The sequence below is a fragment of the Fukomys damarensis genome, unplaced genomic scaffold (genome assembly GCF_012274545.1).
Source record: "Fukomys damarensis isolate Sample0158 unplaced genomic scaffold, DMR_v1.0_HiC HiC_scaffold_33, whole genome shotgun sequence".
Classification (NCBI taxonomy): Eukaryota; Metazoa; Chordata; class Mammalia; order Rodentia; family Bathyergidae; genus Fukomys; species Fukomys damarensis.
In genome coordinates this window covers 23,631,261-23,703,349 of record NW_022900945.1, presented here as the reverse complement: position 1 = coordinate 23,703,349, position 72,089 = coordinate 23,631,261, and positions in this window count along the sequence as shown.

The window sequence follows — 72,089 nt, the reverse complement described above, 5'->3', positions numbered from 1 at the left end:
AAAATTGGCATTACGGGAAATTGTGCTGCAGAATTGAGAAACAAAAGATCAAAGATCCAGATTCAGTTTTCCCACTAACTAGTCTATATGCCCTCAACAAGTCACATTCTGAACTCAATTTCTTCATTATTAAGTGAGCTATTATTTCTTCTATCACCTAAATATCAAACATGATTTTTTTTCTGTTATTTTTTCCTATCGATTTTTTCTAAAAACATGCATCTGTTCAGAGGTCAGGGACCACATGTTTTTTGTCCTTGAATCCCAACTTCATATCATGGTGTATGATAGGTTCTCAAGAAATACTTTTACATTAATATTTATTTGGAAAAATCTTCCTGAATGGATGTTGCTTTTTATTATGTCTTCCCAGAGAAAAGAGGCAGAAATCTACAGTAGCATAATAAGAGCAGGAAAGCATTCTAATAGTTGATGACACAGAATACATTAAAGCAATGCTCAGTCATCATACATTAAGTCTTTTTAATATAGCTTTTAAACAGCTTTTCTTATTAGCCAAATGAAATACAGTAATCCTTTAACTCTCCTGTGTCAGATTATCAGCTATTTCAAGTAAGTGTTAACATTTCTGTCACCAGCAAAAGAGAATTATGTTTTCCTTCTCAAGCTTGCATCAACATGCCCAACAAGCGGGCACACACGCTTCTCTAATGGGACAGCGTGAGGTGCCGCTGCTTGGTGATTATGAAGCAGCCCGACATCTGAGGGAGGGACAGAGCCGCCCCACCCGGCAGCCTGAGCAGGGCCAAGCAGCCTCTGCAAGATGAGTGAATGAAGGAGTTGCAGTGTCACCCTGGGTGAACAATAGGACACCTTCAACCTCTCTGGCTTTGTTCTATAAGTAGCTTGCACAGAAAATTCTAGAGGTTGTTATCCCTTGTGATTTCTATGTCAGGGATGCTAACAATACAGAAGGTACCAATTACTTTCTGCCCAAATTCCCACTCATTAGAAATCTGAAAAAGTTTCTTCATCAGAAAAATTAGTTGGATGACAAAAGTTCTTATTTTGCAAACCAGTTGATTATGATGCATCAAAGAGGTATTAAGAAAAAGGTGCAATAAGAAATAAAAAATTTAGCATGTGAATGTGATCAGGTTTGGGCTCTATTTCTCATCCCTTCGGACCACCTCCTGGCTATCCAGTGAACCATGCTGCTATGCCAAACCAGCTGCTCTTCCTTCTGCTTGGAACAACTTCCCCATCTCATCTGTCTGGATAACTGCCCTGCAATAGCTGAAAAAACTTCAGCTAGTCTGAGGCTGCATTTTGTCCTGGAAAGAAGAACATAGTGGAGAGAGCAGGAATATTTAGGTCCATTTCTCAGAACCACCCTGGAGTATTTTTCTGATCTTGATCTTTCAGACCTCAGTTTCCTCATCTTTAGAATGGGAGCGACTATTGCTCTTTTCCCAGAATACTCATGAGTATTGAAGAAGACTACACTTGGGCCCGGTGCCTCACATGTCACCACTTGATACTCATGTTGGTTGTATCTTGAATACGAATTTTTCTGATGTCTCTGGGATATCTGTATAAAAGCAAGGGAAATCTGAAAGCAGAGCCTGATCTCTTTATCTTTTCTTCCTTTATCCCCATAAGTTAGTAGAATTTAACATTTATCGGTTTTTTAACTGATTTCTGTTTCTATTACACACATTTCACAAAGTATGTGTTTTAAAAAATTATCTTCCCATCTTATCTTTTGGGTCTTCTCCTTGCATTAACCTCTATTTAAAAATACTGGAAACCAAATGTGAATGGAAAATATGGAGTTCACCAAATTTGAACACAGGTCAGTGTTTAGAAATCAAAATCTTGCTTTATTGATAGCTATAGAAAATTCCTCAGATATCAACAGCTACACTCTAATGCTTGCTACATCACAAGATGGCTTGTGATCCCTGACCTTTTAATCAATGGCCCGTCTATCATCCAACACCCTCTGCTAAGCAAAGAGCAAGGTATCCCTAAGAGTAGTTATTAATTATTAATATACATTAATAATACAATACACTACCCTTTCGCTGGAGTGAAAGTGGCTCTTGGATACAGTCAAATTTTATAAATTGTTCTCAATTTGAATAAGGCAGTTTGCAGCAGGCATGCCATTTTTCAATAAATTAATGTAATCAGGCTCAATTTGCCCAATTGCCCTCTGATAAATTGTCTGGGGAAGAGATTTCTGCAGTACAGATTTAGGTGTTTTTGTTCATTCCAATTCTATCCCACCTTTTTTTCTCTGGCAATAGCACCCATATTTTTCTGCAATAGCTAAAGTTAGTCCATGGGGATCAAGTAAGCAAGGTGATTCTTCCTCTGTCCCTAGAGGTGAGCATGTGACTCAAACCTGGCCAGGGTGCTGCATCCCTCCACAGGGCTTGGCATGTGCACAATGGTAACTTATCCTTGACTTTTCCCCTAAGCTTTTTCCCTCCTCCAAATGGTGGTGCAGGGGGACACAGTTGAGGTAACACAGTTTATGTGGGCTCATGTTAGCAAGGTTGAGAGGGAGGCGAATAACTAGAATGAGCTTTACCTTAAAATTATGAAGAATTATTCCTGGAAAAATCACTTTAAGTTTGCAAAGATAATTAAAAATTACCTTGAGAAGTGATTTTTGAATTTAGAACTACAGAATTGAATGAAAGACTGATGGATAATTTCTCATGATATGAATGGACCTATGAAATATGTATTTCTCTTCTTTCCATTTTGTGTCAACTCATTTGGTATTTCAGTTTGTATAATAGTTAAAACTTCTGGCAGAGAAGAAGCAGTAATTGCAAACAGCTGTAAAGTATTACTCATCTTCCTGATCAAAATGACTTTCAGCTAAATAAACCATGAAAAAGCTTTTCCACCCACAGAGAAGTGAAGTGTAAATGATATATAGACTCCACCATGAAAAGATCAACAGATTGCATTTTTCTATAAATATGGCTTTATATAGCTACAATTACTTTCAAAGATGACTTAGAAACTCAGCTATGTTCAGGAAAGAGAACTGGAGCAAAAGCACTTATATGACAGTAAGGATCCTGGGAAATTTTTGAACATAGAAAACTTTTAGAATTGTCTTGCTTCTCTTACACTTTCTACCTTGAAAACAACTTACAATGTATCTTTATTCATGTTTACTTTGGACATCACTTTGTCTATATTACCCTTACAAGACACTGAATCTAAGATACAATAGGTAGATATCCTATCTTGGTCTATCTGTTTGAAAACTCAGGGAAACATGGTGATGGTGACATTGATACTGTAGGAAATTTGTAGGCTCTATTCACCAAATTATAAAAACTAAAATACTCTTCCCCACCCTCACACATTCTTCCCCACCTGTCACCTTTCTAAAAATCAAGGCTCATATATGTAAATTGCTCTTACCTCTGCCTTTTTGCTCTTATGTCTGAGCCTCCCTGGGCCACCTTCATTAATGTATGTTACACCCACTTCTGTCATTGATTCAATGCCACCCTCAGGGTTGCTTTTCACTCTTACCTGCTCTTGTCCCCTGCACCTATTTAACTGTTCTCTATAGCCTGAGGCCTTTTCATACTGTTACCTAATCAGTACACTCAATTTTTGTTCAATTTTGGTTCTTTCCTTTGAAAATTTTGGAAATTTCAGAATGTCACAGCAAAGTTAATAAATCCAAGGAAATATTGCTCCCTTCTGCCAAAGTCAGATCCTCCTTACAACTGCACCATCTGATCAATTCCACCACTCTTTGGCCTACTGTGTAGGGAGAACATGAATCACTTCCTTGGCATGAAATGAAAAGCTCTGTAAATATGTGTTGAATGAATGATTGATCTTAGAATACAACCTTGAAATAAGGCTGGCTACTACATAAATGCAAATTTTATTCTCTAAAAAGATTGAGCAAACATTTATACCAAGACTGTGAACTGCCCTCAAGGCAGACTTATAGGATTACTGAATTTGCAGAATGTGTATGTTTAATACTGAAAATATTGAATGCCACATGTGTAAGACTTCTGCCAAATGGAATCTGGACTACAACTAAGTAGGGTTTACTCTACTGTCTCAACAATATATCTAAATGCTAAGAAAGAGCAGGACAAAAGGTGCTTTTTTTTTTAACCAATAAAGTAATTGAAGCCGAAGAATTTGAAGTCATATTGTAAGGGGTAGCAGATCTGGAACTCAAACCTGTGTTGTAGAACTTGATGCTCAGTGTTCTTTCTGCTACAATCACCTCTGCTCCTAGGAGATTCCTGTTAACATCAGTGTCATAATGCTGTAGACAACAACCATGCTAGTGCTCCCACAACATAGAGAAAAAGAGGCTAAAGGATTGGGCTGCCTGAATCAGGAAAAGAATAGAATAGAATGGTCCTTCCCAGATGAACCTGAGTTTGAGTGGCTTTCACTCCTCCCTGATTTGAGGAGCATGGTACAGGGAAGCTGGCCACATACTCTGATGGTGACTTTCATGCAAGCCTCGTCTTTGTCTCAGGTGGCATACACTGATTATACACAGGTGAGTCTCATGAGCTAGGGTTGGTTATGTCTATAATGTCCACTTTCCCTCTCTTTATAGGAGTAGATCCCAATACTGTAGAGTAAGTTAGCAACTTGCTTCAAGAGAACCAGGTTCTTACTCCAGACCTACCTCCAGGGGATGAACCATAATTTGTTTAAGCCAGTCTAACAGTCTAATTATGGGTGCTACTGCCATTTAATTGAAAGCCTTTGTTGTGTGGACTGTCCCATATACCAAAGCTATTTAACAACCCTGGACCTCATCCACTTAATGTCAGTACCCTCTCCAGTCATCATGACAAAAAATAAGAGTCTCTCTATATTTGATAACATCTTGGTTGAGAAATATTTTATCTTGTTCCCCTTGCCATTGAGAAGTCTGGCATAGACACACGACATAGACATGGAATAGAGTTCTAAACAAGACTTAAGGGGGTGATGCTGAGGATTTCTGGAAATGTTTCTCTGCATGATTTTAAAAGTACAGGAAAAAAACCAGCTCCTCTTCTTTGACTTGACCTTGTCATGTAAGGACATGATGACTGAGAGTCTTGCAGCCATCTTATAGCATATGAGGTCAGAGAAACACATTGAAAATGGCAGGACAAAAAGTCAAAAGAACCTGGTAATTGATGATATTACCAGACCACTAAATAACCAACCATAGAACTTCCCCCACTTAGGAACTTCCAGTAATCAAAAAATGTTCCTAATAGCTTCATCCAAATGAATTGGATTCTTCTCTTTCTTGCAGTCAAGGCCTAAATGATACAAGCCCTTGTTCTGGTTGCTAGAGATGGGGCAAGACTGTAAGAAGGCTCTTTAATACTATGAAAAGGCAGAGAACAGAGAGAGATCAGAGACTTGAAAGTTCTTCTGGTGACTGGAAAGGTCAGAGAGAACCTGTAGCCAGAACATGGGTCCAACATTGGTGTTAAAAGGGCCTTCCACTGGCAGCCTCAAAGCCTTTCCAAACTGCCTGAGAAAATAAGGATAAAACAACAAGAAACAAAAAAGAGTGGGTGCCTATGAAGCTTGTGATAACATCCAGTTCTTCAGACTATTTCTTTCCTATCTCTTCTGAAATTTTAAGGATGAAATTTCCTGTTTTGAAACTGATTTCTTTTGCTTTTGGGCTGTCATTTAAATAAGCTATGTCTAAGAATAAAACACTTTCTGTTTCCCTAGCATAGGTACATTGACCCTGCAGATGGTAGACGGTGAGAGATAGGCATATTCCTTTAACCCTTTCTTCCCTGTGTATTTCACAATACCTTTAAAAGCTTTAATGGTATACCTGCTTCTTCCTATTTTGCCAAACTTAATTCTAAAATCCATATGAAACTTATAATAAATCCAGAAGTACCAGAGAGATAAAATCTATTACCATGAAATAAAAAATAAGACTATGTAATAAAAAGAAATTGTGTCTCTGAACTCCTTCATTCATTATTTTGCTAATTTCTCTTTACCCCAGAGAAATTCTTCTGTATACATATATAAAGGAATATGTATACATCCCAGAGAAATCTTTGCACTTATGTAAAAAAGAATGTGTAAAAGGATATTGATAGTAGTATTCTTTCAAGAAGGAAAAAATAGAAATAATCTAAATATTCATTCTTAGGAAAAAGGATGAAGAAAATATGATATATTCATATGATGGATTAGTACACAGTAATTGAAAAGAATGAACTAGATTTATATGTCTCAATATATGGAACTCAAAAATATGCAATAACATATCTAAATAGCATATCCTTTATGTAAACGTAAAATAACATTAAATAAATATAAAACACATTATTTTTATAATTGTGTGTATTTATGTGAAAAAATATAGAAAATGGACTCCAAATATACAACAAACTCATCTTAACAACCAACTCTGGAAGCAGAGCAGCATGGGACTGAGGTGGTATAGGTGGGTTGTTAGTTAAGTAATAATGCTTTATTTCTTTAAAAGTATTGAAAACCAATTCAACAAAACATTAACAGATGTTAATTGTGGTAGTTGAGAATATAGGTGGTTATTATATTCCTCTTCACATGTTTCCATGTTTTCTAAATTTCCTAAAAGAAAAAACAGAGAAATAAAGTAAATTATAAATACAAGAGAGAGCAGTTAAAAATAAGAAAACTAGCCAGACATGGTGACTTACATCTATAACCCAGCACTCTGGGAGGCTAAGGCAGGAGAATCACAAGTTGTAGCCCAAAACTTAGCAAGAACCCTGTCTCAAAAATAAAAAAAGTTTTAAAGGATTGGAGATATAGTTCAGTGCAAAAGCCCTTAGTACAAAAATTATAAAAGAATTGGGGATATAGTTCAGTGGGAAAGATTGGATTCGATCTCCAGGAGACAGATAAAGAGACAGAGACAGAGACAGAGAAAATCAAGTTCTGACTGCCCATACTTCCTACTTACCCAAATAATCTTTGAGGAAACACAATAAGCTAAACAGTTCCCATAGTTCCGAATTCTATTATAGCACCAGGAGAAAAATAAAAGTGACCACAGGTCTAAATTTCACCACAAGATAGTTAGTATAAAGGTCCTCAAATGAGATAATATACATCTTTTAAAGCAATGCTACAGAAAGTGCAAAATGTTTTTATTCATGCTGTAAGTGTCTCAGATCAGTTCTTAAAAAGTAATTAGGACATATTGTGAAATTTTAATTTTGTAGAGACAATTCAATTTAAGGGGTTAGGTGATGTAATACAGACAGCATTATTCTCATCTGGCTTACATATATATCTTAGAGAATGTTGGAAAACTAAATGCTTAATAACTACCCTTCTTCATGTGGCAGCCCATGTCACATGTGTGACACCTTCCTGAGTGTGTATTCAATATCGCATGTAGTTCTTATTCAAGAAAGGGCATCACAATGTTGTGAGTGTGGTGTATGTTGACATAAAGACAATCAAATCTATATTTATAGTGTTGTAAGTATGACTATGAAACTCAGTCATTCACAGACAGCACTAACTTGATTACAAGTAAGAATTATCTACTGGTGAATACTTTTCCTTTATTGGGACAAAATTTTGTTTTGGTGTCATGATTGAATCACCTGTTGAATTATCTGTTGTTCTTCCCAAGCTTTGAGAGGTGCTTTATGTAGAGGCTCTGCAGGAACACTGGTAAGGCAAATATCCCTATGGCCAAAATAAAAGAGAAACAAAAGCAGATGAGAGAAAGACAGTACAGTTTCCAGACCCACCTATGAGATAGATCTTGTTCCCACGGTTTGAGATAAAGGCACAGTAGAGAAAGCATGCAGCCAGCACTGAAGCAAGGTGGCCCAGACTGTGGCTGCGCCTCTAATTCCTGAGCAACATTGGGCTGGGCACCAATAACTGCTTTCTATTTCCTTCTTTGTGAACTGCAAGAATTAAACTAAGTTTCCTCCTAGCTCCCATACTCAAGCATGCCACTATTGCTGGCAGGACAAGCTATATAACTTGTTGAGACCAGTGCAAAGTGAAAATGCAGAGGGCTGTTTGTTCAAAACATGAGAATTTTAAGATGATTACAGCTGAGTAATAAAGTAAGAAGAGAAATCTTTTGAACTCAGGAAACTTTCCAACTGCACAGGTCACAGCCCTTGAAGCGATCCCAGGCTTCAGCTTCCCATTAGGAAGTTATCTGTCAGTAAGGGGCTTAGAGGTTAGGTCTTCCTGGCTAAAAGTAGAAGGGAAGCACATACTGGGCCAGCCATACCTGGTAACAACGCCAAGAGGATGTAACCAGGGCCCGGGCACAGCATAATGTGGGAGAGAGGTAGGTCAGCTATGGAATCAGTATAAAAACAGTCCTCTCCCAGATCTCTTCTCCAAATCTTAGTCATAGAAAAGATTGCTTCTGATTTTTGAGTCTTCAAAGATTTTTAATTCTGCTGTGAAACCTGGGTCAAGTCTGGAGGTGGCAGGCAGCACGCCACTTCACTCCTCTGTCTCTTTCTGTCAGAGTATACTGGCTGAACCTGCAAGTACAGCAGACAACTTTCTAGAGATGGTCAAGAAGCAGATAGGTGATGCTACCCCCATCCAGATACAGTCACAGCCACTTGAGGTCAGCATAATGATAGTAATGACCTACTCTTTGAGTGTGAGAGAAGAGACTACACTGTTTTTGGACCAGAGGCACCACATCTTTCCCTGCCTTGGTGCACTGTCTCAGATCTCACCATTCAGAATGGATGCTTTTAATTCTATACACAATCACTAAATGTCAGTGAAAGTCCTTGGCCAGTCATGGCTTAGTCCATGCAGGTTAGAAAGGATCTCTATTAAAGCCCCCTCTGCCATAACCCAAGAGCTTCCTATCAGAGAGGTCAGCATGGGTAATTTTTTGATGACTGGCAGGTTGTTATCAGCAGACTAGTTAAATTCACCTTCTTCAGTGTTTCCCATAATGAGGTCTTTGGTATCAGGTGACATTAAAAAATGACAGTAATGAAGAAATGTTCCTGGTGAAACACTTTCTGATAGCCCAAGAATGCAGCTTTCAAATCACTTCCATTACTAGGCTTAAAGAAACTGGGAGGCTTGATGAAAGACAGTGAAAGGGGATGGAGGTTGAAGGACCTGAGGTCCAGCTTTCAGTTCCCATTTACAGGCTGACTCATTTGTCTTGGTGGATTTCTGTTTTTTTCAATGCAAAATAGCATCAAATAACTTTGTCTTGGAGACATTGTAGCCATAAATTAAGATAACAAATAAGAAAACATGTAAAAATAAAATCACTGTGCAAATGTTGATTCTAACCCCATAAACTTCATGCATCCACTAAGTCATGATGATGATGATGATGATGATGATAATCTTTAGCACTGGCTCCCAAGGTAGAAAGTGCTGTTATTCTAAATACTCCCTTTTAAGTACCATGAGAGGCTCTAAAGTTATCTGTAGAATATAGAAAGGGACACACATTCAGATTAGCAAAGTTACATCAAAATTTGAAGCAAAAAAAAAAAAAAAAGAGAGAGAGAAAAGAGGTTTAAGAGATTTACCCCACCAATATCTCAGCAATTTTCATGCTCATTATCAGTAAGCTGTGTTTTTCTTGTAAAAGAGCTACTTGGGCATGCAGTGACTTGAAATAATTAAGAATGCATTTACATTTTATGGAGCCACTATTGCCCTCAGCATTCCAGGACCTTGCATTAGATTTGCCTGTGGTACTTTCCCCCAATCAGTGAATATTAAAATACTTAACCTGTAATCAAGGAGCAACCTCCTAAGACAGGAGGACTCAATTCAGTGGTGTCAGGAAGTCAAAAGGGGATTTGTCAATAGAAAAAAACGATATCTATCCTCAAAATCCTATTTCTGTGGAGGGAGATGTGTCTCAATTTTAAGTTGCTTGAAGGATCACATTAAAATTTCCCAGTGAAAATAGGAATTAAAAGAGCCACAGTATAATTTAGGAAATGAAGGCTTTTAATGTGGTTCCCAAATGACAGCACACACAAAAAAAGACTTTTTGCAAACTAATGGCCTAATGGAAAATGAGAATTTTAAGGTGAGGAATTTAACAAGATAATCTTCTGGAGCCCCCTCTAACTCTAACTTATATGTAGGGGTCTAAAGAGTAGGGTGTTATTTTCCTATGTCTCTATCCTCCGAATCACTTGGAGAAGAAAGGCCTAGACTCTAATCAGTGCCATGGACTTGTGCCTGGACCCTACCCAGAAAAGAACCCTGCTACAGGTAGCTCTCCAGAGATATGTTTTCCAGTGGTAAGAGATGGAAACTTTTTCCTCACCCCTTTGCAAATCTAGCCATCCGTCCTGCAAAATGACATCTGAAGTGGAGAATGAGATGGGCTCAATTGTAAGCACATACTACATTGCCACCCCTCTTATTTGGACAAAGGCACATAAATAATGAGCGATAAATTACAGCCTAACATAGTCCACACAGCATCAGGCAGTCAAAACCTTCTGGGACAAGGTATATGAAGAAGGGAGTATAAAAACACAGTATTTAGGAATCTGATCTGTGTGTAGTTCTAATTTTCAAAGTCAGAAGAAAGATGTCTCCTAGGACACTGGACCCTGCTTAGAAAGACATTTGGACTAGGCAATAAAATAATATGAAAATCCCCAAAACTAAAAATAAGGACGAGAAATAGATATGTAACTTCATCACGGGACTCCTGTGGTATCTTGCAACACCATGCTTCATGAACCCCAAAGAAAGCAAAAAAATCCAACTAGTGTTATAAATCCTGGTCAGCTGAATCATTTCACATGTTGCAGCCTGACTTAAGTTATTCATCGCAGAGGCTAGCAGCTCCCTGATGCATCCTTCGATGTCACTGGACAGGGTAAAAATAATAAATTGGCCATTGTGAGACACTCTGAGTTTCGTGGGGTTGAGCAGAGCATATTTTATATTCTTCTCTTGGAACTGCCTCTTGTTGGTAGTAAATGGTTTCCAGCGCTGCTGTTTCTCAATAGACAAGTCCTAGAAGTAAAGATAATTCAATTTTCATTCACTCTTAGGTCTCCTGCTACCCATGTTCTTCTTTGACACTGACAAGGCTGTACCTGTCTTGCTGGCCTGAGGCCCGAAGAAACACTCATATGGTTTGCTCCTTGCCAGAAAATACCATGAGCCACTCTAAGAAAACTCTCACCTAGCAAAGACCACTCCAGTGAGCACAAATTATCAAGTAGTATCTTTAGTTATTCTTTCTCCTTAGCTCATTTCTCTTCAAAAGCAAAGACACAAAGGTGTTGATTCAACAATTGATTGCCTAAAAGACAATCTGGTTTAGTTCAAATCCTTGAAAGTTTCCATTATAGTAGAGAATATAACAAGAGCATTACCCTCTGTTAGATGAAAATTAAATTACTACCTTCAGACTGTTGGGAAATGTTCATATTTTTGGAACAGTACCCTCACTTACAAAAATTAATTCTAAGATTATTAACTCAACAAATAAAATCAAGTGATGGGCATATGCATGTTTCTTCCTGTGAAAACAACAATATAGAACTTATTAAACAATTTTTGATACAGATGTAGAAATATGGAGCAACATTCCCTTATAATAGTAAAGAATAAAGGTTTACAGAATACAACAACAGTTAATGACTACAACTATGAAAGAAAACATAGACCTATGTAAGGACAAAGAAGATAAATACACAAAAGTGAATCTTAGTTGTAATGGGTTATGTGTATTTTTTCTGCATCAAATTTAGCCTCAATACATCCCCCACAAAAAACTTAAAGAATCTGAATAAGCGTCAATTAGTATTTCTGCTCAAACTGACTCATGATGACTCAATCTGTTCTTACTTTTGAACAAGATAGGTTATTCTTTTTATTTATTTATTTATTTATTTATTTTTGTATCAGGGATCAAACTCCAAACTTTACACTTGAGAGACAGGTGGCAGCACCACTGAGCTAAATTCCTGACCTCTGGCAGAGGTCTTTAATCAGCCAGTTGGCTTATTTGTTTTGAATGCTTTGTTTTCTATCATTTTCATGATTCCTGCATTATTTACATAGGCTGAGAGCTATGCTTTGTTATTTCTATGGTCCATCTCTACCATTATAGGATTCTTAAGTGTTTTGTTTTGTTTTGTTTTGTTTTTTTTAGTGTACTTATAAAGGTAGAATGGAAGAGAAGCCAACCAGCAGCAAAATGTTCAGATGCAACATATTACAAACCACTCAAATAAAAAACCTCCACCAAATGTTATCACTTGGATGAAATAAAATGTAAAGCACATACCCCAAAAATAGCAAATATTGTGGGTGACAGTGACACTGGTATTCAGAAAAATGAATAAATGCAATTAAGAAACCAAGCAAAGATGTAAACATGCCATGCTGCCTACAAAAGGCCAGCCACATTGTGTTTATTTTAATATTGTTTAACAGTAACACCTAATAAAGAGAGCATCGTGATTGTGCGAACTAAATTTTCAGTCATAATGAATGCTACAAACTTAACCTCCCAAGTTTAAATAGGCTACAACGTCCTGGGAAAAATGCAAGAAAAATTATTTGATAAAGGTGACGGTTTTTCACACCTGAAAATAATGTTTTTCTTCCAGCCTATCTTGATCAACAGCCGGCAGCAACACATTGCAGATATAATCTCAAGACCTTGTGGCATGTACTTGTCACTACATGCATAACTTACTATGGACAGAGGATCACGGAGATTTTGAACATAATTTCCCACACGACAGGAGATTAAATAGACCACATTGGAAGAAAGCAAGAAGAAGCTAGGTCTCTGGAGTACCAAAAAGTAAACTTCAGCCACCTCTGGAAGCAGAGACACAGCAGGAATGGGCTACTTTCTCAATAGTTCTTGCTTTCAAGAACTCTAAAGTATGAGTTATTTGATTCTAAGTAAGATTCTAATAAAAAAGGGCCCAGCTCAGGGAAGATTTGCAATGAAAGGAAATCATGCTCTCCTCATTATGTCTTTCCTTCTCATCTCCCTTTGTGATGCTACCTTTCTTAGGGAGTCCACTTCTTCACCCCAAGAACTCACTACCCCATCAGAACCTGCTCATGAAATTGCATTCCTACTACCTATAATAGAATATTATATCAACCTCCTCCCATTCTGATGTGTTTACATAAAGCATAAGACATCAGTGAATAAGAAAAAAAGACACTTTTACAAAAAGAACTTTCCCAACGTCCCAGAAACCATTCCTCGCAGGATCCTAGAGAAGAATCTTGGATCTGCAGCCCTTAGTAGCCTTCCTTGAAAGAATAAAGTAACAACTGTACCTACCTACAGGATGTTTCTTGAAAGAATAAAATAATAATTGTACCTACCTACAGGATGGTTCTGGAGGCTAAACGGATTCATTCATGCAAAGCTGCAGAGCAGTGCCTGACACAGAATGATGCTTAATATGTGCTACTTATTATCTTTGCCACTGCTTGTTGTAAAAGCCTTTCTGAAACAAAGAAGTCACAATAGAACATGATCATTTAAAAATATATGCATCTTAAAGCACGTTTATGCAAAGTAGCATAGTAGCTAAGAACAGGAGCCCTGAAAGTCGATTGTGTTTCTCAAAATCTGGTGCCACCACATAGCTAGTGTGGAACACTGAGTCAGATTTCTAATCTGAAAAATGAGGAAATAATGTCTGTCACATGGCATTTCTGTGAGGAATAAACCAGCTGAGAAATATAAAACACTGGACAGTCTTTGACACAAAAGAAATGCCCACTAAATAGTAGCAGAAAAAAATTCTTCAATCAGAAGTTTATCTTCAGAAAGTGGGGTAGGACACAAGAGGGAGCAGAAGGGTAGGGAAAATGAAAAGGATCAGTGATCTGTATATGTACCAATTCCTCACAGTGAAATGTATTTATTATGTCTTGCAAAAATATACTAATAAAAAGTTTTTAAAAAGAAATGCATTAAGAAAGAATGAAAGGAAAGAAGGGAAAGAAAAACATGAGAAAAGAAGGAAGAAAAGGAAACAAAACTTTGAAAAATAGGAGTGGTGGAGGGGTGGGAGGGAAAAGGAATGAGAAAAAAAGAGAACTAAGATATATCCTATACTGGTAAAAATCCCCAATGATAAATGTGATCATAATATATACCTAAAATTTACATGTGTTTGGGAATATTGTCACTACACATAATCTACAAGATGTGGCTCATTTGAGAAATATATATATCAAGGTCATCCAGTCTGTAGGAAAGATCATGCATGTGGGGCTTCCCAGAATCCTAGTCTTCTAGTCTTGAATTGGGCAGGCTTGTAGTTGGTAGACTCAAACTGCAGCTCTCCTCCAAAGGAAATAGTGAACTGTGCATCCTGAAGACATTATACTTTAAAAGAGAGATGTGATGTTGAGTTTCACCAGCTCAACTGTTTATTCCAAACACATTCCTCAGATGTCATTTCTATTCTCAAGGGTAGGATTGAATGAATTTACAGTTAGAGGCCGGAAGCTTTTCTGCCTTATCTTTCCCTTATGGAAAAGAGTGGAAATGCTATCCCATGAGGGAGCTTGAAGACTATAGAAATTTTCCATAACACTTGACCATGACTGATATATCTGTTTCTATTTCCATATGTTCTACTTGGCAAATGAAAAGATCCCCCAAATTAATCCTATAGACATGTCACAAATATGATTATTTACTGTCCTTGTGATTGTCTTCGGGAGGACCATCATTTCATCCTTCCCTGTGTGTACATACCTTCATTTAGAGGAGAAATTTTCTCCTGTACCCTGTTGAGGCTGGGCTTTCCTACAACTGCTTTCACTGGTAAGAGAGCAAAAGTGATAATCATGAACTCCAAGGCTGACTCCTCATATGTTTTTCATCTGCCAGCCTTCTTTGGAATGTTGCCCTGGAAGAAACCAACTCCTCTGTAAGAATCAGACCTCTTTCAAACCTCCATGTGGTGAGGAAACCCAAGATGACTATGATGAAAAAAAGATGACAGCCTCCTGCCATTCTCGCCATCCCAACCTAGCGATCACACGTGGGAGAGAAGAATTCATCTTAGATGGCCAACTCAGTTCAGACGACTTCAGCCACAGCTGAAAACCTATGAGAAATTCTAAGTTAAAACCACCTAGCCTAACCCAGTCAGCGCATAGAAACTTGACAGTTACTAATAAATAGTGACTTCAAGTGACAGACTTTGGGGGTGTTAGTTATGCAGCAATAGAAAACTAAATGTTCTTTTTAGTAGACCACCACTTTTTTTTTAACTGGGCCTTCTAGAGTTTTTCTGGTTGTTTGCTTTTTGATGCTTGAACATCTCAGGCTAATTTTTTATTCAGGGGACTTTAATGTTAAAAATAGGTGACATGTGGCATCTATTTTAATGCTATCTGAACAAAATAGCAAAAATTCTTCTAAAGTCTTCACAAAGGATTGGTGTTTAATCCTCAATTAAAATGCTTTATAAAAACAGATGAAATTGGCTTTCTTCTAGCTGACTACACGTTGCATCTCAAATGCAAATCACTGATTTGGTGACAGAGAGAATGAATATTTACCACGAAACTAATTTCCTATCATTTTTGCCAATTAAGATTGTAATTGCCTTTTCAGTATCACCAGATCATTTACAGTTTTAGGAAATGGGAGTATACATTTATTTAACTTGTGTAAACTCTTCAGTGATTAGTTATTTCCATAACAAAATGGAACTTGAAATTGGAATATTTTTTGTCTAATTTTCTGCAGAGGTAGACCTCAAGATCAGTCATGCAAACAAGTCCATACCCACAAGCTTGATGCTCAAAGGAACTCGGAAACATAACAAAAGATACACACAGATAGTAATTTATTTAGTCTCCTTGGCCTATGTAAGCCCATTTTGTAGGTTTGATGAAAAAATTTGTGAAATATGTTTTATTAACATCTGAATATGATACTGCCAAAACAAAATACCTATGTCTGAGACATGAGGTAGATATTGATTTATATAGAAAAGCATGTTTCCCTGCTAGGAACATTTTTCTAAAAGCTGGAGATACTCTGCGAGATTCAGTGCTTATTTCTCTGGCTCAGAAACCAGGGTATCTGGGACTTGCAATCTTTCAACTCCCTTGCATTCAGAGTTAGCCTTTTTAATTCTGAGTTCCTCTTTATTATCTTGTGAGTAAGGGTGGAAGAGGAGGATGTGTGGGATTTAGAAATTAGGCCCATAAGCTCACTAATATAAAAGTGACCTGCTTGATCTCTGACTTTCATAGCAAATGATATATACAGAAGAACACATGAAGAGGAAAGCTCTCAAATTCCCCAAAGCCCTGGCCACTCCATTGAACACTTTGAACATCTCCAAAAACAGATTATGTTAATTTATGGATGACCACTAAATTGCTATGCTAGTGTAACTTCTACTCAAAAGAACCCTGCTAGGATCAGATGAATGTTTGAAGACTAATGTCAGTGTTTCCATCTAGAAATATTTCTGTTACTTTAAGTGAACTATTCCACCAGCTAATCCTAATGTACCAAACTTTCTCAATCCAATATCCAACTGGAGCAGAGCTGTCTTCTCTTAGTTATGGTAGCTGATTAAGTGAATGGTGCAAATAAATGAAAGCCTCCCCACCTTAGGTCTTACAACCAGAAAATATGTACTTTTTGTGACCCACCCTGGGTATGCTATTGAGTTTTGGGATTAAATGTATTAAGCATGGAAGTAGCAAGTGAAATACTGTTTTGTCAGGGCTTATGTATCACTGTCACTGGTCCTGAACCACTTAGGATTTATTTCAGGCCTTTACTAGGACTTCAGAACCACATGAAGGAAAAGGTGACAGTAGGAGAGAAGAGAGAAAACTGATAGAGGGACTGTTGAAGAGGTATTCTCCGTGAAGCCAATCTTTAAGAACAAAAATAAAGGTTTGTGTTTTGACATATTTTTGAAGTATTGCTGTTCCTGAAAATAGAAGTCAATCAATCATAAATAGAGACAATTGGATTCAAATTTTAAACATCTGTGCTGCAAGCAATTCCAAATTCAACAAATATTGATACAAATACATATGTTCTTGTAGGAAAGAAAACCAGACGAAAGCCAGGTAGACATGCCATCAATAGTAGAAGCAGCCCAAAGTGATCATAGTTTGCTTTTCTCTGTATTGATAGAAAATTTGATATTTTTCAACCCAGTAACAAAATCAATAGAACTATGACTTATATTTCACAATTTAAATGGCTGATCTTTATCTTGAAAATCCAATAATATTTTTATACTTTTTTCCTCATTTTAGAAAGTTGTAAAGAGAAATACCTCCACTTTTCCCATGTGCTTTGCAAATGTTGACACTAATGGTTTTCTCCAATTTCCCTGAGGAGCTATGATAATATCTAAGCTTTACCTTACACTGACTCCTAGCAAATGGAACTTGAAAAGCAAAACACAATATAGATTAGTCAGAAATTTTATATTCTTTAAAGACTTGTGGCAAATAATTTAAATGAAAATTATCTTTATTGTCACAGGAAATAAAGATTAAGTACCATGCTGACACACATAAGATGATAAACTCTTAGCCACTCTGGGTTTAATGTTCATTGTTTTGAATGTTCTTAAATTATTCTGGATGCCCCTAACATGTAGTAATTTGTGATCTTCTGAGTCATGAATCTGAGTTGCCTGCACGAGGAGGCAGGAGAGTGTCATTTTACTAGATACTAGGAATTTATTCTGTACTTGTTTCCTTGTAGAAGGAAATAAATTAGGGGACTTGCAAAGTTCACAGAGACTCCTTCACAAACATCCTTATACCTCACACAGTGTTAGAAACACTAATACGAACATTAGTGAAGGGGACGCAGTACGAACACTTGAACAATGTTGAACTACTGTAACTTCAACACAGAACACTGATGTGGTGAGAAAGCTCAATGAACATTTATTTGTATTGATTTGTTATTAAATGGGATAATGCTTGTTAAGCTTTTAACATGATGCCTGACACATGGTGAAGTTTTCTTTATGTCCTAGTTCTTTTTTTCCAATTCATGTTTGCATTGAAACATTTATACAATAGCTTCTACCTACAGATAAATTCCTTTGATGACCCAAAGAGAGAAAATACTAAAGGATATAATTATTTTGTTTTTATTTCTCTTAATTTTTCAGAAGTCGAACAATGTTTAGTGTAAAACCTGCTTAAGATAAGTGTCTCTGTAAAAAGCCACATCTGATTTAGCTGTCCATATTTATGTGTAGCCACAGAGGCATTGATTATACATTCTATTAATCTACAGCCTCACAGTATGACAGGATTAGGAATCTAGGCCCACATGCAGATGTTAGGGTGTGTGGCAAAATTGAGACACTTCAATAAATTTGCTTTTGATGATTAGAAATGGGTGCTTGATACACCCATTTGGCTTTTCTCGGTATCTGAACACAGAATCTCAGTAATCCTTCTGACAGCAATCTCATTAATGTGTCTTTCACATCACATCACATTTATACATGCATCATGTCTGCTTAAAGAGTCAAATAAGGCTAGCTTTTCATTAAGATGGCCTTTTCAAAATGAGTGAATGTTTCAATAAATGACACCAAAACAACTTTTCACAAAGACTTGGCAATTTAGATATTTTGTAGATATTCAAAATACAACCATCATTGCTCTAAAGCTCAGAAAACAACAGTGCTCAATGCATCTCTGTAACAGATTTTTGTAATGAGAGGAGCCCAAGATATTCTCTTTGTGTTTGGACATTTTTTAAACACTCCTTCCCCCTACCTGGGTTTCTAAAGTGCTACCCTCTCAAAGGAGTGACAAACAATAGAAATCAGACAATTGTTTGGTCATCAAAACATGAATATGCTAATTTACACCAACAAGAATACTGAGCTACTTTCCCTTCAATCAAAATAATGAGAAAGCAGTTATACATTTGCATGAAAATAAAAATTTAGGGTGGCATTACAGTATTTCAATTGTCTGCTCTCCCACCACCAACCTTTTTACTGACTTAGGTTTGTGAACTGCTTCAGCAACCATCAATCAAGAAATGTACATGTCATCTGCAAATCACAGATCACAGATCTTGACTCGAGTGATTGCAGAGGGAGAAGTGCTGAAGGGTTCATCGTGGCCAGAATAAGACTTAAAAGTGATGTGAAATAGGGAGCAAAGAGGGCTACAATTGCCTGGGAGCCTAAAATAGACTGAGCTTCAATGCCATAGAAAAATCACCAGCTTCTCCATCATTTCTTTAAAGGTCAAAATTTTTGTAGGTGGACTGGGAGAGCAGTGGATTGCAGATGCGTTTAACAGCAGGGTATTTTCTGCTGCCATGACCAGTTAAGGAAGATTTTTTAAAAACACACCTGCTGGTAAACAGTTTGGCCCTACTCTGGGTCATCTGCCTTCTCCATTCTCCTCACTGCCTGGATTTTTACCTGGGTGCAGTCCCACATCTCACATCAGTCAAAGCTAGGCTTCCAGCGCAGTCCATTATGGTTTTTAGAGAGGTACCTCAGTGGCTTTGAGGGAGGTTTTATGGTGTGGGGGTGCTTCTACCCAAATGCAGAAAGTACACATGTGAGGCACACAGGCCCAGAGCACAGGCTCCCTCCAATTCTTCTTTACGCTCTTGGTTACTATACAGTTACTGCAGTCCAACTTGCATTGCCAAGCACTGAGTGCAAGCCATCTAAACTCAACCATGCCTTTGCTGGGGTTTCTTAAGGAATGTGAGGGTCACTATTTGGGTGCCTCTCAGGAAGGTCACTCAAAGCCCTACCATGCTGTACACCACCACTGGCCGCTACACGACAAGTAATCAATGTGGCAAGTGTATTATGCTGGGCCATGATCAAAGTCAAGCTGAATATGAGAACTCTCATTTCTTCCTGTATTTGTTCGGCAAACAACAAGAATGATAAAGACTCCAGATCTTTTTCTAAGGAAGCTTTTCCAGTTCTCACGGCTTCCCGCAAAGAGCACATCTCCAGGTACAAATGTGGGAAGACAAAGCCACAGTGTAGCCAAATTCCCAAAGTGTTTCCTCTGAGTCAAAGACATATTGGGAATCACATATGCCACAAACTTACTCTGTCCTCAAACACCTAGGGTTAGAATGAAAGCCTAGTGCTGGTTAGAAATTATGCCTTTTCTGACCTTCCTGCCTGCAGTGGCCAGTGACACACTGGCACCTCAATGAGCATAGCCATATGTGGGGTGCTGGAGAGATACTATTTATAGAATCCATATGAGCATGCACTAAGGTTGGGATGACAAAGTATTTACTGCTACTTATCCCAGACATGGGGCTCCCTTGGGATGGCTCGCTCACACTTCAATGAATGGAGCTAGAGAAGCTAACAGTCATAAGTCATTTTCCTTGTAAGGGGCTAGGATTTTCTCTCTCTGACCTTTCCCAATATCTCTCCATTTTCATTTAGCAAAGAAATAATAGGCATTGATATTAATTGTAATGGAGTTCTTATTTGATCTTTTATAGTTATGCAGAAGAGAGTGTTGACTAAGAGACACAGTTGTGTAACCATAGTCAAGTTACTTAGCATTCTGTGCCTCAGTCTCTCATTAAGTGTTAAAAAATAATAATATATGTGGGGTTATTGTCCAGATTAAGTGAATTATAGGTGAAAACTATTAATTTATAGGTGAAAACTTATAATAGTGCCTGGTACATAATTAATACTCAGTGATAGAATTTTGTTTCTTGAAATGCTGTTGTAATTGTTATTATCAATATATCTTTACCAGTCCTTCTCCATCATCTTTCTCTGTGTGGAAGGGGGAAGAGGAGAGATGCTGGTGCGGGAGCAGGGAGATACATCGGGGTACAGCACCAACAAGGGGCAGATCAACAAAAGGTCTCCTGGAGTTTCATCTGCAAAAGTTGTCGGAGCCTCTGCTGTAGTTTGTTTTAACTGTTTAAGCCCCACAACTCTTTTTCTCCCTTCAATTACATCTAGATCTTTCATAGGAACAAAATCAGATCCCTTCCAGAGTTTTCAAGGTTTAGTGCAGATATGAGAATGAACAAAGCAGAACGCCAGTGTAAGAATTAGTGAGAGTCCTCTACGGGGGGTGCCAGTGTAATGCTCTGCACCCCAGCATTCACACACCACTGGCTGTGATCTTTGTGAATGAGAATGAAACAAAGGGGAGGGAGGAATTCCATTTGGGAACATTTATTTAAATCTTCTCATACACCTTTCTTAGCCTTAATCATTAAGCAAAACTGCTTTCATCCACCCTGTGAGATGTACAGCATTAACTGAATGTGCCAGGATGCCTTGGAAGGCTGCTTCACAAATGCCCAGAGCCCAAATATGGTGGGGCAGCAAGTGGTAGTTTATGTAAAATGCTAAAGCCATTTGAAAGCAAATGCATGTAATAAAAGAATTTGAGCAGCTGGTGGATGTCATTACATTCATTTCTCAAGGAGGCCTGTCTTTTGGTAACACTAATCAAAGAGCTGGGTCATCTCTCAACAGTAATTTTCTTGGAGGCCATAAAACTCTTACATTGATTTCATCTCCCTTTGGCTGAACATGCACTGAGCACAGCCAAGCTGGTGAAGGCTCAGGCAGCCCAAGGGGCTGTCATCAACTCCATCTGAAGAGTTTATACCCTTAATGGGATCAGAGGTCTTATCAGTGATTCCTTGTAAGTGCAACAGAGAAACTATCTTTCTCTCACTGCTGATTCCACACCTGACATTTCTCCTATTTATCAGGTAGCAATTATTGTCTGAAAGCAAGTCAATTACAAAGAGAAATTTATGAAGTCCTTAGCGACTAAGAAGAAACGTGGTGGAATCTATCCATTCTGTACTGAAAATTGAAATGTCAATTGTCTGAAGACAGGACCGACTTCACATACATTAGAACCACATCATAATACGAATCATTAGAACATTAAATCCCACGTTTCTGTACATATCTAATAAATTATAACTATGTAGAGAGGAAACTAAATGTTATTGTGACTGCAAAAAGGAGGCATCGTTCTGGCCCCCAAATCCTCTCCTCTGGGAGTCTTCCCAGGAGGAGTTTATGGTGTTCTCACCATTCTTCAAATCAGTAGCATTTATTGTGGTGCCATTTTCTGTTTGCTTCTCCCTGCTATTGACCTACCCCTTTATAAGCAAAGGAATCTCATCTTAGTCAACCTACTACTATTCCAATAATCTAGAATGAGCATGGCACATGGAAAGGACTGAAGAACACTGGCTTAATTTTTTAAATTATATGGATAAAGAAAATGTGTTTTTTATATACAGTGAAGTACTACTCTTCCATAAAGAACAATAAACTTCAGACACTTTTAGGTAAATGGATGCACACTTTGAAGTGAAATAAATTGGACACACATGTTTAAATATCATATTGTTTCTCCTGTGTGAGAAATTGAAATTGTAAATAAGGACCAAAATGTATGATAGATATTGCAAAGTAGGAAGAAAATATTCAAATGGAAAAGAGAACAAGGGAGAGGGAGGGGGAAAAGGAAAAAATGAGAATAGAAGGAAGAAATGGAAACAAAGCTGTTGTAAATAAGAAGGGTTTAAAAGGAGTGAAGCAAAATGGGGAGAAAAGAAGAATCAAGATATATTATGTGCATGTATAAATTCCTTATGATGAATGTTATCATTATGTATATCAAAAGTATACCAATAAAATTAATTTAAAATTTTTAAAAATTATATAATCTTGGTAGTAGCTCAGTTCACAGATTTCAACGTAGTTAAAGGAAAACTTATTCAATGATGCTTTACTCAAGAGGGGGCACAATTGTAATATGTACACGGACCATTGCAATGGGATCATGTAATGTGGAAAAGAGATAAGCTCCCCTCCAACTCTAGTAAGGATAAATAGTGTTTATAACCAGGGAACAAGGTAAGAATTGGGTGGAAAATTACTAAGATGAAACAGCAGGGATAAATGCGATTCTTGCTAGACCAAATATGATGGTTTTTGGTGACTGTCAACATGATAGGACTAAGAGACTCCTTAGTAAAGCATCTTTCTATGTATGTCTGTGGGAAAGTTCTGAGATCATTGCCATGTGGGTCAGAAAACTAAAGGGAAGACTTTCCCTGACTGTGGGTGGCACCTTCCAATAGGCTTGCAGCCCAGACAGAACGAAAGGGAAGAAGGAAGTCAGTGTATGTGCATGCATGTTATTGAGGATTGAACCCAGGACTTTTGTACTGAGCTACATCCCTAACCCTTTTTTATTTGGAGGCAGGGTCTCACTAAGTCACTAAGTTGCCCAGGCTGGGCTCAAACTTGTAATCCTCCTGCCTTAACCTCCTACAGTGCAAAGATTACAGGCATGCACCACTACACCCAACTTTGCCTGTAATTTTTAAAGTTCCATTCTGCTTAAGTAGCTGCATCTTCTGCTACTGCCATTGCTTGTGAACATCAGGCTTTAGCTTCTTTTCATTGTGAATACACATCATTGACTCTAAAGGAGCTTCCAGGCCTTCAGTCTCGAATGGGTGTTATGTCTTTGAACATCCTTTTTCTATGACTTCCAACTTCTTCAAATTAGAAGCCATTGAATTCTCTGACTCTCTAGTGTATAGTTTGCAATAGTCAACCATCCTGCTGATGCTGTAAGCCCCTTGGGGAAGAAAGAGAGAGGGGGGAGAGGGAGGGCGGGGGAGGAAGAGGGAGAGAGATTCAGTTTCTCTAGAGCACCCCTGCCAATACACCAACTGCCTCTTGAAGGAAACATATGCATGGTTTTGGATTTTGATCCATCCTGCCAGTCTTTGTCTTTTGTTTAGAATATTAAGACCATTTAATTTTAATCATATTATTGGAAAATATTTGCTGAATCTTGTCATTGCATTATTTTTTCAGTATTGATTCCTTTGTTTTTCCCTTTTGTTTAACTACTCTACTGGTTATGCATATTTGTTTCTTTGGTCTCTAAGGTAATGTTGGCCTTACTATCTCTGACTAGTGTTCCTTGTGTGCTTTCTTGGTGGTCATGAATTACTTCAGATTCCCTTTGTCATGGAATACTCCATCAATTTTTCAGGATAATATTTTAGGATATAGTAATCTGGTTTGGCAATTATTTTCTTGTAGGGCTTGAAAAGCTTTACTCCAAACTGTCCTGGACTTTAAATATGTGTTTAGAAATCTGCTGTCATTTTGGTAGGCTCACCTTTGTAAGTCACATGATGTTTTCTTCTAACAGATTTTAGTAATCTCTATGATGTATTTCTGAGATTTTTACTGTGATGTGTTGTGGAGAGGTTTTTTTTTTTTTTCTGGTCAATTGCGATTTTATATGTCTTAGTTATCTGAATACTGAATTCTATCCCTAAATTTATAAAATTTTCTGCTATATAATCTTTCCCTAACTTACTTCCTTTTTTTTTTGGTACCGGGGATCAAACTCAGGACCTTGTGCTTGTGAGGCAGGCAGCGGAACCACTGAGCTAAATCCCTAGCCACTCCTGTAATTCTTATGTTGTTGTTGCAGGGCTGTTTTGTTTTATTTTTGTCCTCTAAAAGCCATTGAACCCAGTTTCTATGGTGTCTTTAAAGAGTATCACTGAGTACAATATCTACAACATCAACTTTTCTTCAAGTCCTAACAGTCTCCCCTCAGATTGGTCATTTCTGTTATCCATAATTTTAATTAAATTTTTAATATCTATCTACGATTTCTGCTTGATGCCTTTTCATAATCTATAATTCTTTACAAATGTGGTCATTCGTATCTTGCATTGTCTCTTTAATTCAATCAACTTTTTCTTTGTATCTTCAAGTGTGTTACTTTATTAATTAAATTATCTGCTTATTTTCATCCTCTTTAAGCTCCCTGAACATCTTATACATTTGTTCATTTTTTACTTCTTTGATTTCTTCAGACATTTTAGCTGTTTGGTTTTTGAGCTATTTGAAACTTCCTCCACTTCAATGCCTATGAGATCAGATTTTGGGGAATTAAGAGTTTGGGGAGGCATCTTGTTGCCTTGTTTTCTTATGTTCCTATTATTTTTTTGTCCTGAGAATTGGAGATCAGTTAAGTTTGAAAAACCCTTTCACTAGTTTGAAGACTTCTTTAATTAGTGTGCATCTCCCTGTAATGGGAACTTGTCTCTCGTTATGTTTTGGTATTCACGCACCTATTCAACCTACTCAGTGTAACTGGGTCACTCCTACTCTCCGCATTGCAAGGAGAAAACAACTACTGGTTATATCAGCATCTACAGAACCAATTATAATCAATAATATAATTCAAAGTTATTTTCACATTTTGCACTTTTTATCAATAACTCAGGAAGATAATGAAATAGTATTGATGACAAGTGAGCAAGGGTAGAGGATGAAGGAAAGAGAAGTGCAGAAGAAAATATTTCAGAAAAAAAAGAAGAAAAAAGATAACAGCAAATGGAAGAAAGAAAAGGAGATAGGACTTTCTTAATATTATTTTTATATGTGGAATGGACGTGTACGGATTTTCACAGGTTATGTGCAGGGGTAGATAAAAGAAAGAAGAGGGAGGCAAGTATACTTGATGATCTGGGGAAGTTGTAAGAAGGTCAGCACCAATAATGTACTGAGAAAAAATCTTGTGTTTGAATAGGCACATTTATTTATTAACCTGACACAACCATGAAAGATACTATCTAAACTAAAACAAATTAATTCTTATCCTCCATTGCACAAATGTAAATACCTCACATAGATATAACAGTTAAAAGGAGAAACAAATACAAAAGGAGGAAATTTTAAAATTAATATTTCAGTAAAAGATACGTTATCATTAATACCCTCAAAATACTCCCCTTTGCTTCAAATATATTTATCCCAAAATTCTTGCCACTTCCTGAAGCAGCTCTGGAAGTCTTCTTTCATCAGTGTCTTTTTAGTTGTGTTGTTGTGGCTGCCTCAATATTCTGAATTAATTCCATACGTTTACTTTTCACTGTCAGTTGGACTTTTGGGGAAAGCCAGAAGTTATTAAGTGCCAGATCTAGTGAATAAGGTGGTTGAGGGCACATTTTAATGTTTTTTTGAGACTGACTTTCTATTGAATGATATTCAACAGTATCACTTACCATATTTTTTATCACATCTAACAAAGACACAAATATATGGCTCTCTGACAACTCTAAGCAACCTTCACAAGGCTTCCCAGGCTGTTCCTAAGAGAGTTTCAGTTTTTCACAGTGATTGCAAGCCTTTGTCACATGCTCTGCTGTGTGGGGAAATACAGGCAGATTCTAAGTCACAGGGTGACTAACTCACCCATCTGCTTATTTAAATGAGTATTTTGACTAGGTTCAGGCTTGAGTATGATGACAAATAAAATGCAATGCCTTAGTCTACATCCTCATAAAATACAGGGAGTGTATAAAAGATTTTATAATTAAGTATAAAAAAATTAACCACTCCAAAAACTTTTAAAGTGTCCTTTAGAAATTTACATTCTTCTTTTGGTTTTACACAAAAATTCAGGCCAATGAATTACCTTTTTCTAAGTACTTGTCTATGTAAGTGAATGAATAACTACTTCTCAAAAAGCAATGAATTTTAAAATGTTAGTTTATCTTGTAAGACAGAAATAGATTTTTCAGCCCACAGTAAAATCCACATTGATTTTTGCTGAGGTTTTCCTCCACATCTAGTTCTCCTGTAATGATATGCATTATATTTTATATTATTTGCTTTTGTCTACCTATTCAACTAGACTGAGGGTCATGAAGGTAAAAGCTATCTTTGCTTCATTTAAAAGTATAGCTTAGCACTTGGCTCTGTGTTTGACACACAGTGGGTCTTCAGTGAATAATTACTGAATTTAACTGAGTGGAATTGAATTTAACTCTATAAAGTATAAAATGCCTTACGAAAATCTGTAGATGGATGATGACTCACAGTCTAGCCCTCATTGTATCAGTCACCTGTGCTCATGTAATGTAAGAAAACTTCTGTGTGGCTCCACAGTGCCCTCTTTACACAGTGAGGACATACCTGAGGTACGAGCTAGCCCACAGGGAACCAAGAAGGAAGAAACCTGACACACAAATAGAAACCCCAATATGGTCTCTCCCTCTTCCCGCTTCCCCCCACTCCCATCCATCCCCCATCCCCCCCTTCTCTCTCTGTCTCTCTCTTCTTTCTCTCTCCCTCTCCCTCTTCCTACCCCCATCTGCCTCTCTCTTTTGGTTTGGATTAGGTTTTGAGTGCAACTCCCTAATAGTTCCTGTGCTTGAAGCTTGGTTCCCATTATGGTGGTGGTGGTAATGTAGTACAATCTTAAGAGGCTAATCAGATCATGGGAGCATTGCCTTTGGAAATTATTATTTCTAGTCTCCTAGAGTAAGCCATTTCTTGCAAGAGCAAGTTGCTACAAAATAGAATAAGGCAACCCATTCATTTAGTCCCTTCTATCACGACTGATGCCCTTTCTATCTGTCCACCATGTTTTGGAGTCTGCCGTGGACCTTCACACGGATGGTAGTGTCATGAAACATCCCACCACCAGAATCATGAACCAAGTAAATCTTTCTTTAAATTACTCAGATACAGGTATTTTGTTACAGAAACAAATGGACTAATTCACAAAGTCCCTTAGTTTCTCACAACTCTTCACCTCTCTCAACTCAACTCTTTAAAGTGAGACTATTAAACTGTGAGCTCATAAAGCTAAGGAACAAAGTCAGTCAAGGAGCTGATGAACCTGACTGGATCATCTAACTAAGGATTTATTACCACTTTCATTTTAAAAAGTATATAATCAAGATATTTGTCAATATTTTTCACAGCATTTAAAATACTGTATAAATATTTTTATGTTTAAATATTTTTTTGGCTGAATTCTACCCTTAATAGGTAAGGAGAACAAATGGACCCTTCTTATAAAAATTCATTTTTCCCTCTTTTCTTCCCTATGCAAAGTAACTCCCTTACTCTTTAAAATTCAGATAATATATATTCTATTTCAATCATTTAATTATATTGGACTCTGTTAGCATATTTTTATATACATGACTTGTGCTTAAGTTTCTCTATAGTAGATAGCTAAGACTAAAATTTCTAGAACTCTGGGTTGGCATCTTCATCTTCATTAGTATTCCTAAACTGCTGTATAAAGTCTAAATCACCCTGATTTACACTCCCAGCAGCAGTAGATAGTCCCCAATCACTCACTTCCTTGCATCATTTATGTCTGACGTTTTCACATTTGCCTTTCTGATCAATATAAAATAATAATATTTAATCTCCATGTAGCTGACTCTTATCTTTAAAGACATAAGCATAAGATAGTGTGAAAAATGTGTTTTTATCATCCCACTTCCTACCTCCACGTTCTGTCTGGGAACTCTGAGAACTTGTGCATCAGGGGACACACACCCATCTCCCTATGGAGATGTACGAGTCATGATGATTCCTTCCCGTGTTAAGCCAGAAACTATGAAGGTTCTGAGATTTTATCTTCCTTGGAAACTAACGAATTAGTGTGCCACAGTTTTGTATACATATACTGACAGAAGACGGAAGACCTCTGGGTCAGAGAAACAGACTGTTACTCACAGCACGACTCCTGTCTCATAGAATTACTCTATAAGTCATATGCTCAGGACTGTACACGAAGCTGCAAATTACCTTCTCTTCTCCTTCATACTTAGGATAACAGACCAGTATTGATCCTCATCAGTTTTCCCAGATTCCCAATCAGCAAAATTCATATATTAAAACCCCCCTCAAAAATTAATTTAATTGGTATATTTAGTGTATACAATATGATGACATTCATTGTTGGAAATTTGTACCTTTACATGATCAATCTTGGTTCTTATTTTTCCCCATTCCCCTGCCCTCCCTTCAACCCCTTCCTATCTACAAAGACTTTGTTTCCATTATTTTTCATTTTCTCATATTAATTCCACTCCCTTCTTTCCTTCCCCCTACCCCTAAAAAATCTTTTTATTTACATGAAAGCAATGTATACCATGAGTCCTTTGTTTTTAATTTAGCTAATTTTTAAGCTTAGCATTCTGGCATAGTAAAGTCTGGTAAAACACAAATTCTTCTATTTTTGAATACCAGTTCTGCCACTTAACACATGTGTGGCTGGGAGAAAATTTCCTAATTTCTCTGATATTCAACGATGCCATCATAAAATGGTAATAATAGTGCCTGCATCAAAAAGTTGACAGACTTTAATCAGGTAGCACAAGAAATATATATGATATGTAATAAAGACGTTGGTATCAGTAGTTATTCTTACTATAAAAGGCAACATTCATTGGTGGGAAGATGTTTTTTTGAATTTAGCAATGATTTTTGGGTAAAGATTGTTTCAATTATTGTTTTAAAAGATATTTCAGATTCAGAAGATGATAAACACTACTAATTATTGAGTACTTTCTAGTTTTTTTTTAAGGTAGAAACTATACTATTCATTTTCTAGATGAAGTTATAGGGCAAGAGTGATTTAAAAACTTGCCTCTGGTCATAAAGCCAGTAAATGGCAGAATTCATCTTTGTTTGCCTCTAAACTCTGAGTTCTTATTTATTAGGATAATAAGGAAATCACACCAAATTTTCTTGTTTTTAATGACCAAATGCAAATATGCATACAACATATATATATGTGTCTTAGATCAGTTTTATGCTTAGCAAAACCACATGGGAAAATTATAGCCAAAAACCATTAATGTTTTAATTATATTTTCTTTTTTTTTTCAACTTAACTGAAAGGTTAAAAAAAAAAAGAAAAATCTTACCAATGATTCTAAGAAAGCTTCTCTGACACAGAAAACAATCCCAGGCCAGAGACACCTGAATTTAGGGATTTAACAACCAACTGACTTCATATTTTTCATTCTTACAATTCTACTGAACAGTAAAGAGTGAGAGCTACACAGGGATATCAGAATTTTTAGTGTTTTTTTAGATTCAGTCAGGAGGCTTTAACTATGTTAACTATGTTAACACAGAAATACAGCATCCCTGACAGTGGCTTAAACTCAAAGAACCATGCTTAGTAGTGAATGGCATGTTTAACTTCTGTCTTTTTTATAATCTAAAGACTTATCTGAAGTTACACAATGAAAAGGATCAATGTTTAAACTCTAGAAGACTATTAACTTCAGAAATCTACTCCTTAAATTCCTTCATCTTTATTGGGTCACTATTTTAATATGTGACTAAAGCACCATAATGCCACAAGTGATAACGTGAGACTTTCCTCAGGATTAGTCAACCCACATGGAGCCTTCAGTCCTTCACTTCTGGGTTGAGCAAAATCCTAACAGTATCACTCTCCACTGCCTGTCTGTCTCTCCTCCAACTGTTAATTAAATTTAATTTTAAAATAAATACTTTTAAGAACCTGTCTGTGTTAACACCCACACTATACATTTTCTTTTTTCAAAAATTATTTCTCCTTGCTACTCAGATTACTTTGCAGCAAACCTCCAAAACCTCAGATCATTTCAAATAGGAATAGAAGCTCCCCACAAATGGCATACTCAGTCCCAAACCAACATGGTCTATCTATGAATGCATTAGGCTGCAACTCATTTGTCTAGTTAGTTAAGGTACATCTGAAGACTGAAATAGTTACCCTCTTTCATTTTAGGCAGACTCTTAATTAAACTTTTAGTAACTACCTAGGAATGACTACCTCTGCCCAATTCACTAAGCAAATTGTAACTATAACCATAAAACCACTGTTGACTGATATCCTCCTGAGACCTGTTCATTACCTGTCATTAAATGTTTTAAAAGTTTGCATAATTGATCCAACCAATAAGTCATCATTGATTTATGGGTTTCTGTGCTGAAGAGTTTCTCTTTAAAAATTCATAACACTGCTATATGTCTCTACAATCCATTAGCTGTTTACCTATCCACAGTCTTAGCATTGATTGACCTTGGACTGAGATTCTCATGGACTTCGTCTTTTTGTTGTCGTTGTTGTTTTTTTGTTTTTTTGTTTTTTTGCAAGTCCTCAGTATAGAAAAGCAATACTTCAGCCTTATCCCTTGGCAGCTTTCCTTTGATTTTTTCCCCCCTCCATCAAAATGGAAACTTTACTTGAAATGATGAATAAATAAAGCATATGCCATAAACAGCTCTTCGCTATTATTTAAGCTTATGGGCTGCATTATGTGAATCTCCTTTCCCCACCATCAGATTTAAGTGTGTAAATGTTCTAAAAGGCTTTAAAAGTTTCATGATGATTTCAGGGGATGGAGGAGTAATAGCTAAAGAGTGAAGCTATTAATTTTAATATTTATATTGAGTGCTCTGAAACATTAATGTGACAAGATGTAAGATCAGTGCAGTGGGATATATTCACTTCACAACCACTGCCACATGGCAAATCAAATAAATAAAACCTCTGTGTGTTTATGTTTATTTTCTAAAATTTTGAGCCAAGCTTCAGATGTTTTTAAGTTACTTTTTTTCCTTTTTATTAAATTTCAAATGTGTAACTTTTTGTTAGGGTGAGCTATTTTTAGGAAGCAGGAAGGAGCTGCCAGACAAAGTTGGCACATAAGTTGGATAGTCTGTGAGGGTCTGTGCTGAAGTCCTCTGAGCCTGCCATGGTAAATGCCATCTACCAGTGTAGGGATACTCTGTCCTGCCTTCACTCCTAACTGTATCTTGAGAAATTCTGAAGTATGATAATTGCAAGCCTAGAGAAACATTAATGAAGCAGCTCCTAGTGTGACTGCATATGGAGCAGAGAAGCAAGGCAGTTCTGAGCTCTGGCCTCTGAGTATTCTCAAGTTCAATCTCATTCCACCATGGTAGACTGTGCAACCTCATTCCTAACCTTTCATAGCTGCAAGCTCTAGTTTGTGATTTTTTTTTAAATGGTAATAATAATTGCACCAACACACAAAGTTCTCATGGTGATTAAATGAGATAATTCCTGCAAAGACCTACTATAATAAATATCCCCTAATGTTATCATCACAATTAAATGACCAAATAGTTTGAGTGTTCTAGGCACTGAAATTGCACCTATAATTGGATTGTAAAGTATAGTGTATGGTTCTTATTGCTAAATTATTAATGATATATTGGGAAAATAAGAATATTTGCCTTTTAAATCTCACAAGAGCAACAGCACTGTCTTTGAATTAGAGCAGACCTAGAAGATCTGACTCAAGTTCCATTTCTGTTATTTGTTACCTCAACAAGACCATGGTTGTCACTGAATCACTCTGAGACTGAGACTCGATTTCTTCATAGGTGAAACAGGCACTTTGATATTTATCCACATAGTTCCTACGAAGAGTAAAGAACACCATGCTAATAATGTTTGTGGTCAACAATAGACTACTGAAAAATGAGGTGTGTTCAGACAACCTCAGGTTTAGAGAGATAAAACCCCAGTGGCCACATAATTTACTAGCTATTTTTAGTTATTGATAGCAATGAAGATATTTACTGTGAAATAATGACACAAGAGTAAGATCAGTAAGATCTGATCTGATCATACTGGTAAAGATTAGTGAAGGAAATCCTTGCTTTAGACTAAGTGATCATGGCAGGATCAAATTGGAGGTAGACTTTTAAGGATATTTTAACATCAATAGACAAAGAAGAGTAATTAAATGTAAGAATACTTAAAGTGGGATAAGTACTATGAACAAAAAGAAAATGAGGATAGCCAGGGTATGTGGGAATAGTAGATGGTACAGTCAAGGTTGAAAACCACTGGTTTAAGATGGCCGCTAGTACTACAACAAAAAGAGTGATCTATCTGCTCCACCCTATTCTCCCTTCTGCCCAATAGTCTAAATCTAAGACTTTTTCCCTCTGTTTTGCAAGTACTAATATCTCTCTTATTTTGAATCTAACCAGGCAAACTATCATTTAACGGTCCTTTTTTGACTCTGTGCTTTACCCTTTACCTTTTCCCTTGGCCATGTTTCCCAAACCTGGCTGTTTTTCACAAATTAAATTTCTACTATTTGTTGTGAATGGGAGCAGGGGTAGTAGGATGGAGCAATATAATGGAGAGAAGCAGAATCTAAGCTATTATTGACAGGACAGTGAGCGTGGGAATTTTAATACTCCATGTACCCGTTGTTCACTCATTCTCCTGATTTCTGCTTTATCTCCTGCTTTCCTCACTCTCCTTGTGTGCAACCTCATCTCCATCAGTAATTTTTTCTTTGGATTTTTTCAGGTGAATCTACTTCTTCCTATTGTTGCTCTCTGGAAGTACTTGTATTTTTAACTTCCTCTGTTTGGCTGAATCATTTACAACTCTCCATCTATTTCTTATCTTCTAAAACATTTTAGCCACTTGTCTGTTGCTGTCTCCTTTTCTGCTTTTGTGCCTCTGTTGTTTTATGTTTTTGTTTTATTTTTGTTCTTAGAACATTATTCTAATGAAAAATTCAAGTGGAAGAGGAGAAAAATACATAGTCAATCTGACACGTTCAAACAGAGGTTGCAGAGGTTTGGGAGCAGAGGTAGTTGTTGTTTATACAAACATTATACAGAGAGAGAAAAAACAGATAAAAATGGAGTCAAGCCATACAAATGGGTGAAAAAGTCAGAGCCCCTTCCCATTGTCTCTTTTCTCCTCTAAGCACAGACCAACTCTGAGAACACAGACATAAGAATGCTGTGGTATGCATAAGGACTGGACACAAGTAAACATTTGTGGTCTCCAGTATCTGCCTTCTTGGATTCTCTTTAAAAAAAAAAAAAAAAAGTGGACTAATCAAGGATCCCTGAGGATATTGTCTTGATTTCAGCTATGGTTCCATGATTTTTTTAAAGCCGACTCTGTTGTTCAATAAAGGTTCCTGAAGCACATTTCCCCTAAAGATGTAAAGACTATGTGGTCCATAGAAAGATCAAGACAATAGTCTTCTCAAGGAATTTAGAAGCCAGTGGTGAGCTGGTATGGGGAAACTGTCATATCACACACCATTTGGAGAGATTTCTGCCGTACAAGTCCTCAAGAGATGAGCGGTCCTCCTGCTCTTCCCTAAACTCCTTTCTCCATTATCAAAAAACACTAATATAATGAAGGGTTTGCATGGAGATGGTCAAAGTGGGCACTGTATATGGTGAAGAGGTGGGTCTTGTCCTTAAATATGTTCCAATTTCAATTCCCTTCTTTAACTCCTCACTCTCAGCAGAAATCCTGAAGTACAGAGGTCATAGCTGGTGGTAATTCAGATCCTCATACTTCATAATTATTGCCCAAGACCCAAAGCCAAAGAAGGATATATCTAACCACAAATGAAAGTCATGATGTACAAATTCTAAATTTATCTTCTTTCTTCCCTCTCTCCCTTTCTCTACATTCCTCCCATAGGCTTTCTCGCCTGAATTTTTTTACTTTGAGCAATATCCCAAATGCTCACATGGTGGCAAATAATGTGCTCTTTGTCTCTGACTATGTGTCCTTTAATGTAAAGGTTACATGGCAGATATTTTCTATCCCAAGTCTCAAAACAACTTTGGACTTCCCTGAGGGGACTGTTTTTCCAAAACTCTGTGAAATCAGTTTGGCAGACCAAGAAAGACAATGTGCCACAGCTACTCACATCCCCTTAAAAGACCACAGTAAATAGCACACTCAGAGTCTTCACAATAGCTCAACGAATAGCCTCAGACAGGGTCTTGAGACCTCCTCACATAGGGGTCTTGAGAGCTCATTAGGTATCTTGAGCTGCAGGTTTACCAGCTACTCATAATCGAGACCAGCTACCATAATCAAGTTCTTGTCTGCGCAAATACCTGACAAAGAAAATCTCCCGATATACATATCTCACTCAGAGGGAATAATTAGACTTAAAAAAAAAACTTCTGTAGGAAACACTCACACACCCTCACAGGCTTACTCTCTTGGAGATACCAAGATCTACCATGCAAATATAATGGATTCTGTACAAATGCTCTTTCCTCTGTGGAGTCAAAAGTGCTGTACACACCATGGGGCAAAATGGGCCCAGTAATTCAGACTAGTAGACAGACTTGGGCAGCGTTCTCATAAATCCTTCCCCTACCTTCTTGGAAAGGGAAAAGGAGAAAGACAGAGAGAAGAGAAGAGACATGAGAAAGTTATTAATTTTGTCCCCAGCTTTCCTCCTCCCTTTACCCAACTCAGTGACTGGGTTGTCTGCTTACCTGATGCATTCCCTAGTATTTTGAGAAAAAGATAGGTAACAAAATCACATTGGAAGATTCTACAGAGAAAAATCAATTAGAATAAAACAAACTGCATGCCCCAAGGGGCTGTGTGAAATAAGAAAAATGTAACCTATTGGGAGTCCTTGCACAGATAGTGGAGGCTGGAGAGAGATATGATAGAAAGATTAATACAAGGGCAATTGGACAGTACTTTACAAGATGTGAAAAATTCCTTAGGGAAAATAATGGAAGACAATGGATGATGTTATCACACCTTCCTTTGTTTTATGTATTTGAACCTCTTTCAATAACTAAGATTTTTTTTTTGTACTGGGGAATCCAACTCAGGCACTTGTGAGGGAGGCAGCAGAACCACTGAGCCAAACCCTGGCCCCACATTTGAATTTTTACTGGGACTCTAATTCTTTGGCTAGGGCACTACTTTGGCATGTTGCAGAAGCTTCCTAAGTCTGCCAAGAGCAGAGATGTGTTCATTTTGAGCTATGTCTTCTACAACCCAGGTGACATTTTATTTCATTCAGCTACCTCTTCAGAATCAGCCTTCTAGACTTTTTCTTTTCTTCCTCAGAAAGTGTACTCTTGACCTTGTATTGTTTCCATCCAGAGCATTCATCAAATTGAAGATTGGCCAGTAAGTAGGGAACAACTTTTGAAATAATGAAAAGATAGACTTGATTATGCACTAGCCTCTGATTGCCCTTCCAGATATACCCTTTCCCACACTAATCGAGCCCCTGAGGGTTGACTTGCATGGTCTAATTAATGGAATCCCTTGCCCTCTGGCTTCCAGTTAAATTTGGTCAGTGGAGAGCACCAGCAGGATATCTGGGAGTGAGAATGCTATGGTTTAGGTCTAGATGTCCCCCCAAAGCCTCATGTTATCATAGACTTGATCTATAATGTGTGAAGCTGGAATTGATTCATGATGCAATGCTAGGCTCAAGGACACTAGGATTAAGGGTATGAGTGCTACCCACCCACCCTAAGTAGTCTGAATAAGATAAAAGGGACTGGGAGACACTGCTAAATCTCTCTTGTTGCTTTTACTATCTTCAGCCACCATAAACTGAAGCTCTCTCTTGTTACCTTTGCTGCCTTGTGTGCACCACATTGTTTCTGCTCTGCTCTGCCTGTTTGTCATCCCTACCTTGGAGTTGGCTGATTATGGACTGAAATCTGTATAAACTGAAAACCAAATAAACCCTTTCCCTTCTAACTTTGGGTGTCAGGTATTTTGTCTCAGCAATGAGAGAGCAAGGTAACTAAGGTAACAGAGAGTGAGCTTGATTATTATTCCCCAAACTCACTTCCTGCTATCCAGGCCTATTTCATCCACCAAAGCCACAGGCTCAAGCTGGAGGCCTCTCTACACAGCTCAATCTTCCTCAGGCTAATCTGGCATGAGGTTCACTAGCTCTGGAGTAGGCCACTATCCCTTGTAGGTGTTTGCTACTCTTCATCCACATCCTTGTAAATAGTCTGTTTATTAGACTCTCTTCAAATCACCCATCTGTTTCCTGCTGGGACCCTGTTGGCAGAATGAAATTTACCAAAGCAAAAGGCCTAGCCTACCCAAAAGGTAAAAAAAAAAAACAAGAGTGCTATTTATTTAGCAGTCATAAAAATAAACACAGGCTGAGAAAAAATCTTGCTAGACTTAAGACATACAAGAAAGCATTAAATTGTAACCAACAAACTATATAAGTAATATGGGTTTCCTATACTTAGCAAGTCTATGATTTTAATCACTGTATTACAAGAAAGGCTATTATAAATCTTATTAAATAATTTTTCTTTTAAAAATTATTTTTTAATTCTAAAACACTTTTTAGAGCATAGTAAAGAATATAAAGAAACTATAGGTGAAATAGAACAAATAAGATCTGGGGTGGGGGGCTCTATGATGCGACACAGAAAAAATTTCCAAAGAGAATCAGGTAAAAATCAGCTGAGAGCAATTGAAATATTTATCAGGCCACACATAATATAAATATTCAATAAGATAAGTTTCTAATATATTAAAATAGTTATTTAGAAAACACAAGGAAAGATTCCATTCATGGTAGTATAAAAATTATGTTACTTAATAAATGTTTTTATGTTAACAAATTAATTTGTGGGTGCTGGATGAAAATAATAGAGTTTCAGTTATAACAAATAAGTGGAGTCATATGTTATTGGGTAGGAAGATTTACTAGTGTTAAAATATCAGTTGTTACAAATCAGAGGGCTATATTTGATCATAATCAAAATCCTAGTGGCACTTTTATCTAGAGTGGAAAGAGCAAGTACTTGACCAAAAGATTCTGACTTCACATAAGAAAAGATACAGAAACACTAGTAAGAATATTTTCAGAAAAAAGTTCAAAGAAAAAAAGAGTTGCCTGAGTAAATGATATTATAATATACTAATCAAAATATCATTTTCATAATCATGGAACAAAATAATTAATGAAAGAAAGATATTTCAAGAAGAATAAGTTTTGTTAAGTGTATGAGATAATATCATAATATCAGTCAATTCAGGAAAGAGAATGTATTATTCAATAATTATTACTGAGCTGGGTGTGGTGTTGCATGCCTATAATCCTTGCATTGGGGAGTCTGAGGCAGGAGAATCTCTGTGAGTTCAAGCCCAGTCTGGGCTACATAGTGAGTTTCAGGTCAGTCTCAATTACATAGTGAGACCCTGTCTCAAAAAAAAAAAAAAAAAAAATGATGCACCAGCAGCCCAAGTGAGGAAGGTGAGATTTGGAAGGCCACTCTAAGATCTGCTTTCGCTCCAGCCTGCTTGGGCCCATTCGGTGGGACCGGTTAGCCACACTCTCACCTAACTGATCTGCCACCAGCTCCAGCAAGGAAGGGAGTTGGGTTCCTCTAAAACTCCCCTACCCCTGCTCTCAGACCTCCTTATTGGACCAGTCCTTAGACCCACTCTGCAGAGGCAGAGGTGGTCATAAGGGGTATTTTTCTGAGCTCCCAGCTTTGAACATCTTTAAAGAAAGGGAGGGGGAAGCCTGTAGTAGAACTGTGTGGAGTTCAACCCTGCAAGTCAGAAAACTCAATTTGGGCCTTGTGGCCTGAGATCAATCTGAGACACGGGGATCTGCCATTGGCTATCTGAGACTAGGGGACTTGGTCCTGCACATGGCTGTGCATGTGGTATATTATGACAGCAGAGATATAGTCTGAAAGAGGCCCTTCAAATTCATTTTTTCTTTCTTTCTTTTCCTCATTCCACTCTGCAAATTCTTTCTTTTTTCTGTCCTCTTTCTCCAACTCAGTCTCTTGCTCCACCATATTATCCCTCATGTCCCTTTCTGTTCCTGCTTCTGCCCTAACTCAGACTTCTTCTTTTATCATTTTTTCTTTTTTCTTTATGTTCTTATCTTCTGTCATTTTATCTCACTCATGGGTCAATAGTTTCAAGGGAAAGTGAGCCCCTATTACTGTTAAGGGGATATATTCTTGTACTTATTCTTGCACTTTGTCTATCCCTTTTGAATTTAACAGTTTTGTAAAGCTTGTTTGGTCATTCTATGTCCTCTGGCTTCACTTGAAACCTTCTCCAATTCTTTCACTTATCTACTCCTCTCATCCTAACTGTCTAAGTCCTCATCCTAAATGGTAAAGAAGCTCTATTGTAAAGTGTATTCACTGCAAATATATTTTGGACTGCTTCTGGATTTTAATTTAATTCATATGGTTTAAAGGTAATAGATTAATGACTACCATAAGTGGTCAATTTGTAAGTTGTGCTTGATCCTATTGTGCTGCTCATTGCATCAATTGGGATAAAGGATTGTGATTGATTTAATGAGTTGTTTTCTCTGATAGTATGAAAATGAGAATGTCTATTAGTCATTACAGACTCAAAAACTAAAGTGCAACTATATCAGGAAGATTTAATTAACAACCCAGAAATTAAACCAAGGACAACCCAACAACAAAAATAAAAATGAGAAAACACTTAAGCAAGACACAAAGACAGACTTTCCAGTTCACCAATGGCAAATAGTAGGACAAATGAGGATGAAAAATCTGATAGTGAACCAGCAAAGCAAGACACCCTGAACCCACAGCACAGGAAGTAACAAAACAGATCAATCAGGTTCTAGAAAAATTCAAAACGGAAATAATTTCTCAGATAACCATAGAGATGTGAGCAAAATGGAGGTCATGATTCAAGACTCTAGAATAGAAACTGAGGAAAAAAATAGATGAGCTCCGGATGATGATAGAAGCCATGAAGAACCAGCATAAGAAAGAAATGGAAATGATGAATGCTCAACAGAGGAAAGAAATGAAATCCATAAAAAAAGATTCAAACAGATATCCAGGAGATTAAAAATTCTATTGAAAGTGTACTCAACAGAATAAAAGAATGTGAAGACACAATCTCAGATATACAAGATAGGATTGCAGTCAGTGACCATGAAAAGAGAGGTCTCTTAAAAACAGTAAGGGATCATGAGAAATCAATCCAACAACTCCTAGATGATGCAAAGAAGAATAACATAAGACTGATAGGAATCCATGAAGTAGCAGGAGAAAATACAAATGACTTTAAAAAGCTGTTCACAGAATTAATGACAGAAAACTTCCCAAATAGAAGGGAAGAATTAGATATACAGATAAGCAAGGCATATAGGACTCCAACTAGCCATGATCAAAAAAAATCTACAACTAGACATATAATAATCAAGACCCCAGAAATCCAACAAAAGAACAAAATACTACAAGCAGTAAGAGAAAAGAAACAAATCACATGCAAACGAAAGTCCATCAGAATCACAGCAGACTTTTTAACACAAACCCTCAGGTCAAGGAGAGCCTGTAGTGAGGTATTTCAAGTCCTAGAAAAAAACAACCTCCAACCTAGAATGATGTATCCTGCAAAACTCTCTTTCAAATTGGATGGGGAAATAAGATATATCCATGACAAAGAACACCTGAGAAACTTCATGAACAACAAACCAGCACTAAAAGGAATTCTAAATAATATCCTAGAAAAAGACAATGAAGGTCTCAACACCATGAGGCCCAACAGAGCATATCAAATAGGCAAGGCAAGAAACTAAAAGGAGAGGGGGGAAAAGTAAAAAGTCAACAAAATGACAATGATAAGTCAGTATATATCAGTTATAACCATCGATGTCAATGGCCTCAATTCACCAATCAAGAGAAACAGACTAGCAGAATGAATTAAGAAGCAAAATCCAACAACATGTTGTATACAAGAAACACACCTAGTGGAAAAAGATGCCAAAAGACTAAAAGTGAAAGGATGGAAAACAGTTCTCCATGTGACAGGAACACAGAAAAAAGCAGGAGTATCAATCTTATTCACGGACAAAATAAATTTCAAACCAAAATTCATTAAGTGAGACAAAGAAGGCCACTACACGTAAAGGGAACAATTCAAGAGGAAGAGATGGCAATCATAAACATATATGCACCAATATTAATGCCCCCAACTATATAAAACAAATATTAAGTAACATGAAAAACCAAATAAGCACTGATACAATTGTAGTGGAGATCTAAATACCCTACTACCACAAATAGACAGATCATCTAGGCAAAAAAATCAACAACGAATTACTAGAACTGAACCAAGCTTTAGAACATACAGACTTAATAGACGTCTAGAGTGTTCCACCCCACAAAATCAGAATATACATTCTTTTCAGTTACACATGGGTCATTCTCCAAGATAGACCACATACTACCTCACAGAACAGGTCTGAATAAATGCAAAAGAATCAAAGTTATCCCCTGTATATTATCAGATCATAGTGCAATCAAACTGGAGATCAATACCATAAGAAACCATAGGAGCTTCACAAATACATGGAAATTGAACAACACTCTCCTGAACAATCAACAGGTCACAGAGAAAATTAAATAAGAAATTAGACGTTTTTACAAATAAATTAAAATGCCAATACAACATACAGGAATCTATGGGACACAATGAAAGCAGTTCTATGTGGAAAACTCATAGCACTGAATGCCCACACTAGGCAAACAGAGCAAGCTCAAATAAACAACCTAATGATGAATCTTAGACTCCCAGAAAAACAAGAGCAAGAAAAACCCAAAGCTCAAACAAGAGAGGAAATTATAAAAATTAGAGCACAAATCAATGCAATGGAAACTAAGAAAATGATAAAAAAAAAATAAATGAATCAAAGAGTTGGTTTTTTGAAAGAATAAATAAAATTGATAAACCCTTAGCTAACCTTATCAAAAAAATGAAAGAAAAGGCTCAGATCCATGCAATCAGGAATGAAAAAGGTGAAGTCACAACAGATCCAACTGAAATCCAGAGGATCATTAATACCTACTTTGAGAACCTGTACTCTAATAAATTGGAAAACACAGAAGAAATCAACAGATTTTTAAACAGATTTTGATACTTATGAATTACCAAAGTTGAACAAAGCAGATAAAAACATTTTAAGCACCCTGATTACAATCAGTGAAATTGAAAATGTAATTAAAAATTTACAAACAAAGAAAAGCTCAGGCCCTGACGGATTCACCGCTGGATTTCACAAGATATTTAGAGAAGAACTACTGCCTTTACTCTTCAAACTTTTCAATGAAATTGAAAAGGAAGCTATACTTCCAAATTCATTCCTGGAAGCAAGTATCACTTTGATGAAAGATGCAACTAAAAAAGAGAAATACAGGCCAATCCCCTTAATGAATATAGATGCAGAAACCCTCAATAAGATACTAGCAAACAGAATACAGTGGATCATCAAGAACATCATACATCCTGACCAAGTCAGATTTATTCCAGGGATGCAAGGATGGTTCAACATACATAAGTCAATAAATGTAATACACTATATTAACAAAGTGAAGGATAAAAACCCATGATCCTCTTGATAGATGCAGAAAAAGCATTTGACAAAATTCAACACCCATTCATGATTTTTAAAAAACCCTGCAAAAAATTGAAATAGATGGTCTACATTTCAATTTAATAAAGGCTATCTATGAAAAACCAACAGCCAACATCATATTAAATGACCAGAAGCTGAAAACTTTTATGGTAAAATCAGGAACAAGACAAAGATGCCCACTATCACCACTCCTCTTCAATATAGTTCTGGAAACATTAGCCACAGCAATTAGACAAGAGAAAGAAATTAAAGCAATAAAGATAGGAAAGGAACAATTTAAACTGTCATTATTTGCTAATGATATGCTATTCTACATAGTAGAGTAAAAAAACTCCATCAAAAGACTTCTAGACTTCACTAACAGATATTCAGTAGAGTAGCTGGATACAAGGTAAACATTCAAAAATCAACAGTTTTCTTGTACATAAATAACAGACTCTTTGAGAGAGAAATTAGGGAAACAATCCCTTTCACAATAGCATCCAAAAAATGAAATATCTAAGAATCAATCTAACAAATCTTCTAGACTTAATTGACACTTTTATTAGAGTAGCTGGATACAAAGTCAACACACAAAAATCAATAGCCTTCTTATACACAAATAATAGACTCACTCAGAGAGAAATTAGGAAAACAATTCCTTTCACAATAGCATCCAAAAAAATGAAGTATCTAGGAATCAGTATAACAAAGAAGCAAAAGACCTCTACACTGAAAACTACAGCACTCTGAAAAAAGAGATAGAAGAGTATATAAGAAAATGGAAAGAAAGAGGCAAAAAAAACTCTACAATGAGAAATACTACACTCTGAAAAATGATATTGAAGATGATATCAGAAAATGGAAAGACATCCCTTGTTTCTGGGTAGGAAGAACCAATATAGTGAAAATGGCCATATTTCCAAAACTGCTATACAGATTGAGTGCAATACCTATTGAAATCCCAACAGTGTATTTCACAGAACTAGAGAAAATAATCCAAAAATTCATTTGGAACCAGAACAGACCTAGAATAGCAAAAGACTGCTATACAGATTCAATGCAATTCCTATTGAAATTCCAACACTGTACCTCACAGAACTAGAAAAAAAAAGAATCCAAAAATTCATTTGGAATCAGAAGAGACCTAGATTAGCAAAAGCCATTCTAGGCAACAGAGACATGGTAGCGGGTATAACAATTCCCAATTTGAAACTATACTACAAAGCCAAAACAGACCTAGAATAGCAAAAGCCAATTTAGTCAACAGACACATGACAGGGGGTATCACAATCCCCACCTTGACACTATACTACAAAGCCACTGTGTTTAAAACAGCATAATATTGGACTGGGGATTTAGCTCAGTGCCTACCTTGCAAGCACAAGGTCCCAAGTATGATCTCCAGCAAGAAAAAACAAAACAAAACAAAAAAAAAACAGCATAATACTGGCAAAGAAACAGACCTGAGGATCAGTGGAACTGATTAGAAGATGCAGAAACAACTCCAGACACACTCAGCCACCTCATCTTCAACAAAGGTGCCAACCATCCTCAGTGGAGGAAAGATAGACTCTTTAATAAATCGTGTTGGAAAAACTGGATTTCAACTTGCCAGATTAAAACTGGACCCATATCTTTCACCATGCACTAAACTAAAATCCAAGTGGATTAAATATTTAAATATTGAAACAGAAACATTAAACTTCAGACACACTCAGCCACCTCATCTTCAACAAAGGTGCCAACCATCCTCAGTGGAGGAAAGATAGACTCTTTAATAAATCGTGTTGGAAAAACTGGATTTCAACTTGCCAGATTAAAACTGGACCCATATCTTTCACCATGCACTAAACTAAAATCCAAGTGGATTAAATATTTAAATATTGAAACAGAAACATTAAACTTTCAGTGGACCCTTATCTTTCACCATGCAATAAATTAAAATCCAAGTTGATTAAAGATCTAAATATTAAAACAGAAACACTAAACTTGCTGGAAGATAGGTTAGGCAGAACTCTTGAAGACATTTGGCATAGGAAAAGATTTTATGAACAAATCCTCACTTGCATCAGAACTAGCAGAAAGATTCAACAACTAGGATCTTATCTTAATAAGATACTTCTGAACTGCATGCCGGGCATGGTGGTACACACCTGTAATCCCAGCACTTGGGAGGCTGAGGCAGGGGGATCACTGTGAATTCGAGACCAACCTTGGCAGCATAGTGAGTTCCAGGTCAGTATCAACTACATATTGAGATCCTGTCTCAAAAAAAAAAGCTTCTGCACTGCAAAAGAAACCATCAACAGAACACAGAGACAACCTACAATGTGGGAAAAAAATTTTACAAGCTGCTCCTCAGACAAAGGACTATTATCTAGAATATATAAAGAACTCAAAATAATCAGCCCCTCCAAATATAAAGACCCGATTCAAAAATGGGCATCTGAAATGAACAGACATTTCCCAAAGAAGTAAAAACAGCAAGTAAATATATGAAAAAATGTTCCACATCACTGGTCATTCAAGAGATGCAGATGAAAACAACACTGAGATTTCACCTCACCCCACAAAGAATGGCTGCTATCAGTAAATCAACCAATAATGAATGTTGGCGGGTGGTGGGGAGAAAGGAACCCTTCTCCATTGTTGGTGGGAGTGCAGACTGGTGCAACCACTGTCGAAATCAAAATGGAGATACCTCAAAGAGCTTGGACTGGAGGTTCCATTTGACCCAGCTATCCCTCTGCTGGGTATCTTTCCAAAAGTATTAAAAGAATCATATCACAGTGATATATGTGCACCTATGTCTATAGTGGCACAGTTTGAAATAGATAAAACTTGGAAACAGCCCATTTGCCTATCAGTTGAAAACTGAATAAAGAAGATATGGTTTTTCTATAAAATGGAATATGACTCAGCCATAAAGAATGAGAAATTAGATTTATTCATAGGAAAATATATACATATTGAGGATATACGCCTAAGTGAAATAAATAAGTCACACATGTGTAAATACCAAATAGTTTCTCTGGTGTGAATAAACTGTAATAGTACATAAGATCCTAATGAGATAACTGACATTGTGAAATGGAAGAAAAGGGCTAAATGTGTAGGGAAAGGGAGAAGGGTAGGGGAAAGGTAATAAGAGATAAGAAAAAATGTGAGAAAATGAAACAATGGAAATAAAGCATTTGTAAATGGGGAGGGTGGGAGGGGGTGAAGGGTGGGCAGGGACAAGGGAAAAAAATGAGAACCAAGACCTGTCATGTAAAGGTACAAGATCCCAATAAATGAATGTAACTGTACTGTATACCTAAAATGTACCAATAAACTCAATTTAAAAAAAAACCCCAAAAATAATAATAATTATTATTACTGATTCATATGGATAAATGTTTGGAAAAAACATGTTCAACCTTACCTCGTGTTACACTCAAACCAATTCCAAATGGGTCAAAGAAATATACTTCTTAAATTAAACGATAAAAAAGTCTAAATTTTTTTGATAAATGCTTGAAATACTGAGAATTGATAGCAAAACTTTCTACATAAAAGCATTGGAAAATATTATGAAGAAATATTTTATTAGTTTTTTAAAAATCCTAACTAACAGAAGACCATGGTGTATGAGTAGATTCTTACAACAGGGAGTCAACAATATGATGGTGTCTTAATTCTTGCTGCTATAACAAAATATCATAGACAGGATAGTTTATAGACAACAGAAATTTCTCTCTCACTTGGCAGAGATGTCCAAGAGCAAGGTGTTGGCAGATTTGATATCTGCTGAACACCGGCTTCCTGGGTCATAAACAGTCATCTTCCCCTATAACCTCACATGGTGAAAGGCCATGGAAGCTCTCTGAGGCCTCCTGTAAGGAAACTTTTATGGTTTAGGTCTAAACTGTCTCCCGATATTTTCATGTGTGGGGGAGTTGATTGAATCATGAGGACACTGCATCAAAAGATTCATCTGTTGATTATTTCAGTAAATAAATGTGCTGTTAGAAGGTGCGGTCTTGTTGGAGGTAGAGCACTAGGGGCATGACATGGAGGCTATGTTGTTGTCCCCAGCTCCTCTCTTCTTTTTCTTTGCCATGCCCCTCTGTCATCCTGTTTCTTCATAGGATCCAGCTGACTATGGACTGAAACCATGTGCCAAAATAAACCTTTCCTCCCTTATGGTGTAAACAGCAATGAGCTAGTGACTGAGACAGAAATTTATATCAGAAAGGTTGCGCCATTGCTGTAATTATATCTGTCCCTATGGTTTAGAAGGCTTTGGAACTTGTTTGTAGGAGGAGTTTGGAAAGGTTTGGAGACTTTTCTGGAGAAGCCCTAGAATGCTGGAAATTGAGCTTGGTAGGAGATTCTAGTTGGAAAACCAGAATAAAAATGCAGAGAATAAAGGCCAGGGTCAAGGGGTTTCAGGTGGGAGAAAGGACTCCTTTGGCAGTTGGAACTGAGGTCATCTGTGTTAAACTCTGGCAGAAAATGTGTCTACATTGACACTTCGTGAGAGATTGAGATTAAGGGTGGCAAATTAATTAATAGGGCATAGAAATTTCAAAGCAGCTCAATATTCAGACTGTGGCATGAGTACTACTAGCAGCATTTAGCCAGAGTTACAGTGAAAATCTGTAAAACATATTAGAGCCAAAAGATGTGAAAATTTGCAGTTTCAACAGAAAAGAAGTGCCTGCAGAGTTGGAACTATGGACGATATTATTGCTAAAATGAGTAGCATTTTTTTTAAAAAAGCATGCTGTCTCACAACAATAGAAAAGATAACTTGATGCTAACTCAGGAATCAGGAAGACTTTAACCTTCACCAGATTCAAGGGTGCAAAATTATAAGGCTTTCATTTTAAAAGAGAGGTTATAACCTACTCATTCAAGGTCACAGAAGGAAATGTTTCCGCCAGTTCAGCCATCTAGGCATTCACAGGACACTATGTCCATGATTCAAGGATTTTAGTCTACTGCTCAAGCTGGTGACAGACTTGGGTGTCATCTACATCCTACTGGTTTTATGGCCACTCAAAATACTAGAGTTATGAGGTCATGGAGGCTTCCATCCAGATTTGAAAGGAAGATCTGGGAGGCCACACTGTGTGCCCCTGAGAGGGCAATGCATAACATTGTAAGACTAGAGACTCCAGGAAGTTGGGAAAACCAGGTACATGGATCATCTACTGAGGAAAGCCATAGGGGCAGGGCCTCCAAAGCCATTTGGAGAACACACCTTCCTACAACTTGCCACAGGTATGGACACAAAATTGCAAAATTTAATGTTTGCCCCACTGCATTTCCGTATTTCTTTGGTTCCATTCCTTGCTATCCCCCTAATTCTGACTTTTGGAATAGGACTGTTTATCCTGTACTATGCATGCCAGCATTGTTTAACTTTATTTTTTATTTTTACAGGGGTTCATAGCTAAGAGTTTGTCTTATATCTCACAAACTTTGGACTTAGACATTTCAGCAAGGCTGAAATTATTGAAACTGTGGTGACTCTTAGAGACTGATTAAATATATTTTGTATAAAGAGATATGCATGAGTCTTTGGGGGGGTCAGGAGTAGAATGTTGTGGTTTGAATCAAGAATGATTCCTAAACCTCTCACGTGTTCAGAGGTGGAGATTGTAGAAGGTGACTGGGTCATAGGGGCACTGTAGCTGAAGGTGATGTTAGGAGATGGCCCATTTAGAAGAGGTGACCAGGACCTGACCTTGAAGGGTCTATCTCCCTTTACTCTCTACTTTCCAGGCCACCATGAAATGAACAGGTTTCCTCCACAGCAGGCCCTTCCACTATGCTGTTTCTGCATTTGAATTTGCCAATCACGAACTGAAACTGTAAGCTAAAATAAGCCTCTTCTCCTTTAAGTTGTGAGTGTGCAGGTTTACGTCCCAGTGATGAGAAAGTGACTAAGACACCTCCTTTCCAAAAAATCTAGATAACATCTTTTTAAAAGTGCAAAAGTTCCTACTTATCCATGGGAAATACATTCTAAGATCCTTAGTAGATGTCTAAAACAATGGACAGTATCAAACACTACGTATGCTATGTTCTTTCATACACAGTTGAGAACTTTTCTCTAAATGGCAACTTTATACAGCTTCTCTTTGGCATGTCCAAATTGCCAGCAGTACTACTTTTGAGCTTCTTAAATAAAATAAAGGTTATTGAAAAACAAACCCTGCAGTACCACAATAGTTGGTCTGATAACCAAGATGGAAAGTAAATGACTAACAGGTGGGAAGCATATACAGTATGATTATACAGAACAAAAGAACGATTCACATCCTGTGTGGAACACTGTGGGATGAAGTGAGTTTCATCACACTGCTTAGAATAGTGTGCAAAACTATGTAATTCTGGAACTTTTCATTTAATATTCTCAAACCATGATTGACTGCAGGTAACTAAAAGTACAAAAAGAAAATTAAACTGCATATATAAAATGTAAAGAGCTGGGGATTTAGCTCAGTGGCTCCATGCCTGCCTCAGAAGCAAAAGGTGTGATTTCAATTCCCATTACAAAAAAAAAAAAAAAAAAAAAAAAAAAAAAAAAAAGTGCAGAGAGTGAAATCAAGGATAAGGGAGGATTATGGTAAGAGTAACAGCAAATACTTAATTGGTGCTTACTTTATGCTAGGCACAATTCTAAGCTGTTTGTGTATTGCTGCATATAATATATATGCGTATATGTTATATATACAAACAAATTAGTTTAATCTTTTTAATTGCATAGTATTGGTACCCCTATTGTCAGATGAGGAAATACCTACTAGGATCACAGGTACTTCATGGCAGAGCCAGACTTCAAATACAGGCAGTTTGACTACAGAGTTCAAGCTCTTACCCACCAGCTCTACTACCTCTTGCACACTAATTAGACCCTATAGTCACAGGGATGTACAAAAGATGACTTTGATGACTGAAATATAATTGGTAATGCATGCATTCCACATTCATTACACAAGGTGCTCATAGAAAGGGAAAATTCCTGGTAGACTTCATTCAAACTGCAAAATTTTTTCACCCACTTGTGTGATAAACTTGGAGAAGTATGCCCCCAAGTGATTACAGCTTACTTTCTATGTATGCCAGAGGGTACAAAATTGTGTGTTTCTCAAACTTTCCATTTAATATCTGTAGACCGTGGTTGGTTGTAGGTAATTAGAAGTGCAGAAAATGAAACTGCATATATCAAAATTGCAGATCCTTCACACATTCATTTCAGTGTTCTTCACAAAACAGTACTGCTGTAAAAACCTGTGGCTGTTGATCACACTGATGTCTCTGTACCTATTGTTGCCTTCCCCTGAAACTTGTAGCAGGCATCCCAGGATTCTAGCCTACTTTTCTTTTTCTTTTTCTGCAATAATGAATCTGTTCCAGTTCCACAGGAGTGGTGGAAGATAATCAACTTTGTTTCTCCAGAAGTCTGCTGCTTCTCTATAAAATTCCATCTCTCTACTCACTTTTCCCCTTGGTCTTTCTAGGGCACACTATCCTGTTATAGTCATGTTACACCCATTATTGCCAGCAAGGAGCTGCAGGAAAGCCCTAAAAATATAAAGAAGGTGTGGACTCATCTGCAATGGCACAAAAGGGAGAGAAAGTTAGGGAGATTTGATCAATGAGTATGGGTAGATGAATGCGAAAATAACCAACCACTGGTGTGATTTGGGAAAGCACGTAATATGTACATGGAGGGTGAAAGAAATAATTGAGGAGGCTCAAGCAGCTGAGTCCCAAGACTGCTGGAAAAGTATCTTGGATGCAGAAAAGGGCTTGGATGTCCAGTGCTCTCGCAACTGCATCGCTCTCACCTCTTCTTCCTCTGCCCCAATTTTCCTTCAATCACTTACACTTCAAAAATTCTCCTATTTCAGTGATAACAGTAGGAATTTAGAACCAGAACCTCAATAAAAAGAAATAGACTCTTTTCTTAATATCCTTTTTAGCAAGCAGAACCTCAGTTTTATTATAAAGTTTTAGCTTTAAAACACAGTCACTTTTTAGGCAAAATTCACTAAGCTTTCAGTAAAGTGAAATGGGACATTAAACTGTTCCCTAAGTAAAACCTCCTCATTTAAATTTTCATGTACTTCATTTTCAATAAGTTTCTCAGTTTAATCAATGTGAAGTTGGTCTTACTATGCAAAGTCTACTGATGGTGGAATTGAAGACAGTGAATGTCACCTTGGAGTAATTAAGATTTGCCCTCACACTGTCTTTCTGATTTCTCACAGGCAGCAATGTTATGAAACCTCTGACATATTTACCCACTCCTTGTTTGTGATCATGATTTATTTTCAAACAAAGTGCTCTGAGTTATGTCTCCTTACATTGGCCTGGGAGTACTGGCAAATTTGTTTTCAGAGGAAACTTTTCAAAGTATGAAACAGGCCCCAGTAACAAAGCAAGAAAAGAAAGGGAATATTGATAGGCAGAAGGAGAAGTAAGGTGCATTACTATTGCATTGGCATCCTTCTTTAGAGATCAGGGGAAATATGGCAAGCGTGACTTCTATTACCATTATAGAATATCACATTCAGCTGTGATGGAGCAGAACTGGGAAAGTGTATCCCGAGGTATTTTCACTTCATGCATTTGGCATTGTTATTAGTTATTGCATTTAAGATACACTGGCCTGTTTATTCCTCATGTTCCCTCACAGAGAAAACATTTACCATGGAAAAAGAATATTTGATGTTGCAAATTATCTAGCTCACTGGTCTCATTTCCCTTTTAGTATGCAATTATTTGTTTAGCTTCCCTTAGCAAATGAAATTTCAAGGGCATTTCAAGGAATATAAATAATATAAAAAGAAAGTGGAGCCCCAAAGACTTTTTCTTTCCTCCTCTTTCTTTCTTTCTTTATTTACTTATATTTTACATTCAGAAACAGCACTGAAACATGCATATGTATGAATCAACAAAATCAGGTTAGCTAAGAAATTGGAAATTGCACTCCACTAGAACATTTGTCTTGCTCTAGAGATCTTTGTTACAGATTTGAAGGACTAATAAAAAATCACCAGCATGACTGGAACAGATGTTTTTTATGGACTTGGGTTGTTAATAGTCTTTTTAGCTTCTCCTAAGGACTTAAGCAGATTCCTAACTTGTCCTCAATACCTGAAATTATATTAACATTGTCCGAATTGTACACTAACAAGCTACATTAAAAATGCCATAAATTGGAATGGGGATACTGGAGTTTTCACCAAAGCAGAATAAATTTTAAAAGCAGCAAAGAGATAGATATTTGATAGATAAAAAATAGATCCATGAATAAATAGAAGATATACTGAGATAAAGACGTGTTTCAGACATACCAATGATAGCAGGAAACAGTCATAACAAAAATAATTAGTTAATCATTTTCTTTTTAAAGCAAAACCCATTTCCACACTGGAAATTACCAAGATCCAAGAAACACACAGTAGAAAATGAGCTCAAATACTGCCTCTATATTTACCTTGCTGGTGTGCCTGGAAGTGCTTTCCCTGGGAATTTATATGCAATGTTCTTTCTTCCTAAGCCCTTACAAGTTGCTCCCAGTGGAGGCCAAAATTGATCATTTTTGCAGAGACCAAAATAGGTAAGAAACAGCAGTTAACAAGCTTCCTGGAGTCCCTGGGAAGGCTGTTTTGTTGCCATCTTCTTAAACTGCATGAGTAGGTGCAAATGGGGCACCTGCCCCCAGCCTTGCCCTCTCTCTGCCCATCTCAGTTGGAGAACACCCCTCAAGGCCATCTTGCCATCTGCTTCCTCAGTTCCTGGTATTGCCTACAATTTATTTTGTTCTCATTAATGAATGATGATACATGATGAGAAGCACAGTCCAGTCTAGCAGTGTAGTACAGTGATGTGTGCTTTCTCCTTCCCTATTAATCACGAAGAGATATGCAGATGAATGCTGCTTTCAAGTCTTGCTCTCCATTTGTAAACTATGTAAACCTGAGTTAGTTTCTTTAGCTCTGAGCCTCAGTTTACTACCCTAAAATCAGGGTATATATTATTTATTCCCCAAAACTATTGTGAGCTAAGAATGATAATACACATAGAAATGTCTAAAATAGTATGTGGTATATGGCAAGTAGTCAATAAATAGTCATTACTACCAACCATTTATTCATTAATTCCTCAGATAGAGATATATACATATATATATATATATATAAATTATGAGAATATAGAAAATAAGACCTTGACCTTTCAAAAACCTCCTACTCTAGCTGATAAAACAGGTATATAGATAAATTAATCTGTACAATAATGATTAAATGTGTCAAGAAAGGCATATATGTAATTAGAATATTAAAAATAAAAGAGTCAGAAAAACTATTTGAAAAATTATGGCCACCTTTCTTGAAAATTTTATGAAAAGCATAGATTTACAAATATAAGAACTTCGATGAACCCCAAGCAGGAAAATACAAAGAAAACTACCAAATATTGTATAATCAGATTTGGGAAAGGGTTCTTAAAACCATCCAGAGAAAAAGGACACATTCTAAGGGAACAATGTAAGAATAATTTCTCATCTGATGAGAAACAATTCAAGCCAGAAGATAATGAATAACATTATTAAATTGCTGAAAAACAAACTAAAATAGTAACTTAAAGTTCTACATTCAATGGACATTTTATGCCAAAACTGAAAATGAAATAAAAATATTTTCAGATAAATGGAAGAGAATTTATAGTTCACAGATCTCAACAATAAGAAATATAAAAGAAAGTTCTTCAGATTAAGAGAAATAATATTAAATGGAAAGATAGATCTATAGGAGAAAATAAAGAATATAGGAAATTGTTAAATTATTGGAAAATTTAAAAGATAATTTTTGAAATTAAATTTCTTTTAAAAACATAATAAAGCATGAGACTAAAATTATACTTTCAGGGCTGGGGATTTGGCTCAGTGGTTCGGCTGCTTGCCTTGCATGAGTAAGGATCTGCGTTCAATCCCCAGTACAAAAAAAAATAGAGTTACCATAAAATTACATCTTTCACATGCTGAACATTTAATAATGGCTGCATAAAAGAGGAAGGTAGATGAACATAAACTGCATTTAGGATTTTATATAAAACATGAAGTGGTATAATATTAATTTATGATAGTATATGACAAATTAGGAACGCACTGTAATGCCTAAAGCAATCACTAAAAACAAACGGACAAATAAATAAATAAAATAGCATAGCTAAAAGTTAATTCCAGAGACAATGTGGAATAATAAAATCTAAAAGAAACTAGTAAAACAAGAATAAGAAACAAGGGAAACATAGAAAACAAATAGAAAAATAATAGATTTCAATACAGAAATATAAATAATTGCATTAAATATAAATGGATACAAACAACTCAAAGTCAGAGATTAAGTAGATAAAAGAGAAAAAAGATAAAACTGCACGAGACAAAGTTAAAATATAAAATACATATAATTGAAGATGAAAAGAGAAGAAAACATACCATACAAATGTAAATTTGCAAAAACTGGGGTAGCTATATTAAAATCAGATGAAATGTAATTTAAAATAAGAAAGCCTGCTAGAAATAAAAAACGACAGCCATAATAATAAATAGGTCAGTTCATTAAAATGGTATAACAATATTCAACGTGTATGCATCTAAGAACAGATCTTCAAAGTGAGGCAAAACCTGACTTAACTGAAAGGAGAAATAAACACACAATTGTAATTGGATATTTAAGCACTCCTCAGTAATTAATAGAACAAGGACACAAAAACAAAAACTATAAGGAAAACCCAAATGGCCCAATCAATCAATTTGATTTATGGGGCATTAATAGAAAGTATTGCTCAACCAGAGCAGAATACACATTCTTTTTATATAAAATATAGTTGATACAAATAGAACATTCACCAAAAGGAACCATATTCTGAGCCAGAGAATCAAGTCTCTGTAATCTTCAAAGAAACAAAATTATACACAGCATTTCTCTTTGATCACAGTGAAATATAAAGTAGAGAAACAAGAAAAAAGTTTTTCTTCTTTGAAAAGATTAATGAAATTGCTAAGTATCTAGAAAGACAATTTTTAGAGAAAAGAAAGAAATGAGGTATCAAGCTACAAAAAGATTGAGAAGCCTTAAAATCAAATCACTAATTCTTAAGTGTATACAAGATGTGGTTGAAGAGTACGATGAATGTTAAATTTTTTTTAATTCTATTACAGTAAAAGACACATTGCCCTTGATCCTTCTCAAAATACTCCCCCTCACTTTGAACACACCTGTTCCATTGTTCTCACCACCTTCTGAGTTCTGGAAGTCCTCTTTCATGAGTGTCTGTAGCTGTGCTATTATTACTGCCTTGATGTCCTGAATTGATTCAGAATATTGTGTGGTCATTCTGACTTTAGAACAGAGTGTCACATTGTGCCAGATCCAGTGAATAAGGTGGATGAGGATGCACAACAATGTTTTTATTTTACAGAAAATGCTATAAATGATTTATCAACCAGGGGTAATCCAAAAATATGGTGAATGTTTAAACATTTATTACAGTTAAAGACACTGCCAATCCTTCTCAAAATATTCACCCTTGCATCAAACACACTTATCCCATTGTTACTGGCAATGTGTTTTTTTACTGTAGTAAGTGTTTTAATCAGTAGTTTTCAACCATCCCTTGAATTACTAAAACTCTTAAATGCATGATACTAATGCATATTACTAAAAATGCCAATCTGAAAACTCTATGTATGATATGATTCCAACTATACAATATTCTGAGGAAAAGAAAAATTATGGCTACAGTAGAAAGGTCAGTGGATGTCAGGGGTTTGGGAGAAGGGAAGATGAGTAAGTGTAATACAGCAAAAACTATTCTGCATGATTCCAGAATGGTGAATACATATCACTATGCATTTCCCAAATCCCACAGAAGGTTCAGTAAAAAGAGTGAAGCCTACCATAAACCATAGACTTTAGTTAATATGAAAGCATTAATATTAGCTCACTGTAACAAATGAATGGCATTAATACCAGATGCTAATAATAAGGGAAACTTCAGATGGAAAAGGCAAAGGAGAGAGGTGTATGGGAACTCTGTACTTGGGTTATTTTTATGTGTGTGAGAACCAAAAACTGTTCCAAGAATGTCTGTTTGGGGGAAGAAAATGTTTGCCAGCTATTCATCTGAAAGAGGGTTAATTTCCAAAATGTATAAACAATACCAAAATTTTCACATTGTAAAACCAGTAATCCAATTTGGAAATGGGCAAATGATCTGAATAAACACTTCTCAAAAGAAATACAAATGACCAATAAATATATGTAAAGAGCCTCTATATCATTAGCCATCAGGAAAATGTAAATTGAAAGTACAATGAGATGTTCTCTCATCCCAGTTAGAATGGCTATTATCAAAATAGTAAAAACAACAAAGTTTGGTGAGAAAGTGGAGGGAAAAAAACATAGCACTCTTGATGGAAATGTAAATTAGTACAGCCACTGTCTAAAAACAGCATAGAGGTTTCTCACAAAACTAACATTAGAACTACCATATGATCCAGCTGTCTTAATGCTGGCTATATGTCTAAAGGAAGTGAACTCTGCATGCCAATATGTTTTTGCAGCACTAGTCACTATAGCTAATATGTAGAATCAGCCTAGGTGCCCATTAACAGATGAATGGTTATAGGGAATATGGTTTGTACACCTAATAGAGTATTATTATTACCTAACAAAAAATAAAGTCCTGTCATTTGCAGCAGGGTGGATGGAAATGGAGGACATCATATTAAGTGAAATATGTAAGACACAGACAAGTATTATATGTTTTCTCTCACATGCAAAAACTAAAAGAAGAAAAAAGAAAAAGACCATGAATTTAAATAGTAATTACTAAGGGATTGGGAATGTGTCAGGGAGGATGGTGGGGAAAGGGTAAAAGAAGGGTGGATGGGTATGATGAATGTACCCTGAATACATGCATGGAAATATTACAATGAATTCCATTAATATATGTTAATAAAAATAATTATAAATAGTCCATTTTTAAAAGGGAATGATACAACACTATATCAGCAAAAGGATATCATTATAGGACTTACAGATATTTAAAGATAATGAAGGAATATTATGAAAACTTTGCCATTAAATTTGAAGGCACATGTAAAATTGCACTGCTTGAAAGATGCAACATGAAACAAGAAAAAATAAAATATAAATATCACTATGTTGATAACTTAGAACTATAATTCAAAGCATTTTTAGGTGGCTTTGCTAGTAGATTTCATCAAATTTTTTAAATAAAGAAGTACAAAATCTTTCAGAAAACAGAGAACGAAGAAAGATTTCTTAGCTTGTGTAATAAGATCATTATAACCCTGATCTAATAAACTAATAAAGGAATTACCAGAAAAGAAAATCACAGGAAATAATATTAACAAAATTTTAGGAAATAAAATCCTGCAATGAAAAGAATAATATCATATCATTGAGTGATTTAACAAGAAAATTCCTTTAACATTTAAAAAATAATCAATTTAATTAATCACATTTAAAAATTAAAAAAATCAAATGATCATCTTAACATATACAAAAAATAAATTTGACATAACAGCATTCATGATCAGGACTAAGCATATCAGTAATATAAAGGGACATCAATGAAAATGTACAGCTATTTAGTTGTGAAAAGTTGAATGCTTTTCCCCTAAGATCAGAAACAATATCTGCTCCCACCACTGTCCAGAAAGTCTAGCAAGTGTAAAAGGCCAAAAAAAGAAATAAAAGCAGAAGAGCAGATTGTAAACAAAGACATGACTATATTTATTAAAAAACAAAGTCCTGTCATTTGCAGCAAAACGAATGGAACTGGAAGACATCATATTAAGTGAAATGGACCAGTCACAGAAAAACAGATATTATAATTTTTCTTTCATATGTGAAAAATAAAAGAAAAAAATTTGACTTGGAAGTCAAATAGTGACTACTAAGGGCTACCAAGTGACAGAATGAATATGTCTGTAGGAAATCCTAACACAGGACAGGAGAATGGGGAAAAAATAAGTACCAAGATATATTATGTAAAGGTACAAATTCCTAATAATGAATATCAGCATATTGTATACCTAAAATGTACCAATAAAATCAATGGAAAAAAGAAAAAGAAAATCTGAAGGAAGCCATGTGCCAAAAAAAGCTACAGGAACAAGTGAATTTAAGTGATAACAATTGACAAGATCTTTGAAAAAAAAAAACCTAAGACATTAAAAACAAATATTTACATCTAAATTACTATAAAGTACATGGAAAAAGCTGAACACTGAAAAATATAGAATAGAGAGAGAAATTATTGGTGACCTAAGTACATGGAAAGATACACCATGTTCAAGGATTTGATTTTGGTTTTGGTTTTTCGGTACCAGAAATTGAACTCGGGTTCTTGCATTTGAGAGGCAGGTGGCGGCACCACTGAGCTAACTCTCTAGCCCAATTGAAAGTTTTAATGTGCTTAAAATGCTGCAGTAGACTGAATTATGACCTCTACAAAGTTAATATGTTGAAATTTCTAATCCTGAGCATCTGAGAATGGGACTACATTTGAAAATATGGTCTTTCAGGATCTAAATAAATAAATCAAGGTTGTATGTGTGGGCCATAGTTGAATATGGCTAATGCCCTTATAAAGAAAGAAAATTAGTACACAGACTCTGTGGCAACCTTGTGAGGCACAGAAAGGTGGAACTCATCTGCAACCCAAGGACAAGCCTCAGAAAAAACAAACCTGTTGACACTTTGATCTTGGATTTCCAGTTCCCAAACCTGTGAGAAAATAAATGTATCTTGTTGAAGCTACTTTCTCTGTAGTATTTCATTATAGTAGCACTAGTACAAATTTTAATTCTCCCCAAGCTGATCTATAAATGCAATGCTATTGTAATCAAAACCCAAGAAGACATTTTTGTAGAAATTGATAAGCTGATTCTGAAATTTATATAGCAAGATAAGGAATGAATAAGATATGTGAGTAACCAAAATAATCTTGAAAAGTAATGTAGAAGATTTATATTATCTAATTTGAAGACATAATAAAACCACTGTATGCTAGTCAATGAGGTAAGAATGAACAAATACATCAAAGAAACAGAATAGAGAATGCATAAATTGACACTTTTATCGTCAATGGATTCCTTACAAAGACACTAATGAATTCAGTGGGGAAAGAAGTCTTTTTAACAAATTATTCTAGAACAACAAGAGAACTATATTTAAAAAATAATTTCAGTTCCTACATCATGCCACACAGAAAAATTAATTTGAGATGGATTATATACCCAATCACAAAAGCCAAAGCTATAAAGTTTCTAGAAGACAACAGTTTCATGACAATGACTAATAAAAATTTTCTCAGGTAAGACTTAAAGAGCATTAACAAAAAAATATTGAAAGATGGCCAGGCGTGTGGTGCATGCCTGTAATCCCAGCACTTGGGAGACTGAGGCAGGAGGATCACTGTGAGTTCGAGACCAGCCTCAGCTACATAATGAGTTCCAGTCTCAACTACACAGTGAGACCCTGTCTCAAACCACCCCCCACACAAAAAAAATCGAGAAGATGAATGAAACCTTATCTTTCCAGGTAGATAATGTCCAAATTGAGTTAATTTTTACAACACTCAGTCAGTGTCCAATGAAGAACTGATTGGTTGTTGGTGAAGAGAAATCACCACATACATTTTGGTAACTAGAGATGAAGTGATCAGTGCTGAGAATGTAAAGTAGAAGGAATAAATGGTTTTGTCTGATTGCTTCATTCATTCAGGGAGTTTTAGGAGATGGGATCTAAGAGGATGGTAATTCAGATCAAGAGGTGTTAAAAGTCACTGTAAAGACTGTGTTCAACCCTGAGTGAGGTAGGAAGCTACAGAAAGATTTTGAGTAGAGAGGCAGCAAGATCCTGAAAGTACTGCTCTGGCTGATGGGCATCACAATAAGCTTTTGTGTAAGAGAAAGGTACAGTATTTAAGAACATCAAGGACAAAAGCAGAAAGTTGAGTTAGGCTACTTCTATATCTCAGACAAGAGTAACAGTGGGGAAAAGAGGTCAGAGTATGGTGTATTAGTCAGCTTTTCCATTGCTGGGACAAAACACCTGACATACTCAACCCAAATGTCAAAAGGTTTATTTTTGGCTCATGGTTTCAGAGGTTTCAGTTGGCTTCCCTGAAGGTAGAAACGGCACAGTGGAAGAGCTTTATGGAAGAAAGCTGCTCAAAGCATGGCAGCCAGAAAGCAGAGAGAGGAGGAAGACAAGCAGAGAGAGAGGAAGGGCTGGAAATGAGAATATACCCTTCTAGACCCCAGGGACTCATTTCCTCTGATCAAGCTGCACCTCTGAACAGCACATTCAGCTATGATCCCATCAGTGAACTAAGCCACTGATGAGTGTAGTACATACATGATGTAATCACCTTCCAAAAGCCATACTTCTGAACACATGAGATTTAGGGGGAAGGGATATCTTAGATATAAATCAGATATGAATGTACTCTGAAAGAAGAGTCACTTGTTGCTGGATTATATGTGGGGTATAACATAAATAAACAAATTAAGAATGATGTTGAATTTTTAGCCTTAGCACTGTTAGAATATGATCTCCCACAAAATCACCCCAGAGCTAATAAGTACTTGATCGCCATAGTTACCGCCTTCCTTCCCCAGAACACCACTAATGATCATTGCTGGCCTTTGTCCAGTCTAGCTCAGCATGACAGAACCTGTCTATTGTGAATTTCCCAGGGCCCTTCCACCACCCTATCCCCTGGCTCTGCCTTGTCTGTCTTCCTGTCTCTGGTCAAATTAAACTTCTTCTTTTCCTCCCAGTACCTCTTGCATTTGGAATTTGGTCCTCAGCGTCCACCTCCACTCCTTTACACATGAACACCATCATTTTCACAGTTCCACTGCTCTGTGCCCTAAAATCTTGGGTTACTGCTGATTTGTATATTTGCAACAAAAGGCAAGGCTTGGAAAAGGTCCATGACAGCTTACTTGTACCTGGAGAGAGGTTCAGAAATCATAAGATTTGAAAACAAGCCATTTGGTAAAACTGTGCCCTCCTGTGCAAAGTGCCCAGCCAAAGGGTAAGGTTGAGTATGAAATTTAACTCATATCCTGGTCTCTAAGACCTGAGATTCAGTAGAGACTATTGCCTGGAAGCAATACTATAACGTAATTTCCTCACTTAAAAGAAATGCCTTTTGTGTGAGGAAACTTCTCCTAATTTTCCTGGAGGCACCATACTTTCTTCATCACTGGGACAAAATACCCAATGCCTGTAATTTAAAGGAGGAGAGGTTTGTTTTTGGCTCATAGCTTCAGAAATTTAGTCCATGGTTTATTGACTCCAAGGCAGAAACGTCATGGTTGAGGAGAATGATAAGAGAAAGCTGCTCACTTCATGTTGAGCAGAGGAACAGTCCCAGCAAGGAAAGGACGGGGGACCAGAAACAGTACCCAAAGTCATAGCTCCATGACCCACCCAGACACATCCAGATATGTGCTTTACTAGTCCTGTAGAGAGCTCCCAAACCAATCAAGTTAACAATCCAGTTTAACTCTCACATTCTATCCCTTATCATCTTGATACCCAAACATGTCTCCAAATAGACAATAGCTAAATCATAATTCCAAGTAATATGATAAAACTATCCTATACAATCAAAAACACACTATCGCCTTCTCTAAATCTTAACAGTTACAGTATTGCCCTAACATCCACTTCCAAAGTCGTCTCTGAGACTTAAGGTAATCGCTCAGCTATTAACCCCCCAAAATTCAAACACCATGTCACATAATCCTAAAATAAAATGATTCAAGGTAAACATTCTCATTTCAAAAGGGAGGAACAGGGGGATAGAAAAGAATAAGACCAAAACATGATTGAAACCCAGCGGAGCAAACATTAAGTCCTGTAACTCCATGTCTAGCATCTAGGTACATAGTGTAGTAAAGTGTGAGTTTGCTTTTATGCAGCTCCACCCCCAGGGCCTTGCTGGTTTTAACCGACATACCCTCTCTTGAGCTGGCTCCACTTGCTACCTGCAGCTTTCACAATGCCTGTTCCATGTTCCTGGCATTTCCAGCTTCCTGGGACCTCTATTGCACCTTTATTTTATTCCCAAAGCTTCATGCACTGCTCTTTCAGGGGCTTTGGCTGGCCTCCCAGGCCTTCCTTTGATATCTAAGTAGAATCCTTGCATGCTGCAAGCCTGACCGACTAGCACCATGTGGATGATGTCAAAGGCTGCTGCCAGCTCGAGCCAGATTCCCTTGAACTTTCACACCATGACCCATCCAGACACAACCAGAAGTATGCTTTCTTAATCCCCTAAACAGCTCTAAATCCAATTAAGTTTATAATCTGGCTTAATTGTCACATATACATACAAAATAAGTCCCTCTTTCAGACCAACTGAGCATGACTCAGATTCACAAAGATTGGATTTTTCCCCCTAGAAACTACAGTGAAAACCCTCTTATTCTAAGTTTCTGTAAAATTTAAGTGAGAGGACACCAAATTCTGTCGGTATTGGCAGATCAGAAAGCATTTTTTAAACTAATATTCTTGTCTTGTCCCATGTTGCACATTATTGTTCCTCCTCCACTCCAGAAATGCAAACAGCTTTTGTTTATTTCTACTGAACATGGTTCTTTTTTCTCTGATGCTGTCTCGATTGAACCTGAGAAGCTGAGATAATTGTACAATTCCTATCTACTGAAAGTTGAACTTTCAACAGTAACTGGAGATCTGAGCAAATAAAGGTATTTGACAAGAGTTTATGCTTGACAACACCAGCATTTTTTCTCTTCTGAATAATAATGTAACCAGTTCAACTCTCTATTTTCCTGCTGTTGCAATGTTGAATTTATGTCAATATGACCTGACTATATCTCAGGTAGGAACTCAATTAATGTGTCCAGACTCACTAACAGTTCTTACTTCACATTTGACTGCTATGTTTGGTCCCTGACCTCTGGTCCCACTTTTGCATGGAAATCTTCATTTCAGTAGAAGGACTACCTGCTCTGGATCACAGCCACTATGCTGATTCTGAGGGAGAATCTTACCTGTCATCATAGCTCCTGAATTTCCTTGAATTTATCTCAGTGATGGGTTTTGAGAGGCTACTTTTTAAAGATAAGAGTTTGAAAATGATAAATCCTGATTAACCTTTTCTTTGTTATTCTAATTCACAAAGGAAGGCTTGGAATGCGACACAGGAGCACTGACCTAAAAGCAATGCACACACTAAGCATTTAGAGAATACTGTATTTGCTCAGTGAGAACCTAGTCCTAGTTCTCCCCAAAACTAGCTTCAGATCTAGGTTCATTTTATATGATCTCAGTCTCCTCATTTGTGATCTCAAAAGCCTGGAAAAGATAAGTTCTGAGCTACAGAATTCCCCAGTTTTCCAAAATGTTCCTTCCACAAATTAAAGATCAAGACTGTAAAACAAGCTCTTGGAATCCAGACAGCCACTGGGAGTTTCTTTTGTGTCAGTCCTCCTTATGTGGACAATTTGAAGACTAGTCATGTGCCGTAGGGAGTTTTCTCACACAGCTGAAACAATCTGGAGAATCAATAAATCTAGCCCACTCTTACACACTTATTTTTTACCTATTTCTTTCAACTACATATAATTTTAAGAAGAAAAATTGACCTTTGGGGTCTGGTTTGTTTTCTAGAAATTCACTTTATCTCTTTGGAGTATTGTAAAAAAACACTTCTTAGAAAAAAATCTTCAGGCCATTTAGTCATTTGCCACCCTTTGAGTAAAATCACTGATCTTATAGGTAGAATCTTGACACATGAAAACAAACAAAACACTGTCATGGCAGATGCTCAGAACAAACCTTTATAAATTCTACATCTATCAAATATTCTCCTACTCAATTTTTAAGTTCTGATCTTTTATAGCCCTTTTCTTTTATAGTTCAGTTAAAATTAAAGAAGCAATTCTAAAGATTCATCATAAACGTCTTACAAACCTGAGATTCACAAGACCTGACCTCTATTTCAGCTCTAACTAGCACCATTTAGCTGAGATGTTATTCAAAAATATTATGGAATCTGAAATTTGGGAGGAAATATATAAGCCAATTCAGCAATGAGGAATTTTTTTAGAAGAAGGTTTTCTTCTATAGGCTGTGATTAAACACTGAAACTTTACTATTTCCATTGCTAGAAAGGTATGGTATAAAGATCATTCAAACTCTCACTTTGGTCCTATAGTTCTACTTTGCAAAGCAAAAGAGGAAATTAATAATGGCTTACATTTTTCTGCATAAACTATAAGTATACTTTTCTCCATTCACTCTCATAACAGCTGCTACTTGAAATTAAATGGAGTACTAGAGATTCATGCTTTACATAACTTTTCTTAAAGGAAAAAATATAGAAACTATGGGATTTTCAATGTGAAAAAATAACCCACAATTGCATTGCCAGAGAAAAGAGAAAGAAACAAGGTAAGCTCTAAATTGCTGCTATTACCTGGAGGCAGTTTCTGAGGCACAGCACAGGGAATGGACCTGTACAGAACCACAGGTCTCACTGAGGTGAGGCAATGGGGAGAGACAAGCCAGAAAGTAAAATAGCTCTAATTTGTGGGACAGAAAGTCAGAGAAGGAATAACTGAAGGGAGGGAGAGAGGGAGAGAGAGAGAGACCTGAAAAAAGAGTTCTTCAGGGGGTCTTTGGCTGAGGACTCATCTGCACATTCACTAAGAGTAAATTCCCGAAGCCCCAGGGGGACATCTGCTGAAACATGAAAAGACTAAACAACTCCTAAATCTTATTTTATGTTCCCACCCAACAGAATGGACAAACCCAATAATACACAGGGTGTCAGAATTATCAGAAAGGTATAATCTTTGTAACTGAATTAAACTGCACATAAAACAAAGGCTGCCTTAACAAAGCTTCAAGCAAGTCACAGAAATATAGAATTGATTCCAAGTAATTTAACTGCATGCCAGAGCAAGTTTAACACTACTTACAGGAATACAACCAAAACTAGCACTTACAATAGTGGTCCCTGACCTTTTTGGCATCAGCAACCTGATTTGTGGAAGACAGTGCTTCTATGGACCAGGGTACAGGAGATGCTTTTGGAATGATTCCAGCACATTATGTTTATTGTACACTTCATTTCTATTATTATTACATTGTAATATATAATTAAATAATTATACAACTCATCATAATGCTGAATGAGCTTGTTTCTCTACAAATATTCCCATCTGGAGGTGATAAGAGTCAGTGACACGCAAAGTGTGTTGCATAATTATGTCATCTACTTTGTAATCTCTTTTTGGTTGCTGTCGTTGCAGAAAACCCTGCTTCATAAAAATAGGAATTTGAAAACAGAGGCTTTCAGTGATTTTCAGTGCTGTTGTGGAAATCTTAGTATATTCCACTTTGACCTTAATCCAGAATGTATAGAGATTTGAAGTTGCCTCATACATACTTTTAAAGCTACAGTCATTTGTGACTTTGAACTGTTGATCCTTTTCTGGCAGAGACAAAATTAAACTGGCTTATTCATGAATGGGTCATATATCCATTCCTTCCCAGTTTGGAGATATTTTATGGTTGGAAATTAATGTTCAAACTCTTCTAAAAGCTGAGATAGATGATCATGCACAGCTGGGAGAAAGAGGGCCTTGGCTCAGTCTCTTTCAAAATCTCTGCTAAAGTTTGAATGATATCAAAAATCTCAATGTTCACTCATCACCCCCATGATTTCAGTTTGGCCTTGAATGCATCCACTTTATGTGCTGACTTGAACACAGCTGTCTTTCTCCCCTGAAATGACAGATTGAGTTCATTGAACGAGCTGAATATGTCACATGAGTAAGCACATTTGCAACTTACTCTGTGTCAATGAAATGTGCTGCCAGTGGTGACTGTTTTTCTAATAGAAATTTCTAGAGTGCCTCATATAACTCCAAATCTCTGGCCAGTGATCTGTCTACCTTTAGAAAGCTATTCCGTATTGTGTATAAAACCAGATGTATGTGTTCTCCATTTATCTCCTCACACAGCTGCACCAACAGGTATGAGTTAAAGAAATGTACCTTAATGCAGTTAATAATTTTAATCACATCCTGCAAAATATTGTAAAGTTCAGGTGACATTTTTTTGGCTACCCAGCATTTCTTTATAGATAACACTGTGTAAACTCACATTTAGAAGTGACCACTTTGACTCAGTAGTGAAACAAAAAAGCCATCCATCTATGCATATACCAACATAAAATAACCAATTTAGTCTCCTCATTCAAAGACTTGAATAGTTCTGTGGTTATGATGCTGGTTGGCAACAAAAGTGCGTATAACATATGCTCATACATATCCTCCTGAAAAATATATCACACAAGTATTGTTGTCTTGTTGTCAACATCCATAGACTCATAAACTTGAATTGCATGCCACAGCAACTCATTAATTCTCTCTAACAATCATGCCTCATTGTTTTCTGGTATATTATCAGGTGATCTAGTTATGGTGCTAGCTGAGAAAGGAACATGTGTCACCCTTCGAACTACAGCCTCTCCTAAAGTTTCATAACAAATGTACTTAGCAACAGCTGGACCAACTCTTCACCAATAGGAAAAAGCTACTTGGATTTAGCAATGTGGTTAGTAACTAAGAATGATATTCTCAGTGCAAATGCATTTGATGAATAGTGGACTTCAATAATTATTTCTGTTATTTGCATTTACATTTTACCCTTTCCTTTGGAAAAACTCCAGAGGCTTATCATTTAATGCAAGGCACGTGGTCTACCTGTGACAAAACAGTTTTGGAGGTTCTGTTGCTTTGTTGGATAGCCAGTCACCATATATTATTTAAACCAGGCTTGGTGAATATGAATCACTTTTTATATGGAACCTGTAATCTGAGAAGGACTCCTGGTATTTTATTTTAAATGCAGCTTTCTTTTTATTGACAGTCTTAGAATCTCATGCTCATCATTAGGTTTTCCTCCTTTTTCAAGAATCATTCCAGTGACATTTTTTTTTATTCATTTGGGCTACTGTTAAGCTTCTGGGCTTAACAAAATTGTGACTGAGAAAGCACAGTGCAGGAAAGAAGCATGGATGGAAGTCAGAGATAAAATAATAGGTCATGGACAGAAGTAAGTGTTAGATTTGGACGTAAAGCTTGTCACTAGTTGCAGCTCTACAACTGAAATACATCAACTTTCTTGAGATACAAAGTTGCACCAGATTCAGCCTAATTGTCACTTGCTTTTCATTGATAGGGTTTTGATATGAGGATACAAGCATTGATTTATTATGGTCTCTGTGCAGTCAAACCTCTCTGCTCATGTTAATTTGTATTTTTCAGCCATTCTGTGGTGCTAACATCAACACCTCACCTGCACCTCAGATCATTAGGCACAGAGTCTCATAATAAGCATGCAACCTAGATTCACTGCATGTGCAGTTCAGAGTAGGAGTCATGTTCCCATGAGAATCTAAGACCACAGCTGATCTGGTAGAAGGTGGAGTTCAGGAGGGAATGGTAGCAGCGGGGAGTGGCTGTGAATACCAGTGATGCTTTCCTGGCTCACCCACTGTTTATCTCTTCCTGTGTGGCACCAGGCTGTGACACAGGGCTTAAGGACCCCTCCTATCTTATAACATAAAATTCACAATTTCTAGCACCTAACATAAATTTACTAGATACACAAATAAACAGGAAAATATTACAAATCAGGAGAGAAAAAGACAATCACTACAATCAGACACAGAAATGATTAAAGAAAAACCTAGCAGATAGCAACATTGAAAGCATTATTATAAATATGCTTCACAGGTTCAAAACTATGGAGGAAAACATGGGTATGATGAGCAGACACATGGATGGTACATTGTTTAAAAGGATACTTCAAACAATAAAATCTAAAATGCCTCAAAGGAAAACGCACTCAGTGGGATTCTTATCAGATCAGACAGTGTAAAAGAAAAAATAAATCAGTAAACTTGAAGACATGGCAACAGAAACTATCCAAAATGAAAGACAGAAAGGCTTTAAAAATGAACAGAGCACAAATGACCTGTAGAAAAATACCAAGTATTCTAATAATGATAGGTAATTGGAGTATCAGAAAGAACGTGGGAGTGGACAAAAAAATTTTTTAAGTCTAAAACTTGGGTAAAATGCTTCCAAATTCAATAATACTGAAAACTCATAAATGCAAGAAGCTCAACTGACTTCAAACTGAATAATCGCAAGTAAAAGCACATGAAGTCACAGAACAATCATATTGCCCAAACCAGTGACAAAAAGAAAATCTTAGAAGTTTCCGGAGAAAAAATAAGTACATTATAATCATAGAAAGAAAATGAATATAATGTTAGACTTCTTGTCAGAAATTTAAAATACAGTCAATTGGTATCTTTAAAGTACTGAAAGAATAAAAACTGTCAACCTAGAATTCTATAACCAGTTATAAAAATAACTTTTTTTAATGAAAGCAAAATGACTTTTTCAGACATATAAGATCTTGGAAACTTTGTTGTCAGGAGATCAGCAGTATAAGAAATATTATATATGTTTTTTCAGAATACAAACGATACCAAGTGAAAAGAAAAGAGGTTTAAAAGAACATGCATGTAGGTGATTATAAAAGTTATATTTCTTAGTTTTAAATTCTTATAGCGAAATTCATGATTTAAAAGAAAAATAATAGCAATATACTGTGGTGTTTATAATGATGATAAATAAATCAAAGAATAAAATAAAAGATAAGCAATAGGAAATAGGGAGATGGAATTCTAGCAAAAGGGAAGGGGACCAAGAAATATTGGGAAAGAGGAGAAGGGAAGGGGAAGGGAATATAAAAGTAATTAAGATGTGTTATGTACATGCCCCAAGTACTATGAACGCATTCACTACATACTGCAAACACGAACCAATAAAAATAAATAAATAAATAAGAATAACAAAAAAGATGGAGAAAGACATTTAGTATGTTCTACATTATCTATTATGTGTAAATGGTACAGTATTACTCAAAGCACATTATTATACGTTAGAACTGTATTTGAAAATAGCATAAAACTATAAAAAGATATATAATGAACCAATAACAGAAATAAATGGAAAATCTAAAGCCAAAATGAAAGAAGGCAGGGAAAGAGGGGATGGAAGAACCAAGAAAAGACAAGACAAATAGAAAACAGAGAATTGGTAAGTTTAAATCCGGAAAATCAATAAAATTAAATTAAAAGTAAATGGTCTAAATACTGTATGGCCACACAGTAGCCAGGCACAGTAGAATATGCCTGTAATCCCAGCACTCTGGAAAGCTGAGGCAGGAGGATGATAAAAATTGAGCCCAAACTGTGCAACTTAGTGACTTAGAGGAACCTTACCTCAAAAATAAATGAATACAGGGCCAGGGACTTGGCTCAGTGGTGCTGCTGCCTGCCTTGCAAGCTCAAGGTCCTGAATCTGATCCCCAGTTCCAAAAGTACATGCTCACAAACTTACGTGCATACATAAATGGCTGGGCATGTAGCTTAGTGCAGAGGCCCTGAGTTGAATGTGTGATTAACAACAAAAAAAAAGACATAGAGTGTCAGAGTGAATTAAAAAATAAGACCCAAGTAAGATCCCTTCTTTCCATATAAAGACACGAATAGGTTAAAGAAATAGGAAAAACTACATCGATAAATACTAGAAAAGGTAAGGGTGAAGATAAAAGATGGGTAACTATGTTAGTATCAAACATAGTAAAGTCATAGAAACTACATGTTATAATGGTAAAGGGGTCAAAAGAACAAAACAGTCCCAAACATGGAAGCATCTAATAACCAAGCTTTAAAATACATGAAGCAAAAACTGAGAGACTAAGAGACTGGTAAGCAGAAATAGATCTATAATTATAGTTGGAGAATTTAACACTTTTGTATCAGTGACAGAGAAGTAAACAGAAACTCATTAAGGTTACAGATTTTGCAGTTAAACAAAGGCAATCTTCACTTTTCTGTATTACACATTGATGAATTCCTCCTACTTTCGCTACATATAACCTTATGTCAACTTCCTTCCCCACCCATTCAGCACACACTGTATTATAGCTAGAGTATAACCATGCTCGTACTATGATTCAGTAGGCAACATCTAAACAAGTGGGTGCAGCAATACAAAGACAGCAAGATAATTGGGGAGAAGGACCTAATTTTCTGTTCACTAGATTAGTAACTCAGGCAAACAGGAAACCCTAACATGTGCCTCCATCACATTTACATATGGTGATACACAGATTGTATACTTAGTCTTCACAATGCGTTTCCAAACGTACACTGAGCTGACCATCCCCAAGCAAACGTTTATCTCCATCTATCCATATAAGCTTGTGGCTCATGGTGTCAGACACTCACGGTGTCACCCTCTTCTGTCTGACAATCTTTGGCAAACAGAGACCCCACATTCTAGGGTACATATTCTTTCCTTTTACTACCCACAACAGTACTTATTTTTATGATGAATAAATCATACTTTATTATGGATAAGCAAATAACAAGTGATAGCTTTTTCCTTCATATTAAGTTAACTAATACCAGTTCTCCACATAAAGTAGTAAACTAATCAACTGATCAACTAATTTAGTAACCAAAAGTTCTCCAGAGAAAATCAATCTCTTTCTCTCAGCCTCACCCCCTTCCCTCCTTTCTTCCCTTCCTTCCCATCCATCTTTTCTACCTCTATGTCTGTTATGGTTTAGATCTAAAATATTAAAGGCCTCATGTGTTCAGAGGTGGGGCTTTTGGATGGTGATTGGATCCTGGGGAAAGTGTAACCATCAGTGAATTAATCTACAGAGAAATTCAGTGGCTGAGTGTGCTGTTGGAAGGTAGAACCAGTCAGAAGAGGTGGGTCACTGAAGTATGATGTTGAAGGTTTTATCTCAGTCTCTTCCCATTGCTGTTTCCTGGCTGCCATGAGCTGAGCAGTTCTCCTTTACCCAGGCCCTTCTACCATGCCATTTGTGCTTTGGAGCACAACTATAGACTGAATCCTCCAAAACCTGTAAGACAAAATAAACCTCTCCTTTAACTTGTGCGTGTCAAGTATTGTGACCCAGTGATAAGGAAACTAACTAAAATATTATCTCTCTTGAATTTTGGTTTTTGTTTATTCTTCCTATAGTGTCAAATAAAATCCAAATCTTACTGACATGATTACCTTACCACTTTGAATTTCTTTTCGTAAAACGTTTCTATTCATTAATTATTCAATCATGTAACTATGAAGGTGAGACTGTCAGAAGTTCTTCTGCCTGATGGTCTGACTTTGATGGGCCATAGCTCTGGTGCTGATTTTGGCAAATCTCTAAAGGCTCTGACAACTTTTTTCAGGCATTCCCTAATCTACAGTGTACCCTTCCCTGTAACCATCAGGGCACCCAGAACAATTTCATATGGGCATAAATTGAAGCAAATAAGGAAAGTAGCAATGGAAATTTTAAATTTTAAGTCTCTGGCATTATGTAACATTCTTTGCTACATTACATCAGAACATCAAAAGAAAGTTCTTAAGAAAAAAAAATCATTTCCAGACCTTTATGCTCCTTTGGATTTTCATATCTACAAAAAATTCCCTTCTTATTGTATCCCCCTCTAACATGCATCTTTCTAATAAAATAAGACAAATAAATGTGCTGTCTTTTGATATGTAATGATTTACCAAATATTTTCAAGTACTTCATCTGAGTCTGACTCATGTTTGAGCTTCTGTGATATATAAAGCAAAATCCAGTAGCAAAGCAGGAAGAGCTGGGAATATTTGAACTCCAGGAAATACAACCACCATGAACTGTCATTGCACAGCAAGACTTGTTCTTCAGCCATTGCTCTCACTATTCTGAACCCCTTCTTAGACAGCATGAGACTGCCAAGTTATAATGTAGCAATGAGGACAAGCCAAATTTTAATATCCATTAATTGTACTAAATAATATTTATTATGAAATTGTATGTTAGTTTCTTATTATGGAATCATAGTACAAAAACTGTGGAAATGATAAACTCCAAGTTGTATCAAAAAGCCCTTTGCCCTTGAAATCATGACATAAACATCAAGTTTGGTCAAGTAAAAAATCAGAGTGACAATTATGTCATGGACACATTTGACCAACCTTTGTCTGTGAAAGTAAATGAGCATGCTGAAGGATAAGGGAAGTGCACTTCTGATATGCCAGAGGTCACAATAATTTATATGTAAGGATAAGAAATGATAGCACTTTACGCCATTCACAATGACTTTTCTTGCTTTTCTAACAGAATTTACATTTTACAGAGAACAAAGGAAAAAGTTGGGGATCCAGATCTGTTGTATTTGATGCCATCAAAACCTGAATAATCTTTTATGTGATCTTAAAATATAATGTACATTAGGGAAACACCTTTACCTAATAAACTATACACTGTAGTTGTGGGCTTAGGAGTAGGACTGCTCATTATTTTAGAGGATGTGTCAAGAAAGAGGAGATGAAGTATATAATAGATATGGAGACCTATTGTTTTTTTTTCTTTTCTTTTTAAAAAGAACATAAACTTTGTACTTAAAAGATCCACGTTCAAATCTTTCTCAGTGGTTGTGAGACCTTAGACAAGTAACTTACACTCTTCAAGCATTAGCGCAGTCATCCCTAAACTGGGACGATGGATTGTTGTGAGGACTAGCTGCAGTGGGAAAGTTCCTGCCATTTATGACATATATGCAGAGTTTAACGCTTCCCACTCCAAAGTTCGAGGATATCAAGGATGAATCAAGAATCACCAAACATATCAATAAAGCTTACTTTGTTCATCATTCTTTCCTTTATTTAATCACTCAAAGAACAACGACAACACTGATGTATGAAACCCCTCCTCTGGGCCAGGCACCCTGCAGAGCTTTATGGGCT